This window comes from Nannobrachium achirus (genome assembly GCF_963921795.1).
Source record: "Nannobrachium achirus genome assembly, chromosome: 1".
NCBI classification, from domain to species: Eukaryota; Metazoa; Chordata; class Actinopteri; order Myctophiformes; family Myctophidae; genus Nannobrachium; species Nannobrachium achirus.
This window is the reverse complement of record NC_137810.1, coordinates 10,681,139-10,753,227: the sequence shown is the minus strand read 5'-3', so window position 1 is coordinate 10,753,227 and position 72,089 is coordinate 10,681,139. Positions and strand designations below refer to the sequence as shown.

General features: G+C 42.8%; 4 protein-coding genes across 4 annotated transcripts in view; 3 read left to right on the top strand and 1 right to left on the bottom strand.

Moving 5' to 3' along the window:
* Window positions 1–1,253, top strand: part of ppat (phosphoribosyl pyrophosphate amidotransferase) — a 22,373-nt gene extending 21,120 nt beyond the window's left edge. Inside the window, exon 11 of the mRNA XM_080732535.1 lies at window positions 1–1,253. This exon is cut by the window's left edge and continues 302 nt beyond it. The gene's annotated coding sequence lies outside the window, so the exon portion shown is untranslated.
* A 15,468-nt stretch (window positions 1,254–16,721) lies between these two features.
* On the top strand, window positions 16,722–30,346 carry LOC308286053 (serine/threonine-protein kinase PLK1-like; the record flags this gene model as incomplete). Its single annotated transcript, XM_080727015.1, has 10 exons — window positions 16,722–17,084; window positions 17,345–17,513; window positions 17,793–17,937; window positions 18,512–18,605; window positions 18,917–19,183; window positions 19,809–19,899; window positions 20,242–20,319; window positions 28,475–28,629; window positions 29,133–29,315; window positions 30,152–30,346. The coding sequence occupies 10 exons, from the start codon at window positions 16,722–16,724 to the stop codon at window positions 30,344–30,346; spliced, it is 1,740 nt and encodes a 579-aa protein (XP_080583141.1).
* Window positions 30,347–32,748: 2,402 nt separating this feature from the next.
* LOC308286042 (beta-alanine-activating enzyme-like) lies at window positions 32,749–64,584 on the top strand (the record flags this gene model as incomplete). The annotated part of the gene is made up of 13 exons (XM_080727004.1): window positions 32,749–32,899; window positions 33,903–33,995; window positions 34,495–34,772; window positions 36,143–36,263; window positions 37,195–37,460; window positions 37,892–38,084; window positions 50,255–50,499; window positions 52,848–52,954; window positions 54,401–54,573; window positions 59,927–60,350; window positions 61,950–62,068; window positions 63,517–64,017; window positions 64,570–64,584. Exons 3-13 carry the CDS (start codon window positions 34,537–34,539, stop codon window positions 64,582–64,584), a joined length of 2,400 nt encoding a protein of 799 aa, XP_080583130.1. The 5' UTR covers window positions 32,749–32,899; window positions 33,903–33,995; window positions 34,495–34,536.
* On the bottom strand, window positions 42,925–45,571 carry LOC308298003 (lysine--tRNA ligase-like; the record flags this gene model as incomplete). Its single annotated transcript, XM_080741567.1, has 2 exons — window positions 42,925–43,226; window positions 43,846–45,571. The coding sequence occupies 2 exons, from the start codon at window positions 45,569–45,571 to the stop codon at window positions 42,925–42,927; spliced, it is 2,028 nt and encodes a 675-aa protein (XP_080597693.1).
* Window positions 64,585–72,089: the final 7,505 nt, after the last annotated feature.

Below are 72,089 nucleotides of genomic sequence, written 5' to 3'. Positions count from 1 at the left end.
CATCTTACTCTAGGGCAGTGTTTCTCAACCTTTCCTCGCTTCTAGGACGAGATTGATATGAATTATGACGAGTTTGATATGAATTAGGCCAGTGGTACTCAAAACTTTTTTGAATTTCAAGGACTCCCATAACTCTTGAGTTACAGACCGGTGAGGGTCTATTTGGAACCCTCTCAAGGAACCACGAAGGTCCCTGGACCCCATTTGAGAACCACTGCATTAGGCCACGGAGCCCAATTAGAGTTATTTTTAATCTTTAGGAGTCCTGTGTTAATTGAACTGTGACACCATACACTGAGTTAAAGACCCATATGGGTCCATTTGTTTCCTTATTATCAATCCTTTAGCTGGGGGAACCCCTGAACCTCACTTTGAGAACCACTGCTCTAGAGTATACTTGACTAAGGCCTGGACTATCAATGACTATTACTCCAAAACTCCATGTAAAGCAGCAGTGTATGCTTTGTTTCAAACAGGGTGATATTGCAGGTTATACTACTAGACCATAGAGTACCCAAGTTCTGACGTCACTCCCGCTAGGTCAGAGATATTTGTTACATTGGAATCTTAGATCGCGTCATAAGTACTGTGTTCCAGAAATAAACAAATAAGCCCAGCGATTCTGTCAGGTATATGACACTGTGATGTTTTTGATATTTGAGTTACATTTGATAATGTCTGTGTTTGGAGATTTTTTTTTTCTTACTCTTTGGATAAATTAGTACTTCTTCACCGCCAGTTGATGCTTTATAAATGTGTTGAGTCAAATCACCTGGGTGATTCGTTTATTTTTGGAACACTTGCCGTATATGACGCATGGGATTTCCAATGTAAAACAATGTGACCATGGGTATAGGGACCTCCAGAGTCCGTGATGTCAGACTTGAGTGCTCCATTATATTGTGGAGGTCCTTTCATGGCCCCATGTCAACCAAATGTGTTTCCACTCTTTAAAATCATGTGTCAGATTTTGCACCTTATGTGTGTTGTTCCAAGACTTGACCTCCCACATATTTTGATAGAAGATGCTGTATAAGTGAAAACAAAAACGCACAACTCTTTAGACCAAAATTGCCCTGAAAACTCTTTGCTGTTACTTATAAAGCCTGGTTTACTTGAGGTACAGTGTTCTTTGTTGCATGGCAGAAGTCGTTTTCCCTAACCACACTAACCTATGTATTGTACACAGAGAGATGGTTGCTGTGTTGTATGTCTGAAAGGGGTTGACTGAAACCTTGGGTGGTTTTCTCAAAGCTGCAATAAAGCATTCCACAAATAAAAATCAATGCATCTTGATGGCCTGCATTTCTTCCTTGGGACGTAGTCTGACCCTGGGTCAAATTTCATAAACAATCGTTCAAAAAAAAAAGGTGGTTCTATATCCTTTTTGATATTAGTTTAGTGATTTGCAGGTGGCCTTGTATTTCCAACCTTTTTGGATAAATGAGTACTTTTCTGGCATCAGTTTGCTTGATAACCAATAACCATATAACCAACCATTTTTGAAGCAGTTCTGATAAGTAATTATGTAGATCTTGGACTTCATGCAGCCAGTCATATATTAGCCTGATAAATCAGTCCGCACATCACTACCCCCTGTTGGTGGGGGAAGTGTGTGATAAGAGTCTGACGCTTGCAGTCAGGCTAGTCATTTATAAGTCATATATCATATCTGCTGTCGGGCCAAAACCTTAACTCCAAAATGTTCATTTTCGGGAAAATGAGCTCAAGTAGAGTTAAGCCCGTATCAGAGTCTACGGTGGAGACCTATCCACCGCGAATTTGAGGTGGAAAGCTTTCCACCTAAAGTCAGAAAATAAGTGCAGGCCATCATAGTCACGGCCCACGGTTAAGTCCTTTACCCCGTCTAGACCGGTTCAGGTCGACCAATCAGTGAACGGGGTGTAGAGCCTCTCTGTCTGATAGTAAAAACAGAGAGATGTGTTGGGACTCACGGTGGAAAGCTCTCCACCGTGAGGAATGATGTAACGTTGTAGTTTCATGACTCAAAAAGACTCGAAAAGACTACACCGCGGTGTAAAGCCTTCCACCGCGGACCCGACTATGATACGGGCTTTAGGGTTTGACCAAAGGGCTTTTTACTACTTTTCATTGGTTCAATATTTTAACCAACACAGACGTAAAGGGTGTTCAATAGCACATATTTATAAAAAACAAAGATAGGGCCAATCGGGTGGAGTTAGCTGGTTTGTCAGAAAGTGTGGAGTTAGAGGGTTTTGTCCCTAGCACTTTTTACTACTTTCCATTGGTTCGATATTATTTTAACCAACACTCATAGCCCTGATTTATGTCAAAAACATCAAAAGAGGTTTTGGCCAGACAGTGAAGATATTATGTATTGACTCAGAATTAGGGAAAGGTTTCAGCCCAATTCGAGATCCATGATTTGCATTATGAAAATAAATATAAAAGGTGAAAGATTTAATGGTGGTACTTCTTTGTTCCATTCTAACAGTTCCCTCTGTTAGAGCCTCCAATCTATGGAACAGTCTCCCAACTGAAGTAAGACAGTCCTCCAACTATCTGACCTTTAAATGTGACCTTAAGAGATGGCTTAAATCAAATCAAATTTGTAATCATGAGTAATTATCTGCTCCATCCGTCACTGGAGTTACTCATAATTGGCTAGTATTAGTCCCCTTTACAATTTTACTTATTATTTACTATTACTATTTTATTATTATCGGCTTCAACCGTAAGAGGTGGCTTAAAGCAAGTCAAACCTACATTCATGGGTAACTATCTGCTCCATCTGTCACTGGAGTCACTCAACTTGCTATAATTATGTACCCTTAACTCATTCTGTGCCAATGATGTTTTTTTTTCAATAGCCCTGGGTGCCAATGACGTTTTTTTTTTTTTTTTTAATTTAAAAAAAAATTCAAAAAATCCTGGCACAGCTACCTTGGAGCCATTTTGGCATTTGGCACAGAATTAACGTTTTACTGTATTGTATGTTTTGTACGGATAGACATACCTTCACTTTTGTACAGCCTGCCCAGGGACTACAGATGAAAATTAGCTCATGGCTAACTCTGGCTCATTTACATTGATGTGAAAACTGACATATTGATTAATGTGCTTTGTAAGTATGCACAAGAAATGTGGTGCTGATGGTTCCAGCAGGTTGCAAGATCAGCTCTGACTGTGCACCAGCAGCTGTCATCAGGACTTCAGTACTAAATACATATAGACTGCTGCAGGAAGGCAGACATTCCTAACCATTATGAACCCATCCCTATTCTATGCAAGTCATATCAGAATGAAATAGATCTGATCTACTAGCTCAACACATGTCATGGGTGACCAAAGCATAGACTCCTGGGGGACCCCAATCAATAGAAGTATAAAGTATAGACTCCTGGGGGACCCCAATCAATAGAAGTATAAAGTATAGACTCCTGGGGGACCCCAATCAATAGAAGTATAAAGCATAGACTCCTGGGGGACCCCAATCAATAGAAGTATAAAGTATAGACTCCTGGGGGACCCCAATCAATAGAAGTATAAAGTATAGACTCCTGGGGGACCCCAATCAATAGAAGTATAAAGTATAGACTCCTGGGGGACCCCAATCAATAGAAGTATAAAGTATAGACTCCTGGGGGACCCCAATCAATAGAAGTATAAAGTATAGACTCCTGGGGGACCCCAATCAATAGAAGTATAAAGTATAGACTCCTGGGGGACCCCAATCAATAGAAGTATAAAGTATAGACTCCTGGGGGACCCCAATCAATAGAAGTATAAAGTATAGACTCCTGGGGGACCCCAATCAATAGAAGTATAAAGTATAGACTCCTGGGGGACCCCAATCAATAGAAGTATAAAGTATAGACTCCTGGGGGACCCCAATCAATAGAAGTATAAAGTATAGACTCCTGGGGGACCCCAATCAATAGAAGTATAAAGTATAGACTCCTGGGGGACCCCAATCAATAGAAGTATAAAGCATAGACTCCTGGGGGACCCCAATCAATAGAAGTATAAAGTATAGACTCCTGGGGGACCCCAATCAATAGAAGTATAAAGTATAGACTCCTGGGGGACCCCAATCAATAGAAGTATACAGAGTAAAGGTGGTTAATGCTCATCAAAAAAGAATTAAGTATTCTGAAAGGCCGGAAGAAAAGATAAAGAAATAAAAACATAGGCAACATACACATAGCTGATGAAGCTTTAATTCTTTTAACAAAATACAGGCAACATTAGGCAATTAACATCATTATATGAAGGTTGTGTGATATTCTTAGTGAGTTTAAAAATAGCTCTTATTTTATTTGTAATTTGCTATATAATGATTATTCAGTAACTGGGATCTTCCCTGGCTAGGGTCTCCCCATCTTTAGTAAACAACATAGGGACCTACACACTAAGTCAAACATAGGAGCGGTTTGCACCACTCAAAAATCACAACTGTGTGAAGTGAGCACTAGTGCTGTTGATGATGATGGAACATGACATGGGGGGGGGGGGGGGGGGGGGTCATACACAGGAGGATACACAAGTGAAATTGGAAGTGATGGTGAAGGAGGAGGAAATAAAAGCATGGAACTAGAACAGGAACACTATAAATGTTAAACTGATAAATGATATGCGTGGGGTTCTCTCCTGATCGGATGAAATTGGTATCCTAACCTGAAAAAGTATTTTCTGTTTAATAAAGAGCTGGAGAGACTCCCGTCACTGAACAAAATCACTATAAAGTATTAATAAAATACATTTTCAGTTACAAATATCACTTACACCACACTTTTAACTAGTTGTGTTAACCAAAAATAAGAAAAAGCAAAACATTTCAATGACAATCTGAGATTAGAAGGAAATTAACAAAAGAACACAGGAATATAATTTCTGGGAGGCTAGCATTTTGAAATTGCTCTGGATAGAAAAACCTGCTAAATACCTCCTTGTTAACATTAGGAAGGGAACTCTGCATACAAAGATTACAAGCCATGTCCAACATTTTTCTTCCTCCAACGCCCAAAAAACAAACAAAAAAAACCCACCAGAAAACAATTCTAGCGCTAAATCACCAAGCTCTACAGCTTATGTTTGTATCAATCTTTTTTTGGAGGACGAAGTACCCATGCTAAAGAGTTATGTTGAAGCAGACCAACAACCAGGCAGTCACCATGCCTTGCTGTGGTTATTGGTAATAACTAGATGCCTCTGGTCCAGTAGAGTAAAGCCGCCTGCTGCTTGAGGCCGGTTTTAGGTTTTCTCGCAGGTGTCGGAGAGAACCGGGGGAGTTGACATCGCATCGGTCTCTGGAGCGTTTGTTGGAGCGGGGGCTTTCAGAGTCCAGTTCCCTGTGGCGCTTCCTGAGATGGGATCGGTGAGGGGACAAGGCCAGAGCTGACAGAGCTCGGTTGGCCTCCATGTGCCTTGCGCACACACTGCAAGGACGAACAGCAAAGGGACCAGGTGCTGCCAGGCAGACTAATTTGTGGTAGACTCTCTGAAACTCCACGTCAATCTTCTTGGGAGATTGACTGTCGTGGCAGGTGGAGACGGAACGGCCTGTCCCTGTGGTTGACTGACGTGAGTAGATTTTTGATTGTGAGGGACTGTCACTGCAGTGGTGATGCTTCCTTGGTGACATGGTCAACTTCTGTAGGGAAGAGTGTGGAGATTCAGACCTAGATCTGGTAAACGCTGGGTGTCTGCAATGGCTTTGTGCAGTGTCTGACTTGTGGATTCTGGACGGTGACTGGCGTGACTTGACCTTTGGTTGTGACGGACTGTAGTGGCGATGCTTCCTTGGGGACATGATCGACTTCTGTGGGGAGGAGAGTGGAGATGCAGACCTAGATGTTGATTCCCCCAGGTGTCTGGAATACTTCTGTGGGGAAGAGAAAGGAGATGCAGACCTAGATTCCCTCAGGTGTCTGGAATACTTCTGTGGGGATGGGGCAGTGTGTGTAGATGCAGACCTAGACTCCCCCAGGTGTCTGGAATATTTCTGAGGGGAAGAGTGTGTAGATGCAGACCTAGACTCCCCCAGGTGTGTGGAATACTTCTGTGGGGAAGAGAGTGTAGATGCATAGCTAGACTCTCCCAGGTGTGTGGAATACTTCTGTGGGGAAGAGTGTGTAAATGCAGACCTTGACTCCCCCAGGTGTGTGGAATACTTCTGAGGGGAAGAGTGTGTAGATGCAGACCTAGACTCCCCCAGGTGTGTGGAATACTTCTGAGGGGAAGAGAGTGGAGATGCAGACCTAGATGTGGATTCCCCCAGGTGTCTGGAATGCCTTGCTGCTGTGTCTGACTTGGGGCTTTGAGAGAGGGCATGGGACTCTCCACTTTGCCTTTCCAAATTCCTCAGCCAAGTTTTGAAAGGAAGCTGTTCGACTGGGGAGGAGCAAACAGCAGAGCCATCTGCGACTGTGAGCGATTCCTTTTCATGTGCAGTATTGCTCGTCGGCAGAGGACGGAGGGCTTCTCGCCCTGATCTTGGGGACTGGTTCTCGAATCCATCAATGGTGAGATGGCCAGACCTGATGGGACTGCTGGTCTGGCCAGTGGGCTGATCCCTCTTATGTGGGCTCTCCGTTGGTTCTGGACGTTGTTCCTTCTGTAAAAGCCTATTGACAAAAGAAGGTTCCAGGAGAACTGCAGGCCTGTACTTATGCGACTTCACAGGGTCTGCATTTTTTGTACTACACCCGATTTCTGTTTGTTGATACTGCTGGTTGGTAACGTCGTGCAAATAAGATTGGTTGACTGCTTCAGTCGTTTTCTCTGGTGTTAAGTTCACGAGCAATGAGCGGTCAGGGGATCTCTTACGAACGACTTTTCCTTTGTTCTTCTTTGGGTTCCTGAGGCCAGGTGCTCGCACAGAGACATCGAGGGTGTGGTTGAGGTGGCCTCTGTTAGGTGGACATCTCTGTCTCCGATACTTCCTCAGCACAGAGTCTGCTGCCTCAAAGACCGTTTGACTATGCCAGGCCTTGGACAGCTGGTCGATCATCCCAGGATAAAGTTCCACTAAAGAGGTGCCGTGACTACTCAGGGTATTCTCAAGGTCCTCATCCTGGTCCTCAGGCTGGCTTTCCTGAGGCTCATCCAAGAAGCTCTGACTGGTCTGGGTATCGTTTATTCCAGATAAGCCTGTGAGAGACACAAAGAACAAATAAGTACAACTAACTCAGGGTAGGCCATTTTCACATAAACTCGCAATTATTTGAGATAATCGTTTACATGTTGAAATTTGTATTTTCAAAAAATAGAGGAAATATTAGATCTACAAGCTCTCAACATGTCAAGACGGGCTATTTCCACTATTCATGTTTTTGGAGCTGTGTGGAACACAAGCTCCCTATACGTGGCCGTGTGTGTGGGTCTGTCTGTCTCCGTCCGTCCGTCCGTGTAGCCTAAACTTCGGCGCGTAACTAGTGCCGCACCATTTACGCCACTCGCGCAATATATACATCAAAATGTGCGGCTCGGCCGGGAATGGTGTTTTATTACCTTTCGTTCCGATCTGCCTTACCATGCCGACGTAATCGGCAAAAAACGACGCTTAATTGTCCCCATTGACTTATAATGGGACAATGCAAGAAATCACTTTCAAGTATTTTTCACTCGTAAACCATAGGAGCTACAGTTTCAAACCTCGGAGAGGAGATTCATAATGATTTTAAGAATGAATCGAAAAATAATTACATCACTCGGCCTCATGGTGGCGCTATAACGGCCCACTTTACGTTTTGCCCCGTAACTCTTGAACCGTAGATCGGAAAATTCTTTTTTCCCTGGATTCCTTGGGTCAAGACGCATCTCCCCATATAGGCCACGCCCATTTGCGCCAGGATAGATTTTCCGCCATCTTGAATTTTCTCCAAAACACACTTTTTGCACCTTTTCCTACATATTTTCTTCAAATGTCACAAAAATCGGTATACATGATCCTGGGTGACCAGAGAGGTGCTGTTGAGTCTAGCCTGCCCTGAGCATCAACTGCAATACACACACACACACACACACACACACACACACACAGCTCCACTTCGAACAGAGGTTCGATTTTTCTTTAACTATAAAGTAAATGTCAGCCAATTTATTCTTTGTATATTTGTTATTTTGTTATATCAGCCCTGTGCAAACTTCAAAGCCTAAAGGCCAAACAGAAATGCATGTTTTATTCATACAGTATGTGCCAGTGTTCAATGACAAAAACACAATTAAATTGTCAATCGTAATTATTTGTGTGACAATTAATGGTCAAGTACATTTTCAGAATCGTGACAGCCCTAACTCAAGGAACAAATAATCACTATATTCACTTCAATTGTGACATCCCTAAATGAATTGCATTAGCAATATGTATAAATGAGTACAATTTGCCATTGAGGGAGAGCAAAATTAAATTTAGGCCTAGCTTGTAGATCTGCTATTTTTGAAAAAGTCGTGAAAATGTGTGCAAATCTATGAATATATGTATTTTTAAAGCGAACGTTTGTACCTAAAATTTTGTTTCTGGGGGGTCCCTGGAACTACATATTTTGAGATGGGGGGTCCGTGGCCAAATAAATATCAGTTTGGGGGTCCTTCAGATGAAAAGGTTTCAGAACCACTGACATATTAGTCTCTCAAGAACAGACTAACTGAGCTCCACTTAAGTGAAAAGGACCTTTTCTTTGACGATGGCTGGCCAGATTGCTGACATAGAAACATGTTTTTTTCAAAAAACCTTACCTTAGAAGGATTCAAAAGACACTTACAGAATCGGGTCAAAATTCTAATTTTCACGATTTTTCAAAAATAGCAGATCTACAAGGTCGCATCGCGACAATACACAATAATGTGTACCCGTTCTGAATGGGTTAAATGATAGGTTGGTAAATGTCTTGCTTACCCTCATGCTGCACAGAATGATTACTGCCAGTCTCATCAGCTTCTCTCTCCTGCAAAAGGTCAGTGGTAAAAAAAAAATAAGAAAAAAAGAGAGAATACACTTTTAGGAGTGATGATAAAATCTGGTTTCTGGTACATTCAGGGAGTTAAAAGGAGGCTAAACTCATCATGTGATGCTGCCTGATGATTGAGTGACTAGTTTGAAAAGCAAAGCAAAGTAACTTCATTCCAAGCTATATTTGGTGTTCCCTGCATTTTATGCACTTTGTTTAGTACTATAGCTAGCAAATAAGCATCACAATTTATCACTATAATTCTATATATTTCTCCATACCATTTATTTTGGAAAATCAAAGAAGTTACCTGATTGTCACTTGTGTCCTGTGCTGAAATGAGAAGAAACACATGCAATGGCATTAAATGTAAACTAAAACGACAACATAAAAACAGATGTAAACATTGGCGTAATTAGCTGAAAGTTGACATCTACCTTCCATTGACTGTTCTCCAAAATCTACAGAGTTCTGAGGAAGAGACAAAGAAAGTTGAAATCAGTATAAACCAGTATCACATTGTATACGTCGGTCTCTATTCTCTATTTGTGCATGTCATGCAAAAGTAGGGATGTGCCGAAAGGAAAATTCTTGGCCGAAACCGAATACCGAAGCAGCAATGCGTTGTGAGAGGCTAGCGTAGATCCATTTTCGCTATTCTTTTTTTGAAAATATTTTTTTATTTAAATCAATTCTTAATTTTGTATAATTGATTACATTTATTAGTTCAATTAGCTGTTGCACAACTAAAGAGCCAGTGATGGCAGCTCTAATGATAAAATACATACATCTGTGAGGCAGGCAGTGTCACATGAAGTGAATAATATGTGCCAAGGCAGCAGTCATGAAAATGACAAGCAAGAAGGGGTGGTCACTCAACTCATATACACTACACCAGGGGTGGGCAACTTTGATGATGGAGAGGGCCACTATATTTCCACACTCACGCCAGGGGGCCACATTGCATATTTGCTGTCGAGCAAAAACCTTGCCTCCTATAAGAGTAGCAAAATAGCCGATCTACAAGCTCAAAACGCGTCGCAGTGCCAGTGCGGCGCGTTTTGAGCTTGTAGATCTGCAAATTTTGCTTCTTTTAAATTGGAATCCTGAATTATCTTTTGATGTTTTTTGGAATTGGAATCCTGAAATGTAACATTAATTTGAAATGCATTTAGTTATACTTATGTTAACTTTATGAACATAAATTCAAAAACGTTGGACATAAAAAATATTTTTAATACTACTATACTAGTCATTAACCTACTAATATAGACTTAAGTAAATTAGAGCGGGTCATGTTTGAATGTTTGGAATTTTAACAGCTGAAATCAATATATGAGATATTCTGATATTAACCTGCTGAGGGCCGCATTAAGTGAAGGTTGGGGCCGCATGTGGCCCCCGGGCCGCCAGTTGCCCATGTATGCACTACACACTGTCATAATGACATTTGGGCAGTTACATCACCCATACAATATGACTACTGCTACTGCCAGAAACTTACATTTGATTCCATGTTCAAGTTCAACTGGCCCCGGTGCAATTGGCGACAGAGCACTTCATCATCCAAGGACAGGGCAGAACATGAAATACAAAACACAGAATAACGCCAACCACAAATTAATAGTAGGAACAGACAGAGTAAACATGTGAACAACCACTGAGTAATGTACACTTGTCTGTAGGCCTGTGACGATTTACTTTTTCCCGATTCAATTCGATTTCGATTCATAGGCTGCCGATTCGATTATATCACGATTATTGCGTTTTCCTGCGATTTGCGATTTGAATCACGATTATTGCGATTTTTCCACAAAAATTACCGCTTTTTTATATTGAAACATTTTAAAACAATTCTAAACAATATAAAACATTAAATGTTGAATCATATACTTCAAATCAATGCAGCCAAATAAAGTCAGTCAATCTTTCTGACATTTATTTCAGCCAAAGTGCCAGTGGTACAACATTACAACAACATGTTCCTGGTCAAGATGCCAGAAAACACAGAACAAAACAGTAAAAAAAAAAAAGAAGAAAAAAAAAAAGAAATCGCTGTGCTGCAGGCCTACAGCACTGTGCTAGCTTTAGCCATAACATGACATCCTCATGACCTAAAACTGTTCCTTTAGGACTTACTCTGACTGAAAGTGGTTATTTCACCATCAGGTTAATTTCGCCTTTACATTTTTTTTTTTTTTTTTTTTTTTTATAAATAAATAAAATCGGGAAAATCGATTCTGAACTTTGAAAATCGATTAATTGAATCGCCAGCATTAACATCACGATAATATAGTGAATCGATTTTTTTGCACAGGCCTACTTGTCTGTATAAATCAATCCCAACCTACAGTGTTCTGACAGCAATTATATTCTCTCTCTCCTGATTTGTGTGTGCGTGTGTGTGTGTGTGTGTGTGTGTGTGTGTGTGAATACTTTTCGATTACCCGAAAATGGAAATTTAAGACTTAACATTCTCAAAGTAACATAAGGACTACAGAACCCATGCAGTTTATGCACATTAAATCATATGATGTGGTTAGCCCCTTCAACCCTGTATACCTTTTATTGTATTTGGGATATGACCATCCCCAATGCCCATCCCAAATACAACAAAGGTATACAGGGGTCAGAGAGGGGCTAATGATGTGGTAGATTAGAAGAAGGAACAGGGTTATTGGAGAGACTTTTGGTCACCTTTATAGGAAGTATTGTTCAAGTCCAGCTCCACCTCATCTTCATGGCTCAGTCCTGTATACTGTGAATAGTCAAATAGACAAGTTCTCAATGTGACTAAAGTTCCATGCACACTGATCGAAATCAAATGCAAAGTTCTCAATGACACTAAAGTGGCATAAATAACTTTTTTACATACATACAATTCAGCATTCATTGATGAAACTGCATATTTCGACATGCATTTCTGTTTTGTTGTTGTACCATTGTTTACAGCTTGTCTAGAGGAGTTGAGTGTTACATGAATATTGGGATTATCCAGGCTCTTTTTTTACGTACTGCTGAACTTGAAATGTTAATGAAATATCATATCCCAGTGGTTTTCAACCAGTGGTCCGGGGACCACCAGTGGTCCGTGAGGGGATTCCAGGTGGTCGTGGTCCCTAGCTAAATGGAGTGTCCAAATGGACTGTTATCGATCTTAAGGTGTAAGAGGGTGTAACATGAAACCAAATGGATCTGTCCATTTGGTTTAATTTTACACTGTTTAACATCATTGTTAAACAGTAAACACTTTACTTCATTTACAAGAAGTCTACACAATTAGAGAAATTAGAATGTAGATAAATTGTTATTTTATTCACTGTAAATATCTACTATTTCTTTCATTTTTTTCTTTCTTCCCCCTTTTGTTATTGATGATATCCTATGCAAAGAGCAAAGTACTGTGTTCTATCAGTCTGTCATTCAATCTGTAGTGGCGTTTCCATAAAGCCTCTCAATTTGCATTAAGCCTTGTGCGCTTAAATCTTTTTATGGAAACATGGCTAATGTTATATGAGATACAAGATACATAAGCCCTAAAGCTTACTAGGATCTCCTTTTAGCTGACCTTGTACCAGTGAACTGTACTGTCATGAAACTGTATTTCCTATTCAACCTTAGTTCTAATACATTCTTCAATCAATCAATCAATCAATCAATCAATCAATATATAAGGATTGAACATCTGACAGTATAGCTCATCAAATGGTGATCCGTGGCTCAAATGCAGAATAAATAATGGACCTTGATATGAAAAGGGTTGATATGATAAAGTACTACGTTCCATCCGTCTGTCTTTCAATGTTATATGAGATACTTAAAGTGTGGTTCCTGTGGAAATAAGCCTCGGCTTTCTAGGATCTCCTTTTAGTTGACCGTGTACCAGTGATTTGTACTGTCATGAAACTGTACTTTGTTCCATTGCAAACTTCGAATACATTCTTCAATCAATCAAAAAAGGTTGAAAGGTTGTCATATATCCAATGAATCAATACATCTGTGCACAGGCTAAATGACATGTTATGCTAACGTTAGCATTTAGCTCACAATACACACACACATACCTTCTTCGTTATTCTATCGAGAGCTCGCTGGTAGTTTCGCATATTTAAGGTCCAGCCCGTTTCCATCTTCGCGTCCGCATCGTTGGCCATGTTTAAACAACAGCTTAAAGTAATTAATAAGACTATTACAAAGAATAATAAAAATGTTATATTATAATGGCTGAACAACAACTGGCGCGGCTGCAGATTTGAAAAAAGTGAGGCCCCGCCTCCGCTTCGGTCGCCTCCAACGTGATTGGACCAGGGCGAGGTGACGTCAGGCTTTCGTCGTGGGATGCGTCTGCTGCGTCATCATCCTGCGACAAATAAACCACGCATGAGGCGTATCAAAAATAATAGGAAGGAAATATCAAGGAAGCTTCCTAGGGAAATATTGATAGGAATCTGACTTTTTGTCTTCACTGTCAGAATGTACTGTGTAATTATGAATACTTAGTTTGATGATTATTATGATTATTATTATTATTCTAGACACATTTTATATAGACCTACATAAATCTAAATTTAGCTCTTCATTCATTGAATTTGATTGAAGCCAGGCTGTACATTAAAACAATGTATGAAAGCTGAAAGAACTGTCCTTTTGTGTTCACTCTTTAATGTTTTCTGTTAGTAAACCCCCTGGCTCTGATGTTGTTGTATCGATATATTGATAACTTTGTCGTTCGTTGTTTGTGTTGTTTTGTAGTGTAATGTATTGTTTTGTATGTCATGATTGTTATAAATAGCATCATTTCTCATCTGATCACTGATCTTTGAATTGTGAGAACATTGTGAATGTTGACAGTAATTGCAATTGTGTGTGCACTTTCAGAAGAGGGCAAGAGGCAGAGTAGGCCTGCTGCTTGTTGTATCCCTAACTTCTGGATCAGCTAATGGGTCGACCATTCATATAGGGACTGTCGGTTATGACATCACCGCAAGATTCGGGGCTTAACTCCGCCCACTTTGGCGGCCATTGCCATTGCTAGGTCTTGGATGCATCAAGATCAGTCTGTACTAGTTCTACTTGTTGAGCAAGCAACGATACTTTTACTTCAATTGCTCTAGGCTTTGATTGCATTTCAATAAAACCATACTTGATCAACATAACGATCACACACATTTGACTGTTTATAGGGAATGTTATATTATTATAAACCGATCTTTATTTCCAAAGCAATGGATGAATGTGATGGCTGTTCTGATCTGCTTGTGCTCTTTCTGCGCTCATGCATGGACAGCCGAAGTCGTGATTTTAGCGTGATATCTTTTTATTGGTAGACAATAACGAGCACCAGCAAATGAAAGCAGACATTCCAGTGAATATGGACACGTTTAAATTTTAATTTTTTGATGAAAATTGACCGTGTAATGGCCGGGTCAAATTGCAAGTGGTCTTGGCAGTGGCACAATAACTGGCTAGGCACGCTATGTGGTGTAAAGTAATTAAGTATATTTACTTAAGTACTGTACTTAAGTACACTTTTGAGTTATATGTACTTTGCCAATATTTTTACTTCTTCTCCACATATTGTAACATTTTAGGCGACTGTTTATAGGGAATGTTATATTATTATCCGATCTTTATTTACAAAGCAATGGATGAATGTGATGGCTGTTCTGATCTGCTTGTGCTCTTTCTGCGCTCATGCATGGACAGATTTTAGCGTGATATCTTTTTATTGGGAGACAATAATGAGCACCAGCAAATGAAAGCAGACATTCCAGTGAATATGGACACGTTTACATTTTTATTTTTTGATGAAAATTGACCGAGTAATGGCCGAGTTAAATTGCAAGTGGTCTTGGCAGTGGCCCAATAACTGGCTGTAGGCACGCTATGTGGTGTAAAGTAATTAAGTATATTTACTTAATTTAAGTACTGTACTTAAGTAGGCCTACACTTTTGAGTTATATGTACTTTGCCAATATTTTTACTTCTTCTCCACTACATCTCTGATCCAAATATTGTAGGCCTGCTTTTACTCCACTGCATTTATTTCAAAACTTTAGTTAGTAATGCTAGGCCTACTATACTTTTGATTATTATTACAAAACATCATTAACCACTTCAGCATACATCTTGACCATTTGAAAATAGCCGATCTACAAGCTTACAATGTTAGATCCATGCTATTTTCAAAAGATGTTTTGATAACTTGAAAGGGACATTCTGCACAATGAGTAGGCCTACTTTTACTGTTGGTACTTTAAGTACATTTTGATACCATTACCAATACTTTTATACTTTTACTCATGTACATTTTGAATAGGCCTACTGGACTTCGACTTGTAATAGAGTACACTTGCATTGACCAATCAGTCTTATCTACAACCAGCGAACTGTCAATGCTGTTCTCCGGTCATCGCTTCCTTTTATCCAAGAGTCTTACAAGAAAGATAGCAACTAAGATGGCGGGCGGAAGTGGCCGATTTTTGCAAGGCCCCGCCCAGTCCTCACCCCCTATAGATATGGGCTAGGTAAGATACACCCTGTCCCATTTGCATACAGCATGTCAGTTGTTCAATGTTGATTCATTTCACAATGGCCAGTTTAAAAGTTGAACAGAATTCAAAAGCTTCAGGCAACCCAGGCGCTAGTGATGGTTTCTCTCTGACCTCACATCACCTTTTGGTAAAATAGAGGGTATGCACGTCCACTGGGACCCGCCCCCTAATCTAGACTGAGTGTCAAAACATAGAGCAGCATGGAGCATTGGAGTTTGGAAGTGCTAGTTGCAAATCACTCAACGGCCCTGCATACCACCTGTTTCTAATTTGCACATGATGCAGGAGGCAGCAGGATGTTGTGTTGTTGAAAACGAGTGCTTCCAAACTCTGACACTTGGAAAAATAAAAACCTGCACAGAATGTCTTGACAGAAAGTAGCTCATAACATGCCTATGGTGGATTTTTATGAAACAGAAACTTTGCAGATAGAAAGAGGATAATTCAAGCTTTCAGTACAGCCGCAATATTGGTGAGTTAACTTTGTTTAATACATTCAGATAGGACTTTTCTGTTTGGATGTATGGGCTGTCAATGGCAGAAATGATTTTTTTGCCACTTAGGCGTGTCCCCACATAACTTGCAGCAACAGTGATATCACGCGCATACCCTCTATCCACAAGTTTCCGCGGGAGTTTACTGGAGACTATCCGGACCAAACTTCCGGGTTTAACAGCAGACATACAAGCTCACGTCGCGTCGCAGATGCAACCCGTTGAGAGCTTGTAAATCGGCGCCGGAAGATCGATGCAAACGTTTGCGCAATGCACTATGGGGCGTAGGAAACTCGTGGATAGAAGATCTACTACACCCCTCCCCTTATGTAGTGGTGCTGAGCTCCCCAGCTCCTTCCCTCCCCTCCCCTCCCCTCCCCTCCCCTCTCCTCTCCTCTCCTCTCCTCTCTGGATTGCCTAGAGTGGACTCACCTGCTGGTGTCAGCCTGCAGGTGAGTTAGTTGGCTAATTGGGGGCTCATTAGTTGGCTAACGAGTACCAGAGAGTATTTAATGCTGTTTGTAACTGCTCTCAGTATGCAGAGACAGGTACAGGGCAGCACTATAGGGAGAGGAGAGCACGTGGGCTATTGGCCAGCTGCAGCATAAACATTTGTCCAGGCACTTTCTATTTTTGGGATTTCTTTAATTGAAAAAACATCATTAAACTAAGTTTTTGTGGTTATAAAATTACGTGGTTCGATTTCGTGGTAGCCGGATTTAACTTTTCAAACCACAATAATGTGTGCAGCCGTTGCGAAGCCGGTGGCCTACGGCCTTGCACCAAAGTCTGCCACCGCACCCCTGAAGGACATCCCAGATGTCCTGGTTGACCCACGGACCAAGAAGAGGTACACCCGGGGCCGGTTCCTGGGAAAGGGAGGCTTCGCCAAATGCTTCGAGATCACGGACATGGAGACCAATGAGGTGTTTGCGGGGAAGATCGTGGCCAAGTCCATGATCGCGAAGCAGCACCAGAGGGAGAAGATGACCTCCGAAATCGCCATCCACAAGAGCCTCGACAACCCACATGTCGTAGGCTTCAAAGGGTTCTTCGAGGATGACGATTTCGTGTTTGTTGTCCTGGAAATCTGCAGACGGAGAGTATGTATATTTTGTTACGTTTTATCCAATAGTGGGGTCTGAGATTGAAAATGCCAAATATTCAAACATTTTCATTAGTTTATTTTTATATATAGCTGCTGCAGAACCCTAGGGGCCCCACTTTGAGAACCCTTGTAGTCTAATTGTAGTTTTTTTTAAATGTCTTCACTTGACCAATCTTTGATTTTATTGGGTTTGTAAATTCCTCCTGAGGGTTTTAATAATGCCAACATCGTCTTGTTTTTCGTCTTGTCTTTCAGTCCCTGTTGGAACTGCACAAGCGCCGAAAGGCAGTGACCGAACCGGAGGCACGTTACTTCATGATGCAGCTGCTGACCGGCTGCCGATATCTCCACAACAACAGAGTCATCCATAGAGATCTAAAACTGGGAAACATCTTCCTCAGCGACGACATGATGGTCAAAATAGGTACGTTGATTGCATGCTGTGACACATCCAGGGCCACACATGGATTGCTAGCTGCTACTTGTATTTTAAAGGGGAGAACCACCCATTTTCAATATTTAAACGATGCGTACAACATTTCGACCATGCAAGGGCTTCATCAGGTTCCTGGTGAAGCCCTTGTATGGGCAAAATGTTCTTGTTGGTTAAACAAAATGTGGGAAAAGCAGTGCATCGTATCAGACTCCTTTTGAATGACGCGTCTGGGGGAAAAAAGCTAACAAATCTTCATCTTTCCACAAGGGGACTTTGGCCTGGCGACTAAGATTGAGTATGATGGCGAAAGGAAGAAGACCTTGTGTGGAACACCCAACTACATCGCCCCTGAAATCCTTTGCAAGAAGGGCCACAGCTTCGAGGTGGACGTCTGGTCACTCGGGTGCATCCTGTAAGTTAACCTTTTCATTAAATGTTGAACTAAAATGTAAACATCCTAGATCATCAAGCATGTATGGAACCCCTCTCAGGGAACAGTAATGAAACGAGACTAGATCGATAAAAATATTTAATTAACAAATTGTACCGTTAAATTTCAATGTGTGACCTGCGCACTGCATATTTTCAAGTGCAGAAAGTGACACTGGTTTCCCCTTAAAGGAGTAGTTCACCCCCAAAATGACTCGCGCCATGGAGGCTTGAGTTAAATAAAATTGTTTTGTATTTGTCGCATTCCTAAGACAAAAATTTGATTATAGTAAATGTACCCCCATTGATTCCGGAAGGGGACCCAAATGCATTCGGGTCCCCTTCAGGAATCAAAGGGGGTACATTTATTGTAATCAAATTATTGTCTTAGGAATGTGACAAAACTAAAAATATTATTGAACTCAAGTCTCCATGGTGTGAGTCATCAATAGAAAAGGTCATTTTGGGGGTGAACTACTCCTTTAATGCTTAAAAAGTAATGTTGACCTTGCCACAATCAGGTTATTGACCCTTCGTTCCTCCGGTCTTCTTCCCAGATACACTCTGTTGGTGGGTAAGCCTCCATTTGAGACGTCCTGTCTGAAGGAGACTTATAACCGGATCAAGAAGAACAACTATACCATCCCCTGGGTAAATTGGCACACCACAGTGCACATCATTTTATTTAAAGATATTTGGGGGTCTTTTCTGCTTTTATTGATGCACAGTAGAGGGACTGGAAACTGGGCGGGTGTGACATGCAGCAAAGGTCATAGGGCTTGGGAATCGAACCTGCTACTCACTGTAGGCTGCAATGGAGCCTATATTAAACACTTGGTAAAGCACAATTACACTCTCCAAACACAACTCTGCCCATGTTGTCTACCTCCCAAACATTTGACCTTTCCTCACTTATTGTGACCTCTGCTCAGTCCTCACCTGTAAACTCCTCTCCTCTGCAGAACGTGAACCCATTAGCGGCGTCGCTCATCAAGCGGATGCTGCACGCGGACCCCTCCCAGAGGCCCACCGTTGCACAGCTGCAGACAGATGAGTTCTTCACGCAGGGTTACGTCCCCTCACACCTGCCCACCACGTGCCTCACTTTACCCCCACGTTTCTCCATCGCCCCTTCCTCAGCTGTGGAGATGAGACGGCCACTCGCAGCACTGGGCAACAAAGGTATTATTCCCCCCCCCCCCCCCCCCCCCCCCTCAATGGTAGAAACTGTACTCGACGACAACACATCATGATCCTTTGTCCTGACCAATGTTTCCCTTTTTATTTCAGGAGGGTCAGAGGTGAAAGATGATCCTGCGCCAAGGTGAGACATCACTGTTCTTTACAAGAGCATATATTTGTCTAGATCTTTTTTTTTTTTGCATCTGCCAACAACATGCTTAACAGACTTGTAACCAGGAAAGTAATCTCTCAAACAAATGTAGTGCTACGTTTCAAAAGTTGAAGTTCTTAATATTGAGTGGTAAACATGTCCCATTTCAGAATAAATGACCAGCATAGCTGGTGGGTTTTTTCTCAAAATCGTCTGTCGGGTGGAAACCTTGTATGTTACCTTTCAGGATTCAAAAATGGCAAAAGTTGCAGATATACAAGGCAAGCTCATAACGCATCGCTTCCTACCACGTTTCACGCTTGTGATTCTGCTTTTATGTGACTCTGTAGGATGCTCAAGTAAGGCATTCATTTACAAAACACCTAGCAAGTAAAAATATGGACAGGTTTTTCCCTCTAATGTTGAGGGTTTTTACCGCACTGTTTCTTGACTAGCGTGTCCAGTATAGATGAATTTTACAAGAGTTCTGGTACTGTATTTACAGGGCGGTTGCGGCCAAGGATGGACCAGACTGTAACCTGACTGACATGTTGCAGCAAATCACGGCTTTTCTTGCAACGAAGCCGTCCGAGAGGCCCCTTGTACGCCAAGGTGAGACACTTTGTCACGTCCTCTCAAATATCTGTGTTCAGATTCCGCCCCAAGCTGAAAATGGCCTTGCGTCGCTCAGCTGAACATGAATTGTGATAACATTGTGAATGCTGACCAGTGGTGGAAAGGGGTAGTTGGTGGATTGAGGTAGTTTTACTCTACTTATGTTATACATAAGTTTGGTGTGACCGCAACCTTACAATTTACTACTTTATACTTTGGATTTGGAGATGTCTCTAAAAGTTCACAACCTTTTGAATGGAGAGTATTTATACATCGTGGTATTTCTACATTTACTGAAGCCTCCTTAATTACCAGTATTCTGTTTGTCTGCACTTTCAGAAGAGGCAGAAGATCCAGCCTGTATCCCCATCTTCTGGATCAGCAAATGGGTGGATTATTCTGATAAATATGGGCTAGGTAAGACGCACCTCTGTGATTTGGGGAAACATTTCTAAATGTTTTATTCTGCTCTCACATGTGTATCAGTTAATAATAATAATAATAATAATAATAATTATTATTATTATAATTATTATTATTATTATTACCCCTATCGTTAAATCGGTCCACGAAGCCGAGGTCCTAGGGCTGGTGTACACGACAAATTTCCAAACCCCGCTGTGTGTTCCCTGGGGGCGTGAAAAATAAGGGGGTGGGCTCTACATGTCCTCTGGGACCCCATCTACGTATGGACACCACTTGTTCGCCCATCCGTCTTACGGATGCTTTTTTATTCCATTTTATTTGTTTTAGGGTCCTATCTTGCAGTTCAAGCCTATTTCCACAGGGTGGCAGGCTACTTTCCCAACCTACTGGAGGTGAACATGCAGGGGCGTCAATTGGGTATGGCAAGCTATGGCAGCTGCCATACCTTGGCTACAGGGGGGAAATAATTAAATGTACGTTTCATCGTGCCTGTTGCTAAGGTATGGCAACATGATTGGTGTCTTGCAAGACACCAGTCATGTTGCCATACCTTAGCCTTTCCTGAACTGACACCGCTGTGAACATGTGTACACAGCCAGCATATTACTCAATGCCAAACTTTGCACACACACTCCTTGCCTGCCAATCCACAACCTCCACCCCTCCAGGGACCCCCAGGGCTTATCTCCCGATTAGGACACTTTCCAGCATAGTGACATGCAGAACAAACTGTCCATATAGTATGGTTTACATAAAAGTCAGTTGTCTTTCACACACACACACACACACACACACACACACACACACACACACACACACACACACACACACACACACACATATATATATATATACACATATATATATATATATATATATATATATATATATATATATATATATATATTTCATTTATTTATTTCATAAATATTTTTCATCACAATTGGGTTTGTGGGGAGCCATCCCTGCTTCAAGCTGTCACAGCACGGCACCAACACTTCAAACTAGTTAAAAAACCCAATACAGCAGATCTACAAGCACCTCACAGATCTACAAGCACCTCGCACATGCCAGGGACAGAGTAGGTTGGCCTGCATAAGCCTTGCTGTCAACACACTATACTACACCACTCAGGCCACCAAGCCAGGTGTGGTCAATTAGTGCCTTCTTTTGATCAGTGGCTTCTGCTTGATGAGTGGCACCAGTCTGTCTTTGTTCCCTGGTCAGTCAAGTTCACTGGGAGAGAATGTTTCAGATCAGTGCAAGTGTATTTGTTTTCCATTTGGACTTACTGTGTTTTGTTGGTACAGTATGCGTGCGACTAACTAATATTTCTGATAATTCAAATTTGTTTGTTGTTTAATTAGCCGGATTGTGAATGCCCTGCATTTTTCTTTCATCTTTAGAACCACACGTGTGTAACAAAACAGAGTGGTGATCATTTGGTGTGGGTGAAGAGAAGAAAAACATTTCATTAAAGGAGTAGTTCACCCCCAAAGTGACTTTTTTTCTATTGAACTCAAGTCTCCATGGCGTGAGTAATACATTGAAAAAATAAGTCATTTTGGGGGTGAACTACTCCTTGAATGTCAGTTTTGTGGTGTTTTGACTGGACACCCTGAACATATTGCCAGATAGATAGACAGACAGACAGACAGACAGACAGACAGACAGACAGACAGACAGACAGACAGACAGACAGAGAATTGTAGGCCTTGCATTTATTTGACTTGGTTCCAACAGATGGCGAAAATAGCTAATCTTCAAGCTCACAATGCCTCACTGTTTGGACAAAGAGTTGAGGCGTTACATTTTGTAAAACACGGCCTTGTGAAAATAGCAGATCTACATGCTCACAACACCTCACAACGCAGGGCGGCGTGAGCATGTAGATCTGATATTTTCACAATTTCTGCCCCTAATATTTAATTTATCATTTTAAAAGTATTAAAAAGTCCTTAAATTGTCTCTTTAGAAATGTGCAGATAGCCTCTGTATACTGTTGAGTGGAAAAACAATGTTTCACATTAAGCTAAACATTTGGGACCACCCAAGATCATTTGGAGACCCCTCTAGGGGTCCCATAGTTGAACCACTGACTTATAAGGGGAGTATGGAGACCCCTCTAGGGGTCCCATAGTTGAACCACTGACTTATAAGGGGAGTATATGAGGCTGGATCCGTCTGGAACACTGCACTAGGCTCTCGCCAGCTCTGTAGCTCTCCACACTTGAACAGTTGTGTCCTTAAATTCAATTATAATAATTAACCCCTGTATATACGGGCAATAGTTTTACATGACTTTGTGTACACAGCCAATAGTTTTACATGAACATGTCTAGGCTTTAGTACTGTACTGCCTCGTATAGCCCAACAGAGCCCAGCACAGAACAGCACAGCCCACCAGAGCCCAATACAGCCCCCCAGAGCCCAACAGAGTCCAGCAAACCTAAGTCCAGCCCAGCCGAGTAGGAGTATAGACCGGGGAAAGGGGGTAGTTAGATGACTCCACCAGGCCATTACTGTCCAGATCTGGCTTGAATAGGCCAGACTAGGGTAGACAGGACTGCACCAGACAACACCAGGCTGCTCCAGCCTGGTGGGACACTCAGAGACTTTGTAAACGCCTGTGTACATTTCCCATAGATTCTATGGGACTTGAACACTTGCTCCTGCCCTTCGTGTACACAATCTGTGCCGTGTCCCCTCAGAGGGACATTGTGGGCCCCCCGACCTCACTTTGAGAACCGGCCATGGACCACTTGATAAGCCCACAGTGTCCCTCTGAGGGTCCCCCGACCTCACTTTGAGAACCGACCATGGACCACTTGATAAGCCCACAGTGTCCCTCTGAGGGTTCATGTAAAACTACTGGTGACTTTGTACACGCCTGTGTACATTTCCCATAGATTCTATGGGACTTGAACACTTGCTCCTGCCCTTTGTGTACACGGTCTGTGCCGTGTCCCCTCAGAGGGACACTGTGGGCCCCCGACCTCACTTTGAGAACCGACCATGGACCACTTGATAAGCCCACAGTGTCCCTCTGAGGGTCCCCCGACCTCACTTTGAGGACCGACCATGGACCACTTGATAAGCCCACAGTGTCCCTCTGAGGGTCCCCGACCTCACTTTGAGAACCGACCATGGACCACTTGATAAGCCCACAGTGTCCCTCTGAGGGTTTATGTAAAACTACTGGTGACTTTGTACATGCCTGTGTACATTTCCCATAGATTCTATGGGACTTGAACACTTGCTCCTGCCCTTCGTGTACACGGTCTGTGCCGTGTCCCCTCAGAGGGACACTGTGGGCCCCCGACCTCACTTTGAGAACCGACCATGGACCACTTGATAAGCCCACAGTGTCCCTCTGAGGGTCCCCCGACCTCACTTTGAGGACCGACCATGGACCACTTGATAAGCCCACAGTGTCCCTCTGAGGGTCCCCGACCTCACTTTGAGAACCGACCATGGACCACTTGATAAGCCCACAGTGTCCCTCTGAGGGTTCATGTAAAACTACTGGTGACTTTGTACATGCCTGTGTACATTTCCCATAGATTCTATGGGACTTGAACACTTGCTCCTGCCCTTCGTGTACACGGTCTGTGCCGTGTCCCCTCAGAGGGACACTGTGGGCCCCCCGACCTCACTTTGAGAACCGGCCATGGACCACTTGATAAGCCCACAGTGTCCCTCTGAGGGTTCATGTAAAACTTAAAACTAATGCCCGTGTACACAGTGGTTAATCGCATGTGCAAGGATCTACAGAGCTGGCTGGAGCAGCCTGGTGGAGTCTGGTGCAGTCCTGTCTACCCTGGTCTGGCCTATTCAAGCCAGATCTGGACAGTAATGGCCTGGTGGAGTCATCTAACTACCCCCTTTCCCCGGTCTATACTCCTACTCGGCAGGACTGGGCTGGACTTAGGTTTGCTGGACTCTGTTGGGCTCTGGGGGGCTGTATTGGGCTCTGGTGGGCTGTGCTGTTCTGTGCTGGGCTCTGTTGGGCTATACGAGGCAGTACAGTACTAAAGCCTAGACATGTTCATGTAAAACTATTGGCCGTGTACACAAAGTCATGTAAAACTATTGCCTGTGTACACAGTGGCTTTTTCCTTGACCTTTCGAGTTAGGAGTGTCGTAGAGACACGAGACCGGGTTTGTTGGATTCAGCGTCAAAAAGTAAGTCAGAATAAGTGTCTTTTATCCGAAAGAATGTGTAATCGTGTTGGTGGCGTGCAAATTTCGTGTCTTTTTCGCAATCATAAAGGGTTCAAAGTGTCGGAGAGACACGAAACCCATTCCATCGGATCAGGCATCCTTCAAATATGAAAAGTGTTTCCTGCGTAAAACAAACAGATTTTTTTAGATTTTTTTTATTGATTTTAAGGACAAAAATCCGGGTTCCGGTGTCTTTTTCGCAATCGTAAAGGGTCATGAGAACCTAAGTCCAGCCCAGCCGAGTAGGAGTATAGACCGGGGAAAGGGGGTAGTTAGATGACTCCACCAGGCCATTACTGTCCAGATCTGGCTTGAATAGGCCAGACTAGGGTAGACAGGACTGCACCAGACAACACCAGGCTGCTCCAGCCTGGTGGGACACTCAGAGACTTTGTAAACGCCTGTGTACATTTCCCATAGATTCTATGGGACTTGAACACTTGCTCCTGCCCTTCGTGTACACAATCTGTGCCGTGTCCCCTCAGAGGGACATTGTGGGCCCCCCGACCTCACTTTGAGAACCGGCCATGGACCAGATCGGGCATGCTTCAAATATGAAACGTGTGTCCTGCCTGAAACAAAACATATTTTTTTGATTTTTTTATTCATTTTAAGGACAAAGGGCCTGTTTTGACGCCTAAAACGACCCTTTTCCTTGACCTTTCGAGTTAGGAGTGCCGTGTACACAGGATCTACAGAGCTGGCTGGAGCATGGAGCAGCCTGGTGGAGTCTGGTGCAGTCATCTAACTACCCCCCTTCCCTGGTCTATACTCCTATTGGGCAGGACTGGGCTGGACTTAGGTTTGCTGGAGTCTATTGGGCTCTGGTAGGCTGTATTGGGCTCTGGTGGGCCGTGTTGTGCTGTGATGGGCTCTGTTGGGCTACACGAGACAGTACAGTACTAAAGCCTGAACATGTTCATGTAAAACTATTGGCTGTGTACACAAAGTCATGTGAAACTATTGCCCGTATATACAGGGGTTAATTATTATAATTGAATTTAAGGACACAACTGTTCAAGTGTGGAGAGCTACAGAGCTGGCGAGAGCCTAGTGCAGTGTTCCAGACGGATCCAGCCTCATATACTCCCCTTATAAGTCAGTGGTTCAACTATGGGACCCCTAGAGGGGTCTCCATACTCCCCTTATAAGTCAGTGGTTCAACTATGGGACCCCTAGAGGGGTCTCCAAATGATCTTGGGTGGTCCCAAATGTTTAGCTTAAAGCCATACTGTGTAAGTTGCCCAACTAGTGGTCATTAGCCCTATAGCAAACCGCGGTCGCGTCCGCGTCTTTCGTCCGTTTTTCGTACCTTCAGACCCCCGCGTCTGCCTCCACCTCGCTGAGATCTATCTTTTAAGGGGTCCCTTGTTCCTGTGCGTTCAGTAATTCCAGAGATACGGACTCCTTCACCCTGCCTGGTAGGCGAAATTACCTAGAGAAGGGATGGTACAAACGGGCGACAACAAATATGGCTGCCATAGCGACCCCACTTCAAGATGCGCTGTGATTGGCCGGCAGTTGTATAACCCTCGCTGTGATTGGCCGGTAGTATGATGACGCAATTTTCGCGCGAGATCCGGTCCACGGCAAGGATCTCAGTTTACATATAGAGAAGGCTTTACAGGCTGAAATTCACGGCGCGGATCTTCTAAAACTTTTGTGATTTAATAGTTAGGAGAATTTTAAGATTTGTTTTATAAAAAAAGTTACATAGTACAACTTTAATGTGAAACATTGTTTTTCCACTCAACAGTATACAGAGGCTATCTGCACATTTCTAAAGAGACAATTTAAGGACTTTTTAATACTTTTAAAATGATAAATTAAATATTAGGGGCAGAAATTGTGAAAATATCAGATCTACATGCTCACGCCGCCCTGCGTTGTGAGGTGTTGTGAGCATGTAGATCTGCTATTTTCACAAGGCCGTGTTTTACAAAATGTAACGCCTCAACTCTTTGTCCAAACAGTGAGGCATTGTGAGCTTGAAGATTAGCTATTTTCGCCATCTGTTGGAACCAAGTCAAATAAATGCAAGGCCTACAATTCTCTGTCTGTCTGTCTGTCTGTCTGTCTGTCTGTCTGTCTGTCTGGCAATATCCTCAGGGTGTCCAGTCAAAACACCACAAAACTGACATTCAAGGAGTAGTTCACCCCCAAAATGACTTATTTTTTCAATGTATTACTCACGCCATGGAGACTTGAGTTCAATAGAAAAAAAGTCACTTTGGGGGTGAACTACTCCTTTAATGAAATGTTTTTCTTCTCTTCACCCACACCAAATGATCACCACTCTGTTTTGTTACACACGTGTGGTTCTAAAGATGAAAGAAAAATGCAGGGCATTCACAATCCGGCTAATTAAACAACAAACAAATTGGAATTATCAGAAATATTAGTTAGTCGCACGCATACTGTACCAACAAAACACAGTAAGTCCAAATGGAAAACAAATACACTTGCACTGATCTGAAACATTCTCTCCCAGTGAACTTGACTGACCAGGGAACAAAGACAGACTGGTGCCACTCATCAAGCAGAAGCCACTGATCAAAAGAAGGCACTAATTGACCACACCTGGCTTGGTGGCCTGAGTGGTGTAGTATAGTGTGTTGACAGCAAGGCTTATGCAGGCCAACCTACTCTGTCCCTGGCATGTGCGAGGTGCTTGTAGATCTGTGAGGTGCTTGTAGATCTGCTGTATTGGGTTTTTTAACTAGTTTGAAGTGTTGGTGCCATGCTGTGACAGCTTGAAGCAGGGATGGCTCCCCACAAACCCAATTGTGATGAAAAATATTTATGAAATAAATAAATGAAATAAATATATATATATATATATATATATATATATATATATATATATATATATATATATATATATATATATATGTGTATATATATATATATGTGTGTGTGTGTGTGTGTGTGTGTGTGTGTGTGTGTGTGTGTGTGTGTGTGTGTGTGTGTGTGAAAGACAACTGACTTTTATGTAAACCATACTATATGGACAGTTTGTTCTGCATGTCACTATGCTGGAAAGTGTCCTAATCGGGAGATAAGCCCTGGGGGTCCCTGGAGGGGTGGAGGTTGTGGATTGGCAGGCAAGGAGTGTGTGTGCAAAGTTTGGCATTGAGTAATATGCTGGCTGTGTACACATGTTCACAGCTGCGTCAGTTCAGGAAAGGCTAAGGTATGGCAACATGACTGGTGTCTTGCAAGACACCAATCATGTTGCCATACCTTAGCAACAGGCACGATGAAAAGTACATTTAATTATTTCCCCCCTGTAGCCAAGGTATGGATAAGCCCACAGTGTCCCTCTGAGGGTCCCCCGACCTCACTTTGAGAACCGACCACGGACCACTTGATAAGCCCACAGTGTCCCTCTGAGGGTCCCCCGACCTCACTTTGAGAACCGACCATGGACCACTTGATAAGCCCACAGTGTCCCTCTGAGGGTCCCCCGACCTCACTTTGAGAACCACCACGGACCACTTGTTAAGCCCACAGTGTCCCTCTGAGGGTTCATGTAAAACTACTGGTCGTGGACACCACCTAGGGCCTGTGTACATATGGCTCTCTGCTGCCCCCCATTAAGAAACTATAGACGGCACAGACCGTGTACACGAAGGGCAGGAGCAAGTGGTCAAGTCCCATAGAATCTATGGGAAATGTACGAAGTCGTGTACAAAGTCACCGGTTGGTCCACGAGCCATAGTTTTTTCCATTGTAGCTCCCTACAGTGTACACGAATATGATTATTACCCGTATCAGTTGAAGCCTCTTGCAACAGATGTGTATGCAGGTGTAGAATAACTTCACACACACAGTACTGCAATAATGTTTCAATATAGAATTGCCTTCTGACGTTTGTTCTTGCTTGGTGTGTTGTAAACCTGTGTTCTGATGTTTGTTCCAGGCTACCAGCTGTGTGACAACAGCGTGGGTGTACTCTTTAATGACTACACACGCTTAATGATGTATGTGGATGGGGAGAGCCTGCAGTACATTGACAAAACCAATGCAGAGAGCTACATCAGTGTACACGCATACCCTGCCACGCTCACCAAGAAGGTCAGTGGTTGTCTCTGACGTTACGCTATTTAAACTATTTTTTTTTTAAAGATTTGTTTTTGGGCTTTTTGCCTTTATTTGATAGGATAGTAGACTGACAGGAAATGGGGAGAGAGATCGGGAATGACATGCGGCAAAGGTCGTCCGGGTCGGGAATCGAACCGGCGACGCCAGCAGGCATCATAGCCTAGTATATGGTACGCGCCTTGACCACCAGGCCAGCGGGCGCCCCCGCTATTTAAACATTTAAGATGTTACTAACTCTGCTATGGTTGGCATAGAGCCAGAACGATAAAGAGCATGAGGGAACTGATTTGATTAAACCTGCACATTTCTGGCAAAATGATAATGAGGAGATGAGATGACAGATCCTTTTTATATTGGTGGATACTGGATATTAGCTCCTGTGTCGGTTTTGTGCCCTTTTCTGTCTCGTTGCCTTTTTTTAAAATGCATCCTTACCACTTTATCGAGTCGACCCTTTGTTATCACTTCTCTTGCAGATAACGTTGCTCAAGTACTTCCGCAGCTACATGAGCGAGCACCTTCTCAAGGCCGGTGCCAACATGGCACGTAGAGACGGTGACGAGCTGGCACGCCTGCCCTACCTCTCCCACTGGTTCAGGACCAAGAGTGCCATCGTGCTGCACCTGTCTAACGGCACCGTCCAGATTAACTTCTTCCAGGTTGGTGAACTTCACTGCATCCAGAGTGGAAATGGCAGATATAGGTCTGCTATTTTTGTACACCACACAGCCATTGTAAAACTAAGTATAGTAAAACAAATCCCCTTCGTGTTGACTGGGTCAAACTAGCAATGTTCAGAAACGTCTTCCATAAAACCCTTACCTTATTTCATAAGGTATATACTTTATTTCAATCTGCAATTTCATCCTTTTTGGCTGGATGTAAAACGTCAAGATACTGTAGGTTTAGAACGGCCGCAAGAATATGGGTTTAGAACTAACGGATTTGGAATGATATTGCCTAAGATTGTTTAGATAACAGCGCTAGCGGCGTGTCTTCTATGGAAGCATGTTGCACAGTGAAAATGGCTGACACAACATTGAGAGCATGTAGATCGGCTATTTAAGATTGGAGTATTTAACGTGGTCAAACTAGCAAAAGCCAGGGTTAAAGACTCAATCTGATTTCTTAACCTAGTTGGCAGTATGTAGAACAATACTAAAACCATCATTTTACACATTGTGTTAATTGTTTAGGAAAATGGCACTGTGTGGGAGGGCTCCTTCAGTTTCACAAATCACATGGTAGCACTTGGCCTTACAGAGTTCTCATTTGTGAGCTTTTATATTTGCTTTAAACGATGCAGATTGCTCTTTAAACGATGCAGATTGGTCTTTAAACAATGCAGATTGCTCTTTAAACAATGCAGATTGCTCTTTAAACAATGCAGATTGCTCTTTAAACGATGCAGATTGCTCTTTAAACAATGCAGATTGCTCTTTAAACAATGCAGATTGCTCTTGGCATAAAATGACATTGTTTTCATCTCCTCCAGGACCACGCCAAGCTGATCCTCTGCCCCCTGATGGCGGCGGTGACATACATCGATGAGAAGCGGGTCTTCAACACCTTCAAGCTTTCTCTGCTGGAGGAGTTTGGCTGCAGCAGGGAGCTGGCTACAAGGATGCGCTACGCCAAGCAGATGGTGGAGAAGCTGCTCTCCTCCAAGGGCTCTGCAGCACAATCTTAAAATTTGTTATCCATTTTAAATGTATTTTAAATTTGTCTTCTGAATGTCTATTTAATAAAGCACACTTGAATGACACAACTGGTTTTGTTGGGAGTTTTTGAGCGGTGGTCACACCGTCTCCATAGCGTGGCCGTGTGTGTATACGTCTATGTATGTGGGTCTGTATGTAGCCTAAGTACCCCTGGTGACCAGAGAGGTGCTGTTGAGTCTAGTCTGCCCTGAGCATCAACTGCAATACCAGTGGTGGCCTGAGTGACATGGATGGATGGATGGCTCTCTCTCTCACACGCAAGCAAGCACCCCCCCCCCCCCCCCCCCCCCCCCCATATATTTTTTTAATCATTATTATTATAATTTTTTTTAATCTTTTTTTATTATAATTATTATTATTATATATTTGTATTGCTGTTGCGCAGCCTCCACGGCCACCGCTCAGTTCACACGGGTGTGATTTTTGTAATGTGTTTGATTGCAAGGTCTGGTGTGGATGGTGCAAATGATTGCCGTGTCTTGTCCTTCAGACTTGAGGCAGTCCAGCATCTATTGCAGTCAGTGGTTGTCCAACTTTTTGTCTTGGGCATATTTGGGTGGAAACTTCATGTCCCACACTTTTAAAGGGTTAAAATGTGAAATGCCAAAAGTAGCAGATCTACTTGCTTGAAATGTGTTGCTTCAGTGTTTCAAACCTGTCCATCTACTTTTGATGCTTTGTGACTGGCTGATCAAGTAGGGGTGTTAATCTGGAGATGAGGGGTTTCTTCCCCACAGCAACAACTTCAAGTATTACATTTCAGTATATGGGGAAAATTTGACATATCTGGGGGGGGGGGGTTGAGCTGGCTCTGGGGCCCCTTTGCACAGACGGAGGGGCCCCGGGCCGGTCCGGGGCTTTCAACCCCCTCCAGGTAGTAATGTCCGAAGAGACAGACACGAAGGTGTGGCACACAGTATATATATATTTATCCTGTTATTTAAGAATGTTATGGACTGAGTGTACGAGGCTTTAATACGCTAGAGGTGCAATGCATATGGGTGTATGTTTTGTTGTTGTGTCTGTTTTGTTTTGTTTCGTTTTGTCTTGTTCTGCCCTGTTTTGTTGACAGGGTTAGGTTTGTTCTAGTCTTGTTAGTTTGTACTTGTTGAGTTTTTCGTTTTGTATTTGTTTTATTTGTTTTGTTTTATGGGGACTTGATCCACACACAAAACAATTGGCTACTGCCGTGCCTGTCCATGTTTGCTTGTTTGTACTGGAAAATGAAATAAAAATTATAAATTATAAAAAATGTCTATATGGGCCCTGACCATCTAGACAGACCCAGTGGGCCTTGGTTTACAAGGTTGAGAACCCCTGCTGTGCTGTATGTAGTAGCTTTGAGGGTGATGATTACTGACGTGTCCAAATGACTGCGATAATCTTGGTTGAAGTGTTCATGTTTTAGGTCTACAGGCCTGCTAATTAACAAGCATACTGGCAAGGCAGATAGTCTTATTGTGTGATCATGCGTGGAGTTTCAGGATAACTGGATCTTAAATGCAAATCTTTCCTATTGCACTATTCCTCTAATGGAATGGTCATTTGTTTTTAAGATTTGTTTTGGGGCTTTTATGCCTTTATTGATAGGACAGTAGACTGACAGGAAACTGGGGGAGAGACGGGGAGTGACATGCGGCAAAGGTCGTCCGGATTGGGAATCGAACCGGCGACGGCGTCAGGCATCCATGGCATGCCTATGTGGCAATGCCTAAGTGGTATGCGCCTGGACCAGTAGGCCAGCAGGCACCCCGGAATAGTCATTTGTACAGAGAGCTCAGTTATCAGTTTTTAATCTGTAAAGAAATCTACATGAAAAATAGACCTCTGACATGTGTAGGGTGGGTCTTGAGAATTCCTGAACACTTGTGCCTTCAAAGGTCTCTTCTGGAGGATCAGCTCTTCACCATTAAAAAAGAGTGCTCTGTCTGGGCTGAATTTCTTGATAACGGGTACAGGTATCTTGTAAATGTCTTGAAATAAAATTGACAAGGGAATTCAGTGACACCAAGTTGTAGGCCCCCATACATTAAAAGGGAACGATACTGCAGCCTCTGGCTCCTCCTACAGGAGACAGGCAGCCATTACAGATCCTACTTGTAAACTGGCAGTGCCGTGCTGTGCTGTGATTGGCTGACGACAATACCCAGAGTAACTCATGCCCTGATTGGTTCAGAGCTGGTGTTGCGCTCTGAAAATAGCAGATCTACAAGCTCACAATACGTCATGGTGGGACGCCTTGTGAGCTTGTAGATCTGCTATTTCAGACGAGAGAGTTGCACAGCTTCCGTACACACAGAGTAGTAGTCAGACAGACCTGAAAGAAGCACATCTTATGTTGCCGAGTCGCCTTCTGTGGGTGCACCGAATCTCTGCCCTGCTTATTGTTTACCATTACAGCAGCAAGTTTCTTCTCCCATCTTTTCCCATCTTTGACTGTTATATTATGTGAAGAAGCTGCAGGATCTTGTGGTCTGATGATGAGGTCTGTGTCAACTGCATGGTGACACCAGAAGACACGTGTAAGAACCTAGGATCTAATGTGTACTATTAACTACATTTGTATTTCGTTACACATGGATATAGCCTACTGTTTCAATCACTGATAGTGGTTCCCCAAACACTGGGTCGGGACCCATTTGTGGGTCACGGTCACGGACCATTTTTTATGGGTCACAACTGAATACATGATATCCCTTTATATATATATTTTTGGTTTCCTGCACATTTTGTTTTGAATTATTATTATTTCAAAACATACAAGTTTTTAAAAAAAGCAAAACATTTTCATAAAATTAGAGACAAATTAGACAAAATTCGTGTTCAGAAGCATCTTCCATAAAACCCTAAAGATCTGGTGATATTTAATAAAGGGGCAACGGTTTAAAGCCTCAGTCTGCAATGACTTCAACTGGTTTATAATGATAATAACACAAACATAATGTATAATTGTTTGGGAATGACAGCACGGGGGGGGGGGGGGGGGGGGGGTCTTCTTTCATGTTGTTTCGTTTCACAAATGACAGATGAGATTGCTTCTGGGGGTCCCTGGAACAAAATATTTTGCGATGGGGGTCCGTGGCCGAATACATATCATTCTGGGGGTCCTTGACATGACAAAGTTTGACATTTTTAGAATGTGCCTACCAGTGGTTAAGAAGGACCCCCAAAATGTGTTTTTTGCCACGGACCCCCATCTCAAAATATTTTGTTCCACGGATGGACCCCTATCGCAAAATATTTTGTTCCAGGGACCCCCAGAAGCAAAGATTAGATTTCGGTCTATTCTGCAATCTGCATCTAGCTTAAGGCCACAGACCCGTTGGGAAACGAGTTTGGGTCGAGGTCGACCTTTCCTGTATTCGCCTGTGTAGTTGACCAAGGGGCGCTGTTGCGTCACACACACACACACACACACACACACACACACACACACACACACACACACACACACACACACACACACACACACACCACCGCTCACTTCTAACTTGGTTTGACTTTGCTTTAATCCCTGTTTTTCAGGATCACAGGATCTAGTCGGAGCTGAGTGTCCACACTCCATGGTGGTCCACCATCACCCAGGAGGAGATGGATCAGAACCTACTGGATCTGGTGGTGAGAGCTGTCACACATGGTGTTGACCCACCCAGGAGCTGATGCGTGTAGGGGTGGGCGATATGGAAAAATACAATATCACAATATTTTTCCAAGCTGTATCACGATACACGATCTTATCACAATTCTTTTTCATGTTGGTTTTTATGGTTACTTTTCAAGTTACTTTTTAACCGCAAGGTTACAAAACTAAAAGAAAAAGGAGTAACAGAAACAAATTGATCCTTACAAGTATGTAACTCTGACAGTATACAAATGAAACCATTTGGGGAAACCTTAAGGGGAAACCTTGACATTGTAAAGTTTGAGAACTACTGATTTAAAACAAAATGCAGGTTTAAATGAATTCTACAATGGATTTCTGTATTAACAATTCAACAGGATTCTTTATAAGTCTCCCTCATTGTATCACGATATATATACAATATCTCTGAAAAGGCATATCGTGGAGACATTGTATGGTCTCAACGATATTTATCACCATATCGCCCACTCCTAGATGGACTTAAAGAACACATGGTGTTGACCCACCCGGGAGGAGATGGAGGTAAAGAAGCTACAGGATCTGGTGGGCGGAGCTGTCGCGCTGCACGGTGACACCAGAGCAGCGGTGACATTCGACAGTGGCTCCGGGAGCTCGGTGTCTCTGTCGTACAGAGAGCTCGTAGAGCTTGGGGACACCTTGTCACGTGTCCTGCGGAGACACTGTGCTGGACATGGAGGAATGGTTGGATTATACTGTCATACCGATCTTTATCTGCCCGTCTGGATTCTGGGGTGAGTTTACAATTTAACATAATCTTTCTGTTCTCACTGGTACTGGTATCTCTGTTTTAAAACCAATTTTATACCATTCTTACTATAGTCACATGTTCAAATACTGGATTCTGATTGGTTTTAAAACAGTGGTAAATAGGCCAACAACCTTGAGTTGGCTCATGGACCCCGCTCACTGAAACAATTGTAACTAAAGATCCTTGCAAGTTACAACAGTGTTTTCTTTCATTTATATGGAAGAAGTGGTAGAAAAGCAATTTACCATTCGAGGTCGTGGGTTGTTGGCTGATTTACCACTGTTTCAGTTTCACTGAAACAGTGGTAAATCATCCAACAACCCACTCCCTCTCATGGTAAATGGCTTACTTCTAATGGTGCCACAAAATTAGATCTGATCTGTTTTTGGTACAAATTTGTCAACTTGATTTTACTCATAAAGAACATTGAAGGGGTCCAGGCGCATAACTGGCTCTGGTGCCTGGCAGCGTGTCGCGGGTTTGAGTCCCAATCCTGATGGCCTTTGCTGCTTGTCACTCCCCATCTCTCTCTCCCCTTTCCTGTCAGGCTACTGTCCTGTCAATAAAGGCTTAAAAAGTCCCAAAAGATCTTAAAAAAAAAAGAACATTGAAACTTATTTCCAAATGAAAATCTATTTAGTAAAAATCATGAATTCAACCTCAAACCACATAGATTATAGTATAACATTTGTGTCTTTGTAATATACTGTGTGAGTGCGTGCGTGTGGTCATGCACTGACGGTGTGTAATCTGTGTATTCATGTTGGCATGTCTCTGTACTTTTTATTATGGATGTTGGAATGTCATCAAATCTTTCCTTTGATGTTGTGATTTACTGGAGAGACAAAAACAACAGGGTGGGACCGGACGATTACAATGTGCAGTATCAGGAATGTAATTTGCTTTATGCCAAAGATTCTTGAATAGAGACAAAAGTGTATAAATAGAGACAAAAGTGTATAGGGGAGCACACACTGAACGCGGACGGCTGCGCAGCGTCACGTCGTGGTATCGAGGCACGTGAAGTGCCGCGTGGTAACCCCAACTGGATGCGGCGCGCTGCCACACAGCACATCCATTTCCCCGGTGGGGAGAAGCATGGGAGAACATGTTCACCACGCGGCAACGCTGGAAAAATAGAACAGCGGCGTATCGGCGCGGCAGGCGAGGCGGCAGACCCGCGGCTGCGCGCGTCTGACGGCGCCGGTGTGGGTTAGTTCATTGAAAATAATGGGGCCGTATGTTTTGACACGCCGCCTCCGCGCCGTCCCCTTATGTGTGCAACTGTGCATGTGTGTGTGTGTGCGTGCATGGATACAGTGGACCAACAACTAACATGATTTTCTTTGACAGAATCCTCCAGTTGCCTGCTGCCTACGTACCATTTGATCCAGATGGCCCAGTACTCCTGTCAGCCCGTGTTATGACCCAGTGTGGATTACAGTACTGTGCTCTGCAAAGTGATCTGTTGGAGGTTGGCTACTTCATTTAACTTGACAATAAAACAAAAAGAGGTTTCTTAAACAACCAACCAGGTCTGTGCGATCCCATGCCAAAGTGTCAGCACTTGCCCAGCAGTCTGCTGTCACCCAGGTGGTTGCGTGCACGTGCCTATGTACTTCTCTCCCTTAGGGTGTCTTACTAGTAGTTAAGTCTATTGTATACGTATATTGTAAAATTGTGATTACCGGTAACCAATCTTATTTAGACCTGGAACAACAATATGTGACTATACCTTTCAATCCAGAATCCCCTTTTTGTGTAGTGTTGTTTATACCAGTGGTTCTCAACCTGTGGGTCGGGACCCCCAGAGGGGTCCCCAGATGTTTAGCTTAATTACTAACTTTTCTCACTCAACAGTCAACAGTAAGCAGACCAACATACAGTGTAAGTGTATAGAGGGTATCTACACATTTCTAAACTGACAATTTAAGGACTTTTTAATAGCTCTTTGTCAAATATTAGCGGAAGAAATTGTGAAAACAGCCGCACTCTGTGAGCATGTCGATCTGCTATTTTTTACAATATAACCATGTTATATGAAATGTAATGCCTCAACTCTTAGTGTTCGTCAGGGTGGGGGGGTCCCCAGTTAAAATATTATTATTTTGGGGGTCGCGGCCTGAAAAGCTTGAGAACAACTGCTTTATACATCATAGCAACATTAAGTTGCTTGCATACATTACTACAATCTTACATGTTGTGAGATTGTGAGAGAAAAATCTAAAATGACACTGATGCTTTCCCGGTTTTAATGGGTTAAGTTGGAGAAAATGTGGCCATATTTTCCCAGAATATATGGAGATGACTGACGTCTGACATCATAGATGTCTGACAATCAATAAAACATGGATATATTGCCCCCTAAATCGGTTGAATGTTTTGTTTCTACTTTCCTCCCCAAGCGATTCCAGACAGCCTTCTCTGAACTAATGGTGATGGAGGTTTGTGTGAAGTTGTCCAGCTACAACCTGACCCTCGTACGAGTCCAGCTGCTGGCAGCGGCTTCCGTTGCAGACCACAAAGGATCAGAGCAATCTAAAGCCAAGGACCCTGGACACCCTGGACAAGAGGACTTGGCCTATGTGCTCCACACCTCTGGAACAACAGGTCTTCCAAAGACTGTGAGGGTGCCACACAAGTGTATCGTACCCAACATACTACATCTCAGGTTGGTTCAAAGCTACAAGCTCACAGTATATTGCAGTGCGACACGTTGTGAGCTTGTAGTATCTACAATAGCTAAAATTGTGTAGATACCGTAGATCATTTTAGCTATTTTTCACTTGTTGAAAGTATTAAATAAGTACGTTTTGGCCATAGTAGTCTAGTTATTTGTATTATTGGTTCCAGTCAGTTGTTTCTTTGTATATTTGAGTATTTGTCATATTTGCCATGTGCCATTTCTTTCTGCTTAAAGCCTAAAAACGAATGTAATTTGTATTGATAGGTATGTATGTTCCAATGTTCAAAAGGCAATCATTAATCACAAATTAAATATGTGTATGATGACAACTAAAATGTCATGACGTTGGCAGTCCTGACAACACACAGTTCCACATCTGTACTTCACATTCTTAAGATCCCTTTTCTTTGTACCAGAACCTTGTTCCAGATGAGCGCCGAGGACGTGGTTTTCTTGGCCTCCCCGTTGACCTTTGACCCCTCCGTGGTGGAGATGTTTCTGGCCCTGTCCTCGGGGGCGTGTCTCCTCATCGTCCCCACGGTGGTCAGGAAGATGCCCCGGAGACTGGCCCACGTGCTGTTCAACAAGCACAGGCCCACTGTCCTGCAGGTCAGTACACAGAGACTGGCCCACATGCTGTTCAACAAGCACAGGCCCACTGTCCTGCAGGTCAGTACACAGAGACTGGCCCACATGCTGTTCAACAAGCACAGGCCCACTGTCCTGCAGGTCAGTACACAGAGACTGGCCCACATGCTGTTCAACAAGCACAGGCCCACTGTCCTGCAGGTCAGTACACAGAGACTGGCCCACGTGCTGTTCAACAAGCACAGGCCCACTGTCCTGCAGGTCAGTACACAGAGACTGGCCCACGTGCTGTTCAACAAGCACAGGCCCACTGTCCTGCAGGTCAGTACACAGAGACTGGCCCACGTGCTGTCCAACAAGCACAGGCCCACTGTCCTGCAGGTCAGTACACAGAGACTGGCCCACGTGCTGTTCAACAAGCACAGGCCAACTGTCCTGCAGGTCAGTACACAGAGACTGGCCCACATGCTGTTCAACAAGCACAGGCCCACTGTCCTGCAGGTCAGTACACAGAGACTGGCCCACATGCTGTTCAACAAGCACAGGCCCACTGTCCTGCAGGTCAGTACACAGAGACTGGCCCACATGCTGTTCAACAAGCACAGGCCCACTGTCCTGCAGGTCAGTACACAGAGACTGGCCCACATGCATAGGCGGCGCGTATATAAGGCTACGCACGCAGCCTTATATAGACGGCCGCGGCGCTGAGAACAGCTGGCTGTACAAGCTTCAGTCATACAGTATCCTACACACTCACATCGCGTCGCAGATGTGCCCGGTGTGACTCTGAGCTTGGAGGTCTGCTATTCTCTGCACAACATCATCGCGGGACAGAGATAAATTAGGCTTGATGATGGCTGCAGCTGATGTGATCATAGCCTAGTAAGCCTACTCATTGAGCGCAGTCTCCGTCTCTCGGTTCTCAGTGGAGGAAAACGTAGGCTACTCCGATTTTTTACTTAGGTAAAAGTATCAATAGCCTACTGCATTATTGAAATAATTTGTTACAAGTTAAAGTCCGGAATTCAAAATGCACTTAGGTAAAAGTAGGCTACGAAAGTGATGGCATATATAGGCTCACAACGTGTCATAGCGCAGCGCGTTGTGAGCTTGTAGATTGGCTATTTTCAAATAGTCTATAAAACGTTGTTTTATAGCCTAATTTGTTTTATAATATAATAATTTACATCTGCAAAGTAACTAGTAGCTATGTTTTCATATAATTGTAGTGGAGTAAAAATACAATATTTGCATCCGAGATGTTGTGGAGTAGCCTAGTATTGAAGAAAAAAAAAAACATAGCCTCCCCAAACGTTTGGCTCACCCGCCGCCTATGCTCACATGCTGTCCACCAAGCACAGGCCCACTGTCCTGCAGGTCAGTACCAGTGTTGTTTTTGACAGGCAATTTTGATTTAGTTTTAGTCATAGTCTTTTGAATAAAATGTCATTTAGTTTTAGTCATAATTTAGTCACCTGAAAAGTTTTAGTCTAATTTTAGGCGACTAAATCTACAGTTGATTTAGTCAACTAAAATGTATTTTGGCAGGCCTTGATGGTATCGTAATTACACTTGGCTGCGTGCTGAAAATAGCCGATCTACAAGCTCACAACGCGTCGCGCTCACCTGAGAGCAACCAAACATAAAGTGACTCTCTTCAGCACTAGTCCCTCCCTAACGTTTTTGTCTAGTTTTTATTTTGTTGACAAAATTGTCAATATATTTAGTCTTAGTTTTAGTCATCAGAGCTTAGTTTTTATTTCGTTTTCGTCAGTGAAAAAAACACAGTCGACAAACATTTTTCGTCAGTTTTTAGTCGACAAAATCAACACTGGTCAATACACAGAGACTGGCCCACATGCTGTCCACCAAGCACAGGCCCACTGTCCTGCAGGTCAATACACAGTACAATCCATATCGTCGTTGTCGGGTGAAAACCTTGTATGTCCAAAACCGTTCGTTTTGTGTTTATCATTTAAAAAAGGATTTAAACTAGTGAAAACAGCCGATCTACAAGCACACCCCGCGAGGCGTTGTGTGCTTGTAGATCTGCTGTTTTCACTACCTTTGTGCGACGGCCTTTTATGATGAAGCAGGGCTTTACTTTGCGAAAAAAAATATACAAATTTGAATCTTGGAGATACGAGGTTTCTGCCCGACAGTGACGATATGTAAAACATAATAATACAAGTTTATAGCTTGACCCATTTATAGGCCTGAACGCAAATCTGTGCCACTTGAGATTTCAACCACTTTAACCGTTATTTTATGCTTTAAAGGGGAAGACCACCCATTTTCAATATTGAAATATGTCATTAACTCATCTAGTGCCGTTTGCGTGATGTCACGCAATAAGTACTAGAGTACTTACAGTGCCGAATGCGTGATGTCGCGCAAAAAGTAATAAATTACTGTAACGTTGAGTACATTACCGAGTAGAATGGCCGGATGTCCGGAGACGAAAATCCGCGCTGATTTGTCATCATCACGGCTCCACGAGCACACAATAGTCATCCCATAACATTGAGGTGGACGGCCGATCTCATCTTTAATGTCCATTATCTCAAAACAACACTTTAGAAGCGAAGATGGAGGCAGATGCTCGCTTATATAACACATGTATAAACGCTCCATTGCAATCCAGCATGGCACCACGTAAACAATGATCGGTTCCGGCGCACGACCCGATGACGTCAGACCGGAAGTGATCACGCTGTGGCACTTCTGGCTTTCAAAATAAGAGAGTGCAAGCGGATGGAGCCTGCGTGAGGCACTCTGGACATCATTGCGACCGAAAATCGCGGGCACAAAATGAGTTAATATAGAAGAGTTGTGTGGAAACAGAAAAAAAGTTCCCCCCCTTCTGTGTTGCCTAGAACTGGAGGATTGATTTTGGGGTTTGTATTGTAAATTACAATGTGTGATGTCATCAAGTTGTAATTTACAATACAAACCCCAAAATCAATCCTCCAGTTCTAGGCAACACAGAAGAGGGGGAACTTTTTTCTATTTCCACACAACTCCTCTAAGGTATATTAATGACATAGTTCATTATTGAAAATGGGTGGTCTTCCCCTTTAACTATTAAAAAAATCAAACCTCGGTTCGAATTGAAGCGGTGAACTTTTATTCTATGTGTTCTAGAGCTATGAACTCTGTGATCTATACATTCTTCCAATTCTGAATGAATGAATGATTTTATCTGGAGGGCTGAATTGCCATGTGAAGCTTGACCAATCCTCAATTCTGTAGCAAGTAGCAACAGGACGGACGTTACACACATATTCTGGATGTACGGGACAGATAAAACCTGTTCATTCTGGCCTGAAATGACCATATATGGACATGAACGGGACACACAAAGCCACTCCAGATAAAGCCTGTTCATTCTGGACTGGAATGACCATATATGGACATGAACGGGAGGCGGCTTTCACCGCTTCAAAAATAGTGATTAAAAAATAGAAAATTGTGAAAACGATTTACAAGCTCACAACAAGCTCACAAGTTACGAGCTTCTAAATCGTCTATTTCCACACACCACCGCCACGCAACAAAGCATAAAATAAATAAATAAACGGTTAATCGGTTTGCTGATGCATCAAAACAATTCAAATTGCTTAATCAAACAAAGTAATCGACGGTATTATCAAAGAAAGAAAACAATCCATAGTTTCAGCCTCCAATATGGATGCTTACTCAGCCGATAGGGCATGCCTTATTATTCCTCTCCTTCTCCTCACTTGCTTTTTTGGCGCTGTCCTTTAGGGCTGTCACGATTATGACATTTGACATGACTATTATTTGTCCCTCAAATAATTGCGATTAACGATTTAATTGTGTTTTTGTCGTTGACAATTACATCTGTTTGGCTCTTAGGCTTTTAAGTTGCACATGGTAGATATGACACATACCGGTAACCTAAATATACAAAGAAATTACTGACATATTTTACAACTTTATACTTAAACAAGACGAACCTCGGTTCGAAGTGAAGCGGTGGACAGATAAAACCTCCAATAGCACATGAAACCAAGTCATTTGATGAGACGATCAAATTGTACATGTTCCTCTCCATGCTGACTATAGCAAAGTTAATAATTATTTAGTATAAACCATGCTATTACCTATAGGGTTGAATTGTCATGTGAAGCTTCACCAATCCAATGCAATAGGTGAGACCTATGCAATAAGTGAGACCTATTGCATATTTGAAAAAGCCTATTCATTCTGGACTGATATTTTACACGTACGGGACAGGAAAAACCTGTTCATTCTGGCCTGGAGTGACCATATATGGACATAAGGTAACGGACATTGTGTTTTTGAAAAACCCTGTTCATTCTGGACTGAAATGACCATATATGGGCGTGGTACACAGATTCATTGGAGGTAACGGACATTCTGTTTTTGAAAAAACCTGTTCATTCTGGACTGAAATGACCATATATGGGCGTGATACACACAAAGCCATTCATTGGAAGCGGTTTCCACCGCTTCAAAAAGAAATAGCCGATCTCACAACGCGTCGCATCGCGACGTGTTGTGAGCTTGTAGATCTGCTATTTCCACTATTTTTATTATTTTTTTTAAATATAAGAACATTTTTCAACATGGAAACGATTATGAAAAATAATCACGATTATGTCAAAAAGTCACGATTAGACGATAATAATGTAATAATTGTGACAGCCCTACTGCCCTTCTTGCGGTTCTCCTGCGACGCATGGTGGACCTTCTGCGTTAATTGGTTCGCTGATAGATCAAAACAATTCTAAATACTTCATGAATCAAAGTAATCGATGGCATTATCGAAGAAAGAATAACAATCCCTAGTTTCATCTTCCTCCAACATGGATGCTTACTCAGCCGATACGGCGCGCCTTCTTCTCCTTCTCCTCACCTCACCGTTTTTGGCACGGGCCTCCTGCGACGCCAGGTGGATCTTCTGCGTCTCCTGGTGGTCGTTGCGGCTGCAGCTGCGCGTCTCCTCCTTCTCCCGGGCCTCACGAACGCAGCCGAGGTCCTCCTCCTGCGTCTGACCCTTCTCTTGGGACCCGCCGCCGCCTTTGCGGTTTTCCTCCTCCTTCTCCTCCTCGCTTCTGCCTTCACTGGGGGAGCGGAAGCCTCTGCGGTAGCTAAAACCGGGGCGACGTCCTCCATCTTCTCGATTGAGGAATTTATTTTACTTTTAGTTTATGAGTTAAACAACTCATTATTTCTGTCTTGCTCAGGGGCATAGTTCCGCCGATTTAAAACGAATCCTCCTTGAGCGCTATAGAGAGATCTCTCTCTATAGCGCTGCTGCTACTAAAAGATTTGCCATTTCAGATCATGACAAGTGACAAGCCAGTGGGCCAATTACTGTACATGAGTTATATTTTGTCGTTGTCGGGTGGAAACCTTGTATGTCCAAAACCGTTTGTTTTGTATTTATCATTTTAAAAATGATTTAAACTAGTGAAAACAGCCGATCTACAAGCACACAACGCCTCGCACCGCGAGGCGTTGTGTGCTTGTAGATCTGCTGTTTTCACTACTTTTGTGCGACGGCCTTGTATGATGAAGCAGGGCTTTGCTTTGCGAAAAAATGTATAACTTTGAAACTTGGAGATACGAGGTTTCTGCCCGACAGTGAGGATTTACTTTGTTGGCCGCCCAGCCCCCAAAATGGAACGACCTGGACCGGCCTGGACCGGCCGGGAATGAACCGGCCGTTCGGGAGTTGTCCCGTTTTTCCCAATGGCCAGCACGTCCCTGGCCTAGGTGCTTGGACCACTACCATGTGCCCCAGGCACGCTCTGACAGCTCTTGCCGCAGACGTTGTCGTCGGGCTTCATGGCCGGAAAGAGCAGAACCTCCTTGATGTTGTTAGAGTCTGTGAGGAACATGGTGAGACGATCAATGCCCATACCCCAACCGGCAGTTGGTGGCAGACCATATTCTAGTGCTGTGCAGAAGGTTTCGTCGATGCACATAGCCTCATCATCACCCTCAGCTTTGGCCTTGGCCTGCTGCTCAAAGAGCTCCCTCTGCCTGACAGGATCGTTCAACTCCGTGTAGGCATTGCAGATCTCCTTCCCCATCACAAAGAGCTCGAAGCGCTCGGTCAGGCCTTTGTCCGTCCGGTGTCCTTTTGCGAGAGGGCTCATGATTTGAGGATGGTCACGGATGAAGGTGGGGTTGACGCACTTGACTTCGAGGAATTCTCCCACCAACTTGTCGAGGAGGCGGGCAGTGGTTCTGGGGGGAGGACATTCCACTCCTCTTTGGGCACACAGCTCGTCAAAGAATTTGCGAGTCTTGTCACTGTCATAGGTTTCGGGATGAGGGAACGTAACTTCCATTTCCTTTGCAAGGTCACGTGTCATGGACACTTTTGTGAATGGTGGAGTGAAGTCAATCTCGTAGGCCTTTCCCTCTGGACCATGATAAGTTACCTTGTACCCACCAGTGATGTGCTTCACCATCCCTGACAGAAGTTCCTCTGTGATTGTCATCAAGTCATTGTAATCGGCATAGGCCATGTAGAATTCACAGGTGGTAAACTCTGGATTATGAGTGAGATCAATACCCTCATTTCTGAACTGACGGCCAATCTCATACACCCTGTCTAAACCACCAACCACAAGCATCTTGTGGTAGAGCTCGGGTGCGATTCTCATGTGGAGCTTCATGTCCAGCTCGTTGTGATGAGTGACAAAAGGACGAGCCACTGCTCCGCCAGGAATCTGGTTCATCATTGGTGTCTCAACCTCCAAGAATCCCAGCTGGTCCAGGAAGCTGCGCAGGTAGGTGATGATTCTGCTACGCGTTACAAACTTCTGCCTCACATAGTCGTTGAGCATCAGATCCAGGTAGCGCTGACGGAATCTGGTCTCCTTGTCTTTTAGCCCAGACCTGTGAAGATGTGGCAACATATGCAAACAGGGTGAAAGTAGAGTCATCTCTTTTGGAATGATGCTCAGCTCTCCTTTCTTTGTTTTCCCAGGATTACCACGTACGCCGACGATATCGCCTCGTCGCAGCTTGTTGTTGACGGCTTCAAATTCCTCCTCGGACCCGTCGTAGAACTTTGAGTTTGCCATAACCTGCAACTTGACACCTTCCCCTCGCAAGTCATAGAATAGCAATTTAGCACCAGCTACCCTCTTGGCATGGATGCGGCCCGAGACCTTAATAACATCCGTTAGATGTACTCCCTGCTCCGGCTTTTCAGGCTGTAGATGGCTGTATTTCTCAATGAATTCTGTGAGTGACATTTCCACATCATATTTATGTGGGTAAGGGTCCTCGCCCTTGCTCTTCAGAGCTTGGATGGCCTGGGTACGGATCTTGAAGTATTGATTAGGCTCCAGAGTCTCCTCATCCACCTGAAGGTCATATTGAGCTCTTTTATCATGGCATTCCTTCTTCTGCTCCGCCTGCTCTGTAGCTCCTTTCTCAGCTGCCTTTTTTTCAGCTTTCAGTTTCCTTTTTAGCTCATTTTTGCTGATGTGTTCGGTCATCCTTTTGTTGATATGAATTCGTTCTCCAGGGGGACTGGTTTCAAGGATTAGGACCCGCCGCAGTGGTGTCCGGTAAGAACTTTAACCGAGATGTCTTGAATCGTATGGAAGGTTCAGAGGTCTTGCTGGGAGAGCTAGCTGAAGGTCTTGAGATGGTTGGATGTGATGATAAGCAATGAGATTCAGCAATCCTGGAGATAGAGTAAGAGTCGAGGAATGTTTCTGATCCTTCGGTGAGAAGATGCCCCTATTTATAGGGCTTTATTCGTGCTTCCCTGAACCCTTCTCCATATATGGGTCGTTATAGGGCTCATTTGTGTACGGTATGACATCAACGTGTTGTCATCCCTATGGAGATTTCTGACTGTATGACGTGAGATCAATTGACAGCCTTCTTTACAGTTGAGTTTGCAGCTGAAAAATAGCTTTGAACTTAACCAAAATGACCTCTGCCTCAAGAACGCTAATGTGGGGTGCGACTAGAACTTAAACCAGAATATATACAGTAATTCGGAAAGGGGTCAGGGAAGCTAGTTTAAGCCGAGTGAGCACGATCATAGTCATTCGTTTCAATGGTATCGTCATGTAAAGCCTAGTGGAGATAGTTATACTTATATGGAGTTTGTGATGTCAGTCGTAGATGTGTTGGTCAGCTCCGTGTATGAAGTTCCAAGTGATGATTTGGGGGTTTTACAATACAAACCCCAAAATCAATCCTCCAGTACTTATTTCCAACTCAAAGGTATATTAATGACATAGTTCAATATTGAAAACGGGTGGTTCTCCCCTTTAAATTTCTAATTTACTTGGCTCATTGGCTCAAAGCCAAAATTAGGCTTCTGTATGTGCAGTGCACACAGAGTTTGAGCGAATGGCCTTTAAAAAGGACCGTTTTGGGTAGCTTCTGTCTCACGTTGTCTTTCTGTAAGTTAAGCATAGTCATTTTAGCAATATGGTGCAGCCTCAGCTTAAAGGACAACTTTAGTTTTTTACAACAAGGGTTCATATTTTAGATTGTAATTAGAGAAAAGAAAAAGTGAGTGTTAAAATATTTTCATTTGCTTTGATCTAATGTTTTATAGCGTTTACCGTGCTAAAATGTGGGGCATGCGTACGCATGGGGGCATGCGTACAAGTGGCTAAATATGTATTTTTAGACACAATAAGCCAGCAGTTTCTTTATCGCTATTCACAGTAACACTTCTAGCCCCCCTAAGTCACATCCAACCATGAAAGGCTGCGTTGTATCTTGGGAATGGGCTTATTCTGTGTAAAATGACATATTTAGCCACTTGTACGCATGCCCCCAACCACTGAAATGAGAATCTCTAAAACAATAGAAAGAAGTAAATGAAATAATTTTAACACTCATCTTTTATATTATTCTTTAATTACAATCTAAAATATGAACCCTTGTTGTAAAAAACTAAAGTTGTCCTTTAAAGAACAGGGACACAACTAACTTCATCAGTGTATGGTGGTGACTTGTTTTCATCTGGAATCTGCTGCATATGCCTGGCGAAAAACCCACTCTGCTGCCTTCACCGTGCCTATGTGTTCTAGAGCTATGAACTCTGTATATACATTCGGTTCAAAGTGAAGCGGTGAACTTTTATTCTATGTGTTCTAGAGCTTCAGAATTCAGAATTCTGAATGATTTTATCTGGAGGGCCGAATTGTCATGTGAAGCTTGACCAATCCTCAAAGTATGGTCTCATTGGACATTTTTAATCATCCAATCATCAGACCGGGACGGACACTACACACATATTCTGGACGTACGGGACAGATAAAACCTGTTCATTCTGGACTGAAATGGCCATATATGGACATGAACGGGACACACATGGGACACACATGTACGGACAGATAAAACCTGTTCATTCTGGACCGAAATGTCCATATATGGACATGAACGGGACACACATGTACGGACAGATAAAACCTGTTCATTCTGGACCGAAATGACCATATATGGACATGAACGGGACACACATGTACGGACAGATAAAACCTGTTCATTCTGGACCGAAATGACCAAATATGGACATGAACGGGACACACAAAGCCACTCCTTGGAAGCGGCTTTCACCGCTTCAAAAATAGCAGATAAACAAGCTCTTTGTATGTGAGCTTTTTTTTTTCAAAAATCGTGAACATAATTATGTGCAAGTCTTTGAATATGTTTGACCCGATTCTATAAATGTCTTCTAAATCCTTTTTCAAAATCAGTGGTTCTCAAACTTTGTCATGTCAAGGACCCCCAAAATGACATGTACTTGGCCGCGGACCCCCAATCTCATAATATGTTGTTCCAGGGACCACCCAGAAGCAAATATTCGAGTTACAAATGTTCACTTTTAGAAAGATACATTCAAAGACTTGCAAAAAGAAAAACATTTAAAAAATAGCAGATATACAAGGCCGCAGTGCGGCACTCGGTGCTGCGCTGCGAGCTTGTATATCTGCTATTTGTCAATCAGGGTTCTTCAACGTTTTCAGGCCAAGGACCCCTTAGCTGAGAGAGATGAAGCAGGGACCCCCACTACATATCGGACAAAATTGTGTTGCAGATTTTCAAAGATTTCATAGACTTGTTTGACAGCACGGTCATCAGTCTCTGTTGGACGCGTGTTAATGTGTTTTTTCAGACATTTAACCACTTAAATCGTCGATACTTACTCAATTTGATCTGCTCTCTTTTTAAACCTCTACACCAAACCGATTTGCCAAAAATAGCCGATCTACAAGCTCTCAATGCCTCGCAGCACGAGGCGTTGTATCATGTTACAAATCGATAAATGCCCTACAAAGGCAGAGTGCAGTAACTACGTTTTCGAATTTCACCAAAAAATGGGTTTAAAAGTGTTACAGCTTATCAGCCAAATGAGATAAATATATAAAAGTGATATTACACTGATTGTACATCTGTTCTTGAGGTAATTGTTCATCCCCCAATATCATGAAGGCTAATTTGACCGTTGGGCGACACAAATAAGTCGGTGTGTCCCAAAACGTAGCTACTGCACTCTGCCTTTGTAGGGCAGTTACAGGCTGAGGGTATTAGTCGTATGATTCTACCCAGGACATCCCTCTTCCTGTTGCAGTAGATTAGAGTTTATCATGATTGATTATGTGTGACGTTATAGAGTAGATCATGTATTCATTGATTATATTAATATCTAGGTCTGTGTGATGATACTAATACTTGATAGTTAGGAGTCGAGAGGTCTTTAGTAGGCCTCAGTACTATTGTTTTGGTAAAGCCTATCTTGTTATTGCGACCGTAGGTCGCATTTACTACCAAAACCTCCACGGGCTGTCCGTCTGTCAGTGAGTGAGTGAGTCAGTCGGTCACACTTTTGCCCTGCTCATATCTCCACAACCGTTGCCCCCATCCATGCCAAATTTTGCACACACACTCCTTACCTGCCAAACTACAACCTCCAAGGACCCCCGCAGCTCCAGGGACCCCCAGGTCCCTGGGGGACCCCCAGGTGTCACACGTCACATGTCACACTTTTGCCCTGCTCATATCTCCACAACCGTTGCCCCCATCCATGCCCCATTTTGCACACACACTCCTTACCTGCAAAACTACAACTTCCAAGGACCCCCGGAGCTTCAGGGACTGGGGGACCCCCAGGTGTAAAAAATGACCAAATGTGCAAAAATGACCAAATGACCACCCCAACGGGGCTGCTCACGGGGAATTCCTGGGGACCACCCACTCCTGGTGCTCCACAACGGATGCAAAAGTGGTGGCGCCCCCAGTGGAGGACCCCCTCCACTGCAGCTCACATAAAATGCCGTAACTCGGGCTAGGAGCGTCCGGGAGAGCCGGGGCCGGTACCTATTTGTCCGCCAAGGCAACGCGGACACCCCACCCCTCTTTGTGTATACATGTGACCTACGGTCGCTTATCTCCCGATTAGGGAGTCTTACTGGTGGTACAGCTCGTTCCAGAGGCCTTGAAGCCACAGTATAACTCTACTGTTTGACCATTCTTCTTGGCAGAACTCTTTTACCCCTGCCCAGAGTGTTAATTGTACTTCTGTCCATGATATCATGATACATAAACTTGACCACACCACCACCCAGTGTTGTTTTTGACAGCAAATTTTGATTTAGTTTTAGTCATAGTCTTTTCAATAAAATCTCATTTAGTTTTAGTCTAAATTTAGTCGACTAAATATCATGAGATTTTAGTTGACTAAATCTACAGTTGATTTAGTCAACTAAAGTGTATTTTGGCAGGCCTTGATGGCATCGAAATGACTGATTTTACACTTGGTTGCATGCTGAAAATAGCCGATCTACAAGCTCACAACGCGTTGCGACGCGTTGTGAGCTTGTAGATCTGCTATTTTCAGCAAGCAACACATGAGAGCAACCAAACATAAAATGACTTTTCCTCCACTAGTCCCTCCTAGTTTTTATTTTGTTGACGAAATTGTCAATATATTTAGTCTTAGTTTTAGTCATCACAGCTTAGTTTTTATTTCGTTTTTATTTAGTTTTCGTCAGTGAAAAAAAAACGCAGTCGACACACATTTTTTCGTCATAGTTTTAGTCGACGAAATCAACACTGCCACCACCTAATATAAATTGTCTTGTCTCCTCATTTTCTCATGATTATTATTGATTGATCTGAATTCCACCACACTGTCTGTCCGCCAACAGGTGACTCCTGCTCTGCTGGGCCGGTTGGGCCGGCGTGCTCTGCGGGGGCAGGTGTTGTGCGCCGGCTCCTCTGTGCGGGTGTTGGCGCTGGGCGGCGAGGCCTGCCCCTCTCCGGCCCTGCTCAGGAGCTGGAGGCAGGAGGGCAACCAGACCCGCATCTACAACATCTACGGCATCACAGAGGTCTCCTGTTGGGCCTGTTGCTACCGAGTCCCCGAGAGTCTGCTGCTGCCGTCCAACGGCCAGTGAGTAGGGCTGTCACAATTATTACATAATCGTCTAATCGCAATTGTTTTTACATAATCACGATTATTTTTCATAATCGTGAATGTTGAAAATGTTTCATATATAAGTAAAAAATAGTGGAAATAGCAGATCTACAAGCTCACAACGCGTCGCATCGCGACGCGTTGTGAGCTTGTAGATCGGCTATTTCCACTATCAATGTTATTTTTTAAGTAGAAAGTTGTCAAATATGTCCATTATTTCTTTGTATATTTAGGTCATGTGTCTTATCTGCCAGGTGCAACTTCAAAGCCTAAAAGCCAAACAGAAATGTAATTATCAACGACAAAAACACAGTCAAATCGTTAATCGCAGTTATTTGAGTGACAATTAATCGTTGTGTAAAATGTCATATCGTGACAGCCCTACCAGTGAGTGCGCTCTACGAGGGTTGTCATGGTTACAGATAAAGCTAAAGACTGGAAGTAAAAAGGAATCATTTTCCACCATCATTTTGTGATTATTCTTTCATTCTACCCTTTTCAGCCATCTACAAATCAAGGCTAATTAGTCAATTCCTAAAACTAATACACTACAACTAATTCAAACTACATTTTTTTTTTTTTTTTTTTTTAATCCCACGATTTTTGTAACCCATTTTTTCACCCGGTGCCAATTGCCTAAGCTGTGATCCTGGGCTCTACTCTCCCTCTGCCAACCTGGGGAGGGCCCCGAACTGAGCTCATGCTTCCTTCAATGCATGAGGAGTGAGCAGGCCGCTTCTTATCACCTGACAGGGGGAGCTTCCCCGGTTGGACGTAGCGCGTGGAAGGAACACGTTATTCCAACCAGTTCCATTCCCCTCCATCAGGCGCCCCGGCTGGCCAGGGGGAGGCTTTATAGAGACCAGGATTACTGCATGTTTTTGTGAGGGTATCTACCCTAGGAGACACGGGGAGAACATGCAAACTCCACACAGAAAGGCCCTTTTGCCAACCCCACCTAGGGTGTGGGCACTGATGCAAACTACATTTTAATCAAAGCCAAACTGCCACGACTAATGTTTTGATACAGTATTATATTTCTACAGTATACAGTCTCTCTCTGCCTCTCTGACAAAGAGAGAGAAAGGCATTGATGTTGATCTCATGTTGAACCGTGACATAGACTTCTTGTATACGGCATATTATTTACCATACATTAACTTTGAAAAAAAGGAAAGACATTCTGCCATCACAGGATTGTGGCTTGATGGAAGGCCTGACTTCTAGATGTCAATCAATGACTAGGGCTGTCACGATATGCCATTTTACATGACGATTAATTGTCACTCAAATAATTGGCGATTAACGATTTAATTGTGTTTTTGTCGTTGATAATTGCGACCGTAGGTCGCACTTACTACAGAAAGCTGCTCGAGGTGTCCGTCTGTCCGTCCGTCCGTCCGTCCGTCACACACGTCACACGTCACACTTTTGCCCTGCTCATATCTCCGCAACCGTTGCCCCGATCCATGCCAGATTTTGCACACACACTCCTTACCTGCCAAACTACAACCTCCAAGGACCCCCGGAGCTCCAGGGACCCCCAGCTCCCTCGGGGACCCCCAAGTGTAAAAAATGAGCACATGTGCAAAAATTACCAAATGACCACCCCAACGGGGCTGCTCACGGGGCATTCCCGGGGACCACCCACTCCTGGTGCTCCAGAACGGATGCAAAAGTGGTGGCGCCCCCAGTGGAGGACCCCCTGCCACTGCAGCTCACATAAAATGCCGTAACTCGGGCTAGGAGCGACCGGGAGAGCCGGGGCCGGTACCTATTCGTCCGCCTTGGCGGCGCGGAGACCCCACCCCTCATTTCTCACATGGCCCTCTAGCGCCACCATGAGGCCGATTCAGATTTTGCCCTAAAATCACGGAAATCACTACACAGTATGTCTACACTCATGTCATCAACATGCTCAGGAAGATTTTGGAAAAACAAATTTTTGCTCTATTTGTGGAGATAAGTGACCTACGGTCGCTTATCTCCCGATTAGGGAGTCTTACTGGTTACATTTCTGTTTGTCTTTTAGGCTTTGAATTTGTACATGGTAGATATGAGACATAACCTAAATATACAAAGAGATTACTGACATATTTGACAACTTTCTACTTAAAAAATAACTTCTACGATCTACAAGCTCACAACGCGTCGCATTGTGAGCTTGTAGATCTGCTATTTCCACTATTTCTGACATTTTTCAACATTCACGATTATGACGATTATGACAAAAATAATTGCGATAATGTCAAATACTCACGATTAGACGATTATGTAATAATTGTGACAGCCCTATCAATGACTCATGTTTACTTCTCTTCCAGAGCAGAGTGCTCCGTGCCATTAGGAGCCCCTCTGATGGGAACCAGTGTGGAAGTAAGAGATGAGCGTGGCTGCATCGTCACCCAGGGAGAAGGACAGGTGTTCATAGGTTAGTAAGAGATGAGCGTGGCTGCATCGTCACCCAGGGAGAAGGACAGGTGTTCATAGGTTAGTAAGAGATGAGCGTGGCTGCATCGTCACCCAAGGAGAAGGACAGGTGTTCATAGGTTAGTAAGAGATGAGCGTGGCTGCATCGTCACCCAGGGAGAAGGACAGGTGTTCATAGGTGGGAAAGATGTCCTGTAGTCCAGGGGTTTTCAAAGTGGGTGACGGGGCACCCCGGGGTGCCGCGACGGCAGTCCAGGGGTGCCGCAAGATAATTTGATGATATTTGGAATTCATTTGGACACTTGAAAAAATATTCAGTATCATTTTAAACTTGAAGTACAAATTTATTTTCAGTCAGTTCTAACCAAAATGGCTATTATCTCAATGTTTTCCTCGCAACATAATCACTAAAATATCGTCACTGTCGGGCAGAAACCTTGTATCTCCAAGTTTCAAATGTGTTCGTCTTTTGGTAAAGCCCAAAGCCCTGCTTCATCATACAAGACTGTCGCACAAAACTAGTGAAAACAGCCGATCTACAAGGGTTGTTTGCTTGTAGATCTGCTGTTTTCACTAGTTTAGTACATTTTATAGATGATAAATACAAAACGAACGGTTTATGGACATACAAGGTTTCCACCCGACAACGACGATATGCTATAAATATAAGGTGCTGGGAGTGAAAATTATAATGTAGGGGTGCCTCAGATAAAAAAATATATTTATGGGGTGCCCTGAGACAAAAAAGTTTGGGAACCCCTGCTGTAGTATATATATATCCATATTATATCCATGCTGTTGGTGAGAAACCTGTCATCTCCATCTTTTAACCTTTTGTGATTTTATTTCTTTTGAGATTTCTGTTTTAATCACATAAGCCTTCATGTTATACATTTAAATGTCAAAAATAGCGAACACATCCAATCTACCAGCTCACAACAAGTTGCAGTGACACACGTTATGACCTTGTAGATCAGCTATTTGTGCCAAAATAAAACAATAGATATTATCTTCACAATGTCGATATTGAATTATTTGGTTACAATGGTTAATTTTTTAGATGTTGTCCATATTGCCCAGCCCTACAGTACATATACTGTACATACAGTACATATACTGTACATACAGTGGAATCAAAGTGAACTCCATAAACCAGTGAAAACAGCCGATCTACAAGCACACAACGCCTCGCGACGCGAGGCGTTGTGTGCTTGTAGATCTGCTGTTTTCACTATACATTTTATAGATGATGAATAAAAAACGGTTTTGGACATACAAGGTTTCCACCCGACAACAACGATATGCTATAAATATAAGGTGCTGGGAGTGAAAATTATAATGTAGGGGTGCCTCGGATTAAAACAATATATTTATGGGGTGCCCTGAGACAAAACTGTTTGGGAACCCCTGCTCATAAACACCACGGTTGTCACTGACCTTCATGCAGGAGGGGAGGACAGAGTGTGTCTGCTGGACAGTGAGGTGACTGCTGTCCCTGGGACCATGCGCGCCACTGGAGACTGGGTGGAGGTCCGGGACAAACACATGCACTTCCTGGGACGCAGAGACCGACTGGTCAAACGCCACGGACAACGGGTCAACTTGGACAGCTTGCAGCAAGTGAGGAAGGACTATTATGTTGTTTTCTACTACTAATTCCACATTTTCACTTTAGTTGTTCTCTACCAGAGGCGTGAATTGGGTATGGCAAGGTATGGCAGCTTAGTTACAGCATGGGTGCGAGCACGACTCCAACTCATTTCAACATTGCTTAACTTCTTACTGGGTGCACGGTCGGGAAACGTATCTATACAAGAAATCTCAAAGAGAACACCAGCACTCACGGACAAGTCCATTTAAGGCACTTTTTATTTTAAGTTTTTTTGGTCAAGGTAAGCTGCAAAGCAGCAGCAACGGACGCGTTTCGGCGTTTAGCCTTCTTCAGCGTTGTATGTTGTGGAAAAGACAGTGTCACATTTTATAATGTCTGTAGGAGCGACACCTTTCTCTGTCCGTGTAACAACAACTACCGACCCACTTAAATCAAGTGCGAATTACAATAGATATAGTCTAGACTAGTCTTAAAGAAATACATCACAATTCATTTTACACAAACAGTCAAAAATACAAATAATCTGAGTCGGTTCCAAGGTATCAATCAAAAAGCTTAATATATTAATTTAGCCAATAATTAAAAGAGGTTGGGGATCGAAACTGAGAGGCTGTGGTGGTACCATACACATAAGTCAGGGCATATAAAAAACATAACAAAATAATTACTAAATTCAATACAGGTAAGAAAAGTTTTCATGTGTCTATCTTATCCAGTCCTATAGTAACAACTAAGCAAATATATTAGGGCCTATTCATTCCACAAATTAGTATTAAAACAAAAGAAAGAAAAGATGAGAAGATGTATACAGTATTAAGTCTGCCAAAATGGCTATAATCAAGTTCATTATTTGATGAGAAGACAGGTAAAGACAAACCAACTGAAACACATAATGTTAAGCTTTTAAGTGTTTAACTGTTGAACGGAAAGTCACAGAGATCCTCTCTTCTAAATATTCTATTTGAGTCCACCCTCTCTCGAAAGGTTGTCGAAAGAGCTATACGTACACGAGCAAAGGACAAAAATAGCCAAGTATTTTAAACGTAAAAGTCTTTGTCACAATACCTAATCATAGAAAGAACAGTTTAGGTTTTACCAACTAAGGCAAACAGGAAAAAAGAAAAGAAAAAAACTATTGAAACAACAAAAATAATACAGATAGTTCTCTATAAAGGCTAGACACCTTTTAGCCTTTATAGAGAACTATCTGTATTATTTTTGTTGTTTCAATAGTTTTTTTCTTTTCTTTTTTCCTGTTTGCCTTACAGACATTATAAAATGTGACACTGTCTTTTCCACAACATACAACGCTGAAGAAGGCTAAACGCCGAAACGCGTCCGTTGCTGCTGCTTTGCAGCTTACCTTGACCAAAAAAACTTAAAATAAAAAGTGCCTTAAATGGACTTGTCCGTGAGTGCTGGTGTTCTCTTTGAGATTTCTTGTAAAGGTATGGCAGCTGCCATACCTTGGCTACAGGGGGGGAAAAATGTAAATGTACTCCTTAAAGGGGAAGACCACCCATTTTCAATATTGAACTGTGTCATTAATATACCTTAGAGGAGTTGTGTGGAAATAGAAAAAAAGTCCCCCCCCCCCCCCCCCCCCCTCTGTGTTGCCTAGAACTGGAGGATTGATTTGGGGGTTTGTATTGTAAAGTACAACTTGATGACATCACACATTGTACTTTACAATACAAACCCCAAAATCAATCCTCCAGTTCTAGGCAACACAGAAGGGGGGGGGGAACTTTTTTTCTATTTCCACACAACTCCTCTAAGGTATATTAATGACATATTTCAATATTGAAAATGGGTGGTCTTCCCCTTTAAAATAAATTCATCATGCCTCTTGCTAAGGTATGGCAACATGACTGGTGCTTTGCGCGCGTGCAAGACACCAGTCATGTTGCCATACGGTACCTTAGCTTTGACACCAGTCATGTTGCCATATGGTACCTTAGCTTTGACACCAGTCATGTTGCCATACGGTACCTTAGCTTTGACACCAGTCATGTTGCCATACGGTACCTTAGCTTTGACACCAGTCATGTTGCCATACGGTACCTTAGCTTTTGCTCAGCTGACACCAGTGTTCTTTACAGGGTACAGATGTGTTTTGGGCTTCACCCAGCTAAGATATACCCATGTATATCATCTCTAAGATATACCCATGTATATCGTCTCTCGTCGGGTGGAAACCTCATTATGTCCAAAACTGTTAACTTTTCAGGATTCAAATTCTAAATGAGCAGATCTACAAGCTCAAAACACGTCACTTTGTGCTGTGTTTTGAGCTTGTGGATCTGCTTTAGAAAAAGAAAAACACACACACACACAAGCTTAACTCAGACGACTTAAATCGACTTTTACTTAGATTTTTTTTTTTTTTTTTTTTTTAATTTAAAAATTTTTTTTTTTTTGGACCCCATTAAATCTAGTAAACATGATTTCAATCGCGATTTTGCATGTTCCACCCCCCATACAACCCCATCTTTCATACAGGGTAGCCATCTTTGCTTACATAACATGTAAAACATAATGGCTATTATCTCAAGAATGCCTGAACGGATTTCCAATCTGTTTTTTTTGTTTGAAAGCTGTGAACAGCCTGCACAAACATGGTGCATGATCTGTGCATGGGCGTGCATGATCTGTGCACTATAAATTACATGGAAGTCTATGTAGAGGGCTGGCAGGGAGAACCCAAAGAAGGCATATTTAATTGGCAGTAACTGAGTTAAAGTATGGAGATGAGCAGTTTCTGCCCGCCAACAGCATTACAGCCCGTCTCCCTGGAGGCTGCCAGAGATGGACCAAGTACTCCACCCCAGTACTTTTCTTTAAGAGTACAAATACTACGGGTCAACATGTACATGTACATGTACTCCACTCCAAGTAAAAGTAGCTCAATCAAAATGTTACTCAAGTAAGAGTAAAAAGTACTTGCTTTTAAATGTATTAAGTAGCCTAGTCCAGGGGTTTTCAAAGTGGGTGACGGGGCACCCTGGGGTGCCGTGACGGCAGTCCAGGGGTGCCGCGAGATCATTTGATAATATTTGGAATTTATTTGGACACTTAAAAATATTTAGTATCATTTTAAACTTTGAAGTACAAAGTTATTTTCAGTCATTTCTAATCAAAATGTCTATTATCTCAACGTTTTCCTCGCAACATAATCAGTAAAATATCGTCACTGTCGGGCAGAAACCTTGTATCCCCAAGTTTCAAATGTGTACTGTTGCACAAAACTAGTGAAAACAGCCGATCTATCGCGAGGCGTTGTGTGCTTGTAGATCTGCTGTTTTCACTAGTTTAGTACATTTTAAGGATGATAAATACAAAACGAACAGTTTTGGACATACAAGGTTTCCACCCGACAACGATGATATGCTATAAATATAAGGTGCTTGGCCTGGGAGTGAAAATTATAATGTAGGGGTGCCTCGGATTAGAAAATATGGAGTGCCCTGAGACAAAAACGTTTGGGAACCCCTGGACTAGTCAACAGTACATGCTTTTAAAAATACTTTAAGTACAAGTAAAAGTAAGAGTACCTGTCTTATTTTTCACATCAATGAATTACTGTAATATTTCACAATGAATTGATATGGGCTTGTAACTCTTTTTAATGCATGCATTGATGTGCTTGCTTGTAGAACACTACTTAAATACAGTACACAAGTAAATGTACTGTTACTGTCCACCACTGCGCTGCCTGCCAGGTACAAGCTACGTCGCAACGCAATGGCCGACACTCCAAATGAGGATAGTATTTTGCGGGGCGTCGCTCACGCCGCGGGCAGTGCGGATGAGCTGTTATGATGTGTCACTCCAACCAGGGATGGGTATCGTTTAGGGATGTCCCGATACCACTTTTTTGCTGACCGAGTACGAGTACAAGTACTTCATGTTGAGTACTCGCCGATACCGAGTACCGATACGAGTACAATTAATAATACAAAATGTATTTAAATTACGCTTTTTTTTTCCTCTAAAAAAATATATTATCCAATTTCCGCAACTATAACATAATGTCAAATTATTATTTTTTTCTGGTATTCTCAGAAATGCATTCATTGATTTAGCCCACAGCAATCTGAGTTCCCAGAGGTAATTTCTTCCACCACTAGGTGGCGAAGCCCACAGAATCTCTATTCTCTTCAATCAATCGTCTTTTTTCAGCTGTGCTACACTGGCAGGCAGGCACGTACACACATTGACAATTTGACATCAACGGGGGCTTGAGCCCCTGCCAGATCAGTCTGTAAAAAGTGTCCATGAATGCATTTTTTTTACTATGGTAAAAAATGCAAATGTCCCCGGGCCCTTTCCATACCATAACTGAAGGCTGCATTCAAGAGAATTGTCCACCAAAAGGCCTTCTAGAAATATCAGCCCCTGCCTCTCTAAGATTTCTCTGCACGTCCCTGCAGACGGACACACACTTCACCGAGAGAGCGAGCTTGCAAGACAAGAGCGACAGAGACAAACAAACAAATACACACACACAGCTTTCTAGTGGGAAGTTTAACTTACCTACAGTAGCCTATACTTTGCAATTTGCGTGAGGTGGTGAAGGATATATGAAAGAGATTAAACTTTAGAGGTAAGTTTAGCGCAACAAGGCATGCCGTGATGCTGATGCCTTTAAGTGGTCGCAGCTGTATCGTTGGAGCACTGGTGCCTCGTTCGCAGTGCGGCACTGTGAGCTTGCATATCTGCTATTTTTCAATAGCAAAAGTATAAAATAATTAAGGCCCTGGCTTTCACCTTGAGCCCTAGTAACTCAGTCCCACTTTTCTCCCCCTTGTGACGCCCCAGCAGAGTATCGGGCGCTGCCGTGAGAAGTATCTGGCGAGTACGAGTACAGCAAAATAGGGTTGTATCGGGTCGAGTACCGATACCACGAGTACCGATACCGCATCCCTAGTATCGTTCACCTTTGAATCGATACGATACCCTTTTCGATACCATTTTCGATACTTTTTATTTAAGTTTAACTTCAACACGGAAAGAGTGGTGACTCACTGCTGCGGTAGAGCAGAGGTGATGATGATGATCACACAGTGTGGTGGAGAGTATAGACGTTGGATAATCATCATAATAATAAACATTATAGGCTATTGTCGGCTATTTTCCACAGTAACGAGTGTAGCCTACTAAAGCAGTCATTAAACTCTCAGTAGCCCAACTGTTACAGATGCGACCGGCCAGGGGTGCGTTCCAGAGTATCGAAACAAGGTATCGTTCGTTTTTACATGAACCGATACCCGATAGTATTGACGTCATGCAATCGATACCATTAAAAGTATCGCAGACGATACCCATCCCTAACTCCAACATCCTTATTATTTTAACCAGGTCTTAAGCGGCCTCCCTCAGGTGGAGATGTGCGCTGTGGGTCTCCAACAACAGGAAGGCTCTGGGCTGGTGGCCTTTGTGGTGCCGTTGACGCCCGGGGCACCAGGAGGGTCAGTGTCCCCTCCTCCTCCGCTGCCCTCCGACCGCCACGGATCCCAGGCCTCCTCTGAACCCCAGGAGGACCCGCCCTCCTCCTCTGAACCCCAGGAGGACCCCCTCTCCTCCTCTGAACCCCAGGAGGACCCCCTCTCCTCCTCTGAACCCCAGGAGGACCCCCTCTCCTCCACAGACCATGGTCAGAAGACGGTCACTTCAGACAGGAGCCTGCAGAAGGTGCTCCTGCAGCAGCTCTCCCGGCTCCTCCCTGCCCCCAGCCTTCCAGACACACTGCTGCTTGTCCCAGCGCTGCCACTGTCTGCTCACGGTGAGCAGGGCCACAACTCTCTGCAGGGTTCCCACGGTCATGAAATCCCTGGAAATATTTTGAAATTAGACAAATATTTTTCCAGTACTGGAAAAGTTTTGGAATTTATCAAGGGTCCTGGGAGGTCCTGGAAAAAATAGCTATGCATTGTCTTTGGTTATTGATTTTGTTAATACCTCTGAAATGACAAATTAAACATGGGCCAAATTGTTGTGAGCATGTAGATCAGCTATTTTCACAATAGAACGTGTTATACAAAATTCCTCAACTCTTAGTGGTCGTCAGGGTGGGGGGTCCCCAGTTCAAATATCATTATTTCGGGGGCCACGGCCTGAAAAGGTTGAGAACCACTGGCATACACTATCTGTCTTTGGGCATTGAACATAGGAGTAAGCAACCTGTTATTGAGCTGAATTATTGTTCTATAGTCCTGGAAATTGGGTTAAATATTCTGGAAAAGTTTTGGAAATTAATTGGTAAAGATGTGTGGGAACCGTGTCTCTGTCATCTTCTTAGCCATTATTCTATACATTACTTTTTTTTTGGATTAATTCAATGATCGAGAAGCATGTTTTTATTTATTTATTCACTTAAATGTAATTTGAACAAATCAATTAACCACTTCGTCACACAAATAGTGAAAATAACTGATCTATACACTCATAGTGCGTCACAACCCATCACATTTTGAGCTTGTAGATCAGCTTGTGAAACATTTAGCCTGACATGCCAAAAAATTGGGATTGATTATTAATAGATTACTTTATACCCATTAAAACCGTGAGAGCATCAGTGTCATTTTAGCTTTGGCCTTGTCATAATAGTTCAGATATACAAGCATTTTTGAACAATCTCGAAAGTGTTTGAACTACCATACTGATTTAAGAAGGCGTTTGTAGAACCTGCGGTCTTAATGGGTTATATCAGGGTTCCCCAATTAGTTTTCCCCAAGGGCCAAATCATGTTTAGGGTACCAAGCCGAGGGCCACAACATTGCAGGGGGCGACGGTGGCGTTCCCACTACTCCAGTGATAGTTCAGATATCGTCATGTCGGGTGAAAATCTTGTATGTCCAAAACCGTTCGTTTTGCATTTATCATTTTAAAAATGATCTAAACTAGTGAAAACAGCTGATCTACAAGCACACAACGCCTCGCACCGCGAGGCGTTGTGTGCTTGTAGATCGGCTGTTTTCACTACTTTTGTGCGACGGCCTTGTTTGATGAAGCAGAAATTTACTTTGCAAAAGAACTACACATTTTGAGATACGGGTTTTCCACCCGACAATGACGATATACTAGTTTTGTTGCTGCTCTTATACCACCATTATTACTGGGGTTGGTGTGGGCCAGACAGTAGCCCCCCGCGGGCCGCAAATGGCCCGCGGGCCGCCTATTGGGGAACCCTGGGTTATATGTTTTACAGTTGATTACAACAATTTCAATTAGTTTGATTAATTGTTGCACCCATGTGAGCACCAGCAGTCTGTCTCTTTCAAGCTGCGTTCAGTCTCTGGTGAAACTGTAAGGCAACATTTGAATTTTGGAGCTTTGTCCAGCAGAGGGAGCTGTTGTTCACGGAAACATTGTTCTTCTGCAGGTAAGGTAGACATGGCTGCACTCATGAAGATATACCAACAGCAGAGGGAGCGTTTGGCACCTGATGCCACATCTTGGGATTTGGCCAAACTAAGGGAGACACTTGGGTCCTTGTGGCAGGTACAGACTGTTTATAATACACATAATGTTAACCACTTAAACCCTATATCAGGGGTCTTCAACAGGGGGTCCGGGACCCCTAGGGGGTCCTCAGAGTTACTACTGGGGGTTCTCCAAATCTTTGTGTGATAGAAACTTTTTTTTCTCCTTTTTTATATTATTTAACCACTTGAACCCTAATGTCCTTATGCTGAGAACTTTAGCCAAAAATAGCAGATCTACAAACGAGACGTTGTGAGCTTGTAGATCGGCTATTTTTGGCAAAGCGCTTTGGTGTAGAGGGGAAAAAGAGCAGACTAAGTACAGAGTGAAAGATCAAGTTTATTAAGTATTGACATGATTTGGTTAAATATCTGAAAACACAAATTGACATGAATCCAAAATACACTGATGATTGTGCTGTTAAACGATGATGGTTGTGGTGGTCCCTGCTTCATCTCTCTCTCGACTAAGGGGTCCTTGGCCTGAAAACGTTGAAGACCCCTGCCCTATATCACAAATGGGCAGCAGTGTGCGGGCTGAGGGGCAGACCCGGTCCGCGGGGCTCGCAACGTCCTCAAAGGGAGAAAAAACAACAACCTCCAACAATCGAAATCACAATTTCTGCCTCTAATATTTGACAATTTGGCCAATGTTTAATTTGTCATTTTAGAGGTATTAAAAAGTCCATAAATTGTCACTTTAGAAATGTGCAGACAGGCCTACCCTCTGTACACTTAAACTTTATGTTGGTTTGTTTACTGTTGAGAGAGAAAACAATATTGCACATTAAGTTAATCATCTGGGACCCCCCACAATAATTTGGGGACCCCCCTGGACCCCCACAGGTTGAGAACCATAAGGTATATGTGGATAGGGATGGGACCATATGAAAATGACATGTAAAGATTATTATATCAAAAATATTTGCAATTAACGATATTATCATGATAATCAAAATATGATTAAAACTTAAAATGCTACATTTGTTAACCACTTGAGCCCCCATCATCCCTATTCTTGGGTTAATGTTGACCAAAAAGAGCAGATAGCCGTAGATCTGCTATTTTTGGAAGTTTGGAAGTGAATTTGCAGCTCATCAAATGCCAATTCATCCTGGGGCGACCGCTGGCCTGGTGGTCAAGGCGCGTACCATATACTAGGCTATGATGCCTGCTGGCGTTGCCGGTTCGATTCCCGATCCGGACGACCTTTGCCACATGTCATTCCCCATCTCTCTCCCCATTTCCTGTCAGTCTACTGTCCTATCGAATAAAGGCATAAAAAGCCCAAAAAACAAATCTTTAAAAAAAAAAGAAGCCAATTCATCCTAGTGTAAGGACAATTTCATGATAACTTAAAGTCTCTGTGATACGATTATTATAAGTGTGTTTTATAATGATTATCGTCCCATCCCTATATGCTGTTAATATACGTCTACATACTTCTACTGTGTTTCTGCTTGGCAGGATGCTCTGGGTGTCGGTGAAGACCAACACATCGAGGAGGATCGCAACCTTTTCAGCGGAGGAGACTCTCTCAAGGCGCTGCGCCTGTGCGATGACATCACGGCCGCCACGGGGTTGTCGACCTCCTCGGCGGGACTTTTGGAGGTCGTCCTGGACGGGTCGTTCGCCGACGTCCTGCGGCACGTCGCCGGGCGGATCCTGGCGCTCCCGTACGAGAGCAGCGGGTCCTTGGGAGCCAAGAAGAAACGGCAGGCGGCTCCTCCTCTCTCCGCGGCGCCGGCCAAGAGAGAGCGCATAAACGGCGGGTCGGCCCTGCACTGCCCCACGGCTGCAGAGCAGACGCACCGAGACGACGTCCGCTCTGTTACGGTTATAAGGCGGGCAGGACAGGTGACTGACGCTGGCGGTACGGCGGCTGCTGTGAACTCTCAGCCAAATGCAGAGGGACGGATCAGTGGTAAAGACTCCACTGTGGACACGGGTGACAGTCATTCTCTGACAGTGGGACCCAGCCAGCACGGTGCTAATGACACTCATCACCAAGGTTATTATAGTTTTAACATTGTCATTATTTTTAGACAGTTTTGATTTTCTTTTTCTTTTTCAGTTAAGATGTCTCTCATTGTCAACCTTATCTTGAATTAAATGTTATGCTCATTATTCATTATTGGATGTCAATATTTCCATCTACTCACTCACTCATTTCTCTTTGGTGGTCTATGGCCAGTTCAGAAACCTGCCTACCAATGACATCATCAATGAGCATTCCAAAACTGGAAACCCTGGAAAGCATATGTAGTGTAGAAGCCATTGTTGTTCTTGCATAAAAGAAACTAACAAATCTTGCTTAAAATGACCAAACCTCCCTACCGATGACGTCATTGGCTTGTCTCTGAACTTTCAGAGAATAAACGGTGCCATCTTATTATGAGCATTTAGTGAGGACCGATTTACGATTTACGCGCCATGTTTCTAAAATCATATATTGGGACATGGTCTGAAAATAAATTTCAGTCTTGGGATTTCTTTTTTGCTTTAACCCCTGTGGGGCAGGAAGTGGAGAGCTGAGCTTGTCTGGGCCTCTTCAGTTGCCTTTGTTAGTTCTCTAGGCCAGGGGTTCCCAAACCTCTGTTAGTTCTCTAGGCCAGGGGTTCCCAAACCTTTGTTAGTTCTCTAGGCCAGGGGTTCCCAAACCTTTGTTAGTTCTCTAGGCCAGGGGTTCCCAAACTTTTTGGGCTCAGGGCACCCCTATAAATATCCTTTTCACCCCTACATTATATTATAATAATATTACCTACATGACATTCATCATTTTCACTCCCAGTATATTCATGAGATAATTACCATTTTGGTTAAAACGTACTGAAAATAACTCTGTACTTCAAGTTTAAAATGATACCAAATATTTTAGTCCGAGCGTTTCAGGCAAAAATCGTGCACTTTATGAAAGAAGCATGACATTTGGCACACAGTTAGAACATGCCATATGGAACATTTTTGGCAGGGGCTTTTAAGCCGTGACATCATTTTGTAGGCAGAGGAGAATCTGCCCCCAGAGCATTTTCTGTCCCTCGCTATTTAAAAAAACAACGACTAAAAAATAACGACTAAAGTATAATTCTAACACTTTCCTTTCAACAACAAAGAGAAGAAAAATGTGTAAATAGTAAAAATAGTAAAAAGATTCACGGAAACTGGGGGCAGAAATTCTCCTCTGCCTACAAAATGATGTCATACTTAACAGCCCCATAGGGGCATCGCAGATTTGTCTTTGAAAACTTGTGGGAGCCAATCAAAGTTGGGCTCTCATAGACAAATAAATATGCTTTAAGTAGCAAGTGAGGGGTCAAACTAGGGTTTTTTCAGGATTCTGAATCCAATGCAAGCATTTGTTTTGCACAAAAAAAAACCTGCCCTGACAAAACTGTGAAAAGTGATGACTCATCACTAAACCATAGTTTTATGGGGACCATTTTTAGCCCAAGTAATGTTTTTCATGCAAAACGGATGCTTGCATTGGATTCAGAATCCTGAAAAACACCTAGTTTGACCCCTCACATGCTACTTATAGCATATTTATTTGTTGTATTATTTTACTGTATAGTAAAGTCTATGAGAGCCCAACTTTGATTGGCTCCCACAAGTTTCCAAAGACAAATCTGCGATGCCCCTATAGCCAAAAATGTTCCATATAGCATGTTCTAACTGTGCTTTCATAAAGTGCACGATTCCATCAAAATACTGCCCGAAACGCCTGGACTAATTCCCGTTAGCAGGAAGGTGAATTCACTTATGGAAGAATTAGGTATTATTGACGTATGGAGAGAGCTGCACCCCAATAACAGAGAATACACTCATTATTCGTGCCCTCACGCTGTCTATACCAGGATCGACTACTTCTTTATGTTCAGTTCAGACAGGTTTAGGATCAATAATTGTAATATTATGACAATAGACCTATCGGACCATAGCCCTGTTTCTATGTCTCTGCTCTTAGGGAGAAAGAAGAGGAATACCCTCTGGAGACTAAATTCTTATATTTTGAACGATCAAACTATACTGGAAAAAATTAAAAAAGACATAAATGAGTATTTAGAACTAAATTCCTCTGGGGGAGTATCTTCAGCAATTCTGTGGGACACAATGAAGGCTTATCTTAGGGGAAAAATTATTTCCCTGACCTCACATCTGAAAAAACTTAAAAAACAAAGGTTGCTGGACCTTGAAGGGAAATTAAAAAGGTTGCAGTCGCTAGATCAGGGATGTCAAACATACGGCCCGCAGGCCGGATCCGGCCCGCGAGGTGATTCAATCCGGCCCCAGGCTTGTAGAGCATACATTTAGTAAAGTAAGTCTTTACTTGTACTTGGGACATGTGGAGGGCATAAACCAATTAAATGAAGAAAAAAAAATTATTACAGGTGCTCCTGGTGGCGAGCAAAAAATAAATAACTAGGAGATGGTTAACCACAAACCCACCCACACTGGGGGACTGGCATGGGATAATTATTGACATCTTCAAAATGGAAAAGCTAACCTACCTCCTTAGAACTCGCAAAGAACAATTCTACCAAATTTGGATTAAGTGGATAATTCATATAACCCCCTTGAGAGCAGACTTCTTATAACTCCATTGATCCTCCTGCTTATAATCGGTTTCATATATTTCTACTAAGCCAACTTACCCCTCCCTCCTATTGTTGTATTCCATTATGTGAGCTTGGTTCCCTTCTTGTGTATTGCCCGGTGCCTCCTCAGCAGCAATGTAAATACTTTCTTTAATGTGTGCTTTTTATTTTATTTTCTTATTGAGAAGTGATACCCGCACACCGTTGAAATGTGTTGTCTTTTGAGAAAAAAGCAAAGACTTTGAATCTGTGATCTCTGGCGGTGCGCCTAGGTGAACCAGGCGCTCTGCAAAGACAGCATGGAACATTGGGGGGGGTGGGAAAGAAGGAAGAAAAACAACAAAAAATATGGGCAAATGTGAAAAAAATACTGTGTGATATATTGTATTGTCATTCATAATGTGCTCAATAAAACAGATTAAAAAAAATGTGAAAAGAACAAACCTTCAAAAGCAAAGACAACAAGGCAGCATGGTCTCAAACACTTTATTAACCAAGAATGTATAAATGATCACACATTTTGCTATTACAGCAACACAGTACACACACTACACAGCTTCACTTTCTTTACAGTTCCACATGCTCAGGTCCAGAGCTACAGTGACAGTCTTCTACTCAGTAAAAGACATACAGAAGAATCTACTGTAATCTCCTGGAGGAATAGGGTTTTGAGTGATTTTGCTTAAGACACATTGCTAGAGCAGAGAGCATTGCTCAGTGTCTTCTCTTGTACCGGTGTAACACGACTAAAACGAATCATGTGTGGAACAAAACTGAAATAAAGAATTCTGGCTTTAAACACAACAGAAATATTGTTAATACAAAGGCAACATTGTACTTCTTTAAAATGTTAGAACACTTGGTCAGCTACAAACTGACATATTTAAGAAAACTGTAAATAGACCAGAAATACCTGTAACATTGTTTTGTTACATAACATCTTTTGGCTTAAAATCTCCTAAACAAATCAAAATCAAGACAAAGCCCAAAAACAAATCAAGAAGAACAAAAAAAAAAACCCCTGCCGGGCATTATCACTGGACCCGTTAAAGGCCAAATTACTGGCCAAGGCAAAAAGAAACGCGGTTCTCTGGCCTGGCTTAGGTGAAACCCTTTGAACACTGCCTGCAGAACTCTGACATATTCCTGAGCGTCGTCCTCGTATGGTTTGTTCAGTGTGTGCACGAATCTCGCAATATCCCTCAGCTTGAGGCTCCTGGGACGACGGTCGTACCACCTGCTGATCTGGAGAGTGTCCAAATACCAAGAGGAGACAATTGGCGCGAATTCCCTCTGGAGGTTGGACCTAACCAGCCACCTGAGCAACACCTGACTGTAGAAACGCTTGGCATTGTGGGCTACGAGTTGCCGAAGTTCCAAAGGTCGGTTCATCCGCTTCCGGTGCCGATCTTTGGATTGCAGGAAGGCGATAAAGTCCTCGAGGGCTTCCTTGATGGGGACGGTCTCGACGAGCTTTCCGTGGAGCCGGAGAGTGCTTTTTTCACCATGCTTTATTTCGGTTGTGAAGCCGTTGATGAGAGAGGAATCGCTATCGATGTCACAGCACGGGGTGATGAACCTGTTAAACTCTCTGTATTTATCATCGATGGCAGCCAGCTGCAAAATGTGACAATGCTTTGCGTCTGATTGGGTAGGACAGAGAAACAAGAGGGAGACAGAGAGAGCAAGTTAGGAACATGGTGTGAGTGAGGTAAAGAACAATTCAACCAATTATCGCAGTTTGATTATTAAAATAATTGGCTTGGCAAACAATGAACAGAGATGAAAGATGCTATGGGCTTCGTTGCAGACAATAAAGAACTACATATAGTACACCACTGACACGGAGAAGTCTTTATTTATTGTATATCTCTGCTGTCGGGCCAAAAACTCCAAAATGTTCATTTTCGGGGAAAATTAGCTCAAGTGATTAGGAGATTTTTGACCGAAGGACTTTTTACTACTTTTCATTGGTTCAATATTATTTTAACCAACACTCAGCTGTAAATGGCGTTCAATATCCCTGATTCTTGGAATGGAAAACCGTTACCAGAATACAGGTTCTAAGAAATATACAAGGAGCAAGAACTGTCTTTTGAGTTTTTATTATATATGTTCACGGAATGGATGAGCTGATTTGATGTCAGCCTAATAAGCTGAGATGAAAGCAACAAGTGGAAAACGTCAAGAGAAACAGATAGCTTTAAGTTGGCTATCCTCCTCCCCCTCCCCAAAGGGAGTCAAAAAGGGAGGGACAGTTTCTTATCAAACAAACAGACTACGCTCCGATAGCATCGTGGGTTTCATAGGAACGGCCTTGACCGGCGCTTACCTTCATACAATAATAATGAAAACCATCATACTTCAATAAACGCATTGTACATTGAGGAAGATATTATACTGTATTGTGTATTATTATGACTGATTATATGTGAGAGTGTGACCTTATGTACAGTACATTATGTTGTTAATTTTCATTTCATGATCACATTAGGATATTATTTTAACCAACACTAAGCTGTAAATGGCGTTCAATAGCCCTGATTCATGCCAAAAAATGGGGGTTAAGAGGTTTTGGCCAGACAGTGACGAAAGTTTAGATTATAACCTTGAGGCCTTCTATCCTCACACACTCGACTATGAGGAAATCAGATTCACAGACTCTACTTCTTTTCCACTGCTTGTGGAACTAATAGGGCTAATATAGTGATGTATGTGTACAAATCCATAAGGAGTGCAAACAAACAGGATCAACTAGTTTATTATCGACAGCATAATAAAATATCACAGCTAATATCATTTTATGAACAAATTAGTCTGATGAAAATAATTTAGACTCAAACGCACGTTACCTTTGCTTGTTGTCTCCAAATGAAAGAACACATGGCAAATACCGGTACTCATCTGCAGTAGAAGAGACAAAGATGACAACGAATGAATAATTTGCCCAGCACTTTGGCTGCTTTTTATCTTGTCATTCTAATCCCGCCACTCTGACATGTCTCCTTTCCGACATGTCTCCATTCCGACACTAACCCTATCTCTACCCCTACCCTAAACCTTAGGCCCATGGGGAGTGTCGCCACTCCCCATTCTAATAAGGCTAATTCTTTATCATTGCATGTCTAGAGAGAGAGGCATGTTATTGTATAGATTAGGCACTTCCTGCCAGACCTAACACACACACACACACACACACACACACACACACACACACACACACACACACACACACACACACACAACCTTTTGTACCCATTTGTATGTGGATAAAGTTCATGATTTGTATTGAGAGCTACATGTTAACTTAAACTTGTTAGGTTTAAGTTAACACGTAGCTCTCAACATCTAAATCAACTTTATCAACATACAAATGATTATAATAGAAACATGTTCTCTTTATCATGTACTGTCACTAAACTGTACTGAAACTGTACCTTTCCTCTAGTTGCGGGAAAAAAAATTACTTCTGGGAACTCAGATTATACCTTTCTCTATGCAAACTTCTAACAAATTATTCAAACAATCAAAACCCCTATCACATATAGAATACTGTTTCATAAGTGGTGAAACAAGCCGATGTGAAACAATGGTGGTGAAACAGTACGGTTTCACAAGCTGGTTGGGCCAGATGTTTAAGAGAGCCATTGAGGTGTTTGATACCATCACTGTGCCAATACATCATATTTTGAGTTTAGAACATTGCCTGTTGTATTTACAAATGCCTCCTCTATTCATTGGAAGAGACACACTGGACATGACATAGGTCAGATACCAGACAAAATGTCCTCTCCATCAAAGGTTGTTCGGACTGGAAGTATCTCCCTTGTTGCTTTGATTGAATATTTTATTAGACAAAAATGAACAGTAGTCAAAACAAAAAAACAAGTCCTTTTCGGTCTTGTTTACTTTGGACTTTGGAGGTTCTTGGTATTCAATTCATGGACACCAAGGAGAGCCACACTCAACAGCATATTAGGCCTACTTATAAGATTTTAGGATATCCTCTTAATTAGGGGTTTGTTTTTGTTGTTATCATATAGGCTATTAATTGATTGAAGAATGTATTAGAAGTTTGCAAAGGAAAAAGTACAGTTTCATCATGACTACAAATCACTGGTACAAAGTCAACTAAAAGGAGATCCTAGTAAGCTTTTCGGCTTATTTACACCACAGGAACTACTTTATGTGCCTCTTGGAAAACCCAAAACCGTTACAAGAATGGTTAGTTGTTTATAGGTTCTACGTTAGATGAAAAGTAGTAGGCCTATTCGCTTAATCCGTAATGTTTAATGTGTATTATGCTATGCAGTGTTCACGAATGTGCGTTGTCCCGAGTCCAGACCAAATAAAGTAAACACTCTCTATACATGATAATGATCAGAACGTTCAACTTTCTCACAAAGTTTTGTTTTAACACAAACGCACTGACTGCGCAATTACCTTTGCTTTTGCTTGTCTTCCTCTTCCTTTAGCCCCGTTGCAAAAACTTGAGGCTACATGAAACAAAGGTGTAATAATACAAAGATTAGCCTACATTAAATTCGTATTATCAATCAAAGTAACGTTTGGTACTAGCCATAAATTATAACTACCAGGAGAGGGTGCTAATATGCCCTCCGCATATTAGCATCCTCTCCTGGTAGTTATAATTTATGGCTAGTTTGGTACAGTAATAGTTTATCATTATGAGTGAATGTCTTACATTACGACGTGGTCAGCGAGTTCCTGATAGAAGGTTAGAGAGTAGATGTGGCTTGTTCAGTCCAGTCACACGCATGCGGGTGGGCGTGACGATGCAATCCATCCATGTAAGAGAGAGGTAGTAGGGCAGGAGAGAGGGGTCTACCAGCACCCCAATGATGCTTTTTCGAAACCTGTTTTTTTTTTTTGGACCGTTATGATGTCTAGTTATGATTTCTGCTTGTTGCCGTCGCCAACTAATGTCCCATGGGGTTCATTTTTAACCTTTTCTCACAACTATTCCCAATCTGAACCATACAATGGTCATAACAGAAAATGCCATAACGCTTGATGTAAACAACCTACAGGGACAAATTAACACACTTTTCTATATGATTTTGACCCAGGGAATTCATTAAAGTGGTTATTTTTTACATTTAAGCACATCTTGACCCTATTTAAGGACAGAAACAGTGAAGAATAACCCAAAAATGTTCAAAACACGTCTATACTTCTCTTTGTACAGATGAATTAAGGTGTATTCTTTTGATACCACAGGTTTTTTAGGACCCTTATGATGTCTAGTTATGATTTCTGCTTGTTGCCGTGGTCAACTAATGTCCCATGGGGTTCATTTTTAACCTTTTCTCACATATCCCCAATTAGTGTGGGGATTTAGGGGAGCTGGCTTCAGAGAGTCCCATTCCACAGATACATGCCTCATCTATTTGAATGATTACATCAAACATGAAATTCACGATG